The sequence below is a fragment of the Ornithorhynchus anatinus genome, chromosome 3, assembly GCF_004115215.2.
Source record: "Ornithorhynchus anatinus isolate Pmale09 chromosome 3, mOrnAna1.pri.v4, whole genome shotgun sequence".
In the NCBI taxonomy this organism is placed as follows: domain Eukaryota; kingdom Metazoa; phylum Chordata; class Mammalia; order Monotremata; family Ornithorhynchidae; genus Ornithorhynchus; species Ornithorhynchus anatinus.
In genome coordinates, this window is record NC_041730.1 from 20,947,267 (window position 1) to 21,004,497 (window position 57,231).

General features: G+C 45.0%; 1 protein-coding gene across 1 annotated transcript; it reads left to right on the forward strand.

Annotated features, from left to right (window-relative positions):
- Positions 1-15,183: 15,183 nt before the first annotated feature.
- Positions 15,184-54,203, forward strand: NUP160 (nucleoporin 160; the record flags this gene model as incomplete). Its single annotated transcript, XM_029059243.1, has 36 exons — positions 15,184-15,298; positions 17,094-17,205; positions 20,489-20,699; positions 20,895-21,117; positions 21,828-21,906; positions 23,978-24,092; positions 24,772-24,930; positions 25,947-26,024; positions 26,339-26,436; positions 27,425-27,509; positions 28,164-28,232; positions 28,710-28,793; positions 28,987-29,157; positions 29,333-29,432; positions 29,755-29,920; positions 31,075-31,202; positions 31,293-31,453; positions 32,479-32,612; positions 32,830-32,900; positions 33,416-33,575; positions 33,779-33,848; positions 34,447-34,545; positions 34,842-34,961; positions 36,217-36,312; positions 36,436-36,530; positions 36,651-36,747; positions 36,834-36,939; positions 39,420-39,580; positions 40,083-40,143; positions 40,650-40,760; positions 40,986-41,109; positions 41,771-41,872; positions 43,783-43,924; positions 46,408-46,533; positions 48,454-48,558; positions 52,993-54,203. Coding segments are annotated over 36 exons (4,221 nt in total), but the record flags the coding sequence as incomplete, so codon positions are not given.
- Positions 54,204-57,231: the final 3,028 nt, after the last annotated feature.

The following is a 57,231-nucleotide window of genomic DNA, read 5'->3' on the forward strand; positions in this document are numbered from 1 at the left end:
GAAAGAAGGAACTAGAAGGAAGTTTGAACCTGAAAAACTCAGCCAGAATATTATTTTGGATCTAGAGGATAAGGGAAAAGAAAGATTGGACATGTTAAAACAAAATTATCAGTTGGTAATGTCCTTTACCTTACTGCACATGGGAAGCAGCGTGGCTCAGTGGAAAGAGCTTGGGCTTCGAAGTCAGAGGTCATGGGTTCGATTCCCAGCTCTGCCACTTGTCAGCTGTGTGACTGTGGGCAAGTCACTTCACTTCCTCTGTGCCTCAGTTACCTCATCTGTCAAATGGGGATTAACTGTGAACCTCACGTGGGACAACCTGATTACCCTGTATCTACCCCAGCGCTTAGAACAGTGCTTTGCACATAGTAAGCGCTTAACAAATACCAACATTATTAATGCTTGGTTTGCACTTACAATTGTCATCACCGAAACTCAAAAATATTGTACTGTATCAAAGGGCACCCCTTTCATTTGCTTTCTCCTTTAGCAACTAATGGTCTGTTTTCTCTCCCAGAGACTAAATTCAGCATCATCTACGATTGAAGTGAACAATTTAACTGAATCCTGCGGCTCACCGATAACCGATGCCGCAAAAGTTTATTTAAAAAGCCAATTTAAAAAGAAAACACCCCAAACTATATGATACCCAAAATAACTCTGACCCCTGACATTTATTGTAGGAATCCTCAAGGGGTGGGGATGGAGGGGGGAGCTAATTCCAGTGAAGACAAACAGGGCCAACTCATCTGCAGTCTTTGGCTTCATTAGTTAAACTCTTCCAGATGGGAACTGGTGGAAGCAAAGGAGCTCTTTGGAGTCCTCTTTAATTGTTAATGAGCATAGCAATAGGCTACATGTAAAAGAAAAATATTTGTCCTTTATCACTGCCGGTAAAGGGCAAGTGAAGAAGTGTTTGGCATTAATATCCCTTATTTTCCAAGGGAAAAACAGAGGCTGGGATCCCCTAAGTAAGTAAATGTGAGGAGGAAGAAAAAAATAAGGCCGGTACTATCAAGAAGAAATTGTTCCTGAGCCTGTGCGCAAGGAAAAAAGGGATGCTGAATTCCCAGGGGGATCCATGGCTGCCATGTAATCGGTGGCAGGCATATCGTGATTCACCACTGCTGGCAAGATCCTAGCCCAAGTACTCCTGGACTGGCTACTAAAGGATGTTGTTGACCCGGCTTTCCCATAATCACAATGTGGCTTCAGGCCACAGTGTGGCACAGCAGACGTGATCTTTCCTGCAGATCTGATGCAAGGAAAGTCCAGGAAGAGCACCAAGACCTAGTATTGTACTCTCCTCAGCACTTAGTACAGTGCTCTGCATATAGTAACCACTCAATAAATATGACTGATGAGACAGTTTTCCCATCTAGCTCACTGTGGGCAGGGAATGTCACTGTTTATTATTGTATTGTACTTTCCCAGTACTCAGTGCAGTATGCACACAGTAAGCACTCAATAAATATGATTGAATGAAATATCAATCAATCAATCGTATTTATTGAGTGCTTACTGCATGCAGGACATTACGCTAAGAGCTTGGGAGAGTTCGCTATAACAGAGGTGGTAGACACATTCACTGCCCTGACTTCTTGAATATATTTGACACCATCAGAATGTAAGCTCTGGAAATAACTTAGTATATTTGGCTGCCCAGTTTAAGTTCATCGAGGTTCTGTGACTACTTCATAATGGGCTGGCTAGACAGGTCAGGGCCATGTGTGCCCTGTCCGATTTGATTATAATTTTCATAATAATAATTTGGTATCTGTTAAACACCCACTAGGTGCCAACCCACAAGATAGGTCAAACACCATCCCTGTCCCTCTTGGGGATCACAGTCTAAGTAGGAAGGCATTAAATCCCCATTTTACAGAGGAGGAAACTAAGGCACAGAGCAGTCAAGCGACTTGCCCGAGGTCACACAGCGGGGAAAGGGTAGAGCCTGGATTAGAACCCAGGTCTTCTGTCAACCAGGCCCATGCTCTTTCCACTAGGAAATGTGACTTTTCAATTGCCAGTGAAGTAAAGCAGCCATGCTGGAAGATACAACAGAAGACTTGGATGCAGATGCAGGGTGGCCTAGTGGATAGAACACAGGCCTGGGAGTCAGAAGGACCTGGTTTCTAATCCCAGCTCACCACTTGTCTGCTGTGTAACCTCGGGCAAGTCAGTTAACTTCTCTGGGCCTCAATTACCTCAACTGTAAAATGGGGACTAAGACTATAAGCCCCATGTTGGACAGGGACTATGTCCAAGCTGATTAGCTTGTATCTACCCCAGCAATATAACAATATAGCAGAGTTGGTAGACACATTCCCAGCCCACAACGAGCTTCCACACGACCCACAGTGTATACTGGTAACACAGAGCAAAATGCTAACACTGAATTCTGCTACCTAGGCAGGAAGCCGACCAACAGTGCCATGATAGATAAGGAGGTAGAAAATGGAATCAGGAAAGCCAGCACACCCTTCGGAAGATTGCCAAGCAGATGGTGGTGGCAGTGTGGTATCATACTCTAAACCCAATAAAAATCTACAGATTTATCTTGGTCCAACCTAGGAGTCCTTGAGCATTTCCATCAGGGTCATTTAATAATAATAATAGTGGTAGTATTTATGTGCTTAATTTGTGCCAGACACTGTACTAAGTTCTGGGGTGGATTCTCCTTGGGGTCAAAGAATGTGTCTACCAACTCTGTTGTATTTTCCCAAAAGCTTAGTTCAGTGTTCTGTGCTCAGTAATTGCTCAATAAATACCATTGATTGATTGCTTGATTCTTCTGATTAATTCTTCCTGTTTCTTAAACACTGAAGATTCTAATTTCAGTTCCTTCATAGTTACTGGTACGGCACTATAGAACTCGTTGACAAGGAAGGCTCATAGTAGCAGAGCTGCCTCATGGACAGATAATAATAATAATTGTGGTATTCGTTAAGCGCTTACTGTGGGCCAGGCACAGTACTAAGCACTGTGGGGTGATACAAACAAATCGGGTTGGCCACAGTCCCTGTCCCACATGGGGCTCCCAGTCTCAGTCCCCATTTTACAGATGAGGTAACTGAGGCCCAGAGAAGTGAAGTGACTTGCCCAAAGTCACACAGCAGACAAATGGCAAAGCCGGGATTAGAACCCAAGACCTTCTGACTTCCAAGCCCGGCTCTATCCACTTCCGCATGCTGCTTCTCTGACTACAGGTCTGGGAGTCAGAGGACCTGGGTCAGAGGATGTGGATTCCAATCCTGACTATGGCATTTGTCTGCTGTGTGACCTTGGGCTAGTCACTTCACTTCTCTGGGCCTCAGTTACCTCATCTGTAAAATGGGGATTAATGCTGTGAACCCCCCTGTGGGGCACTGTGTCCAACATGATTACCTTCTATCTATCCTAGCGCTTAGTATAGTGCGTGACATAAAATAAGCGCTTAACAAGTACCATAAAAATGAGTAAATGTGATTTCCTCACCTGGTAGACTGAGATTTTTGAAGAAAATTGAAAAAGTATTGTTCTTTCTTGTTTTGTGAGGCTTTACCAGTCTTATCCATCTACTCCAGCACATTCTAAACCATGTACAAAATTATTATCTCTCTCCTGTGGGGGAAAGAATCAGGAATGAGCAATCAAAAGTAAACACTGATGTTTTCTAGAGTGAATAAATGACACCGTAAACCTAGGGCCACAATTCCCACCAGCTAACTTTCTGGCCAGGGTATTGTGGATATTAGTGAGTTAAAGCGCATCCTCCCATATTTTTTTTTTTTTCTGAAGGAACTTGGTAGAAAAATGTATCTTAAAGGAAGGAGCTTTGTTCTGGTACAAAGGTCAAACTTTTTTATAAATAGGGCTATCTCAGCAAAGAAAGTGCATTTCCTTAACATGCGAGCTCCCTTAATCAAGCTTCCAGACTTGGCTTCGGTAAGAAAGAAGAGGGCGATGGAAAGGAAGGGAGAACATTCTTACACTTCTTGGCTGGAATTCAAAAGCAAACAGTTCCAAAGACCGGCATTGTCGGGACCTTAGTCGAGACGGTCTTTCACAGAGAATGAGTATTACCGTCACCCACTGATTCCAATCACCACTATTCCACTTGCACTGGTACGTAAGCAAGGTCTTGAAAGCACAGAAACGAAATATAAACATCGCCGGGTGGGGAATCTCTGGTGGCCTGGGAAAGCTCTGCCCACTGCTGATTTGCGGTGATATTCGATCACACATTTCAGTGGTAAAGGCAAATGAGAACTAATATAAAATTAATTTCTTCAGGGTTTTTGAAACACAGGTCTAGCAAAGGCTCTCCAGCAAAAGGTTTTTGGTTTTGTTTGTTTTTTTTTCTTTTTCAGGTCATACTACAGACAGACCCATGATACAGAAATGATTTACTTCATTCCACTCTAAATTTGTCTTTTGGCACTTGTACGGAAATGAAACTTGGCTGAAAAGTAGACATCACCTATACTAAAGGCAGGGTGAGGAAGGAAAAAAGTTTCTAAAAAGACTTTCTATATTTACGATTTGGCCTTTTTACCCATTAGAGGAGCAGAATAAGAAGGAAATGGGAAAGAATAGAAATCAGGTGCTTTCTCACAGGATCGCAATTTCCGTGCCACTCCTTCTTTAAATGCTGGGTTGTCTCTGGCGTGGGGTGAAAGGAGGGTGTGGGGTGTGACAGAAGGCCTCAGGGAAAGGGCCCTTAATGATATGGGAAAGGAAATCCAGCCCCTAACATTAAAGCATTCTAATTACGGTAAAAAAAAAAACCCAAAAACCAGGACCACAGTCCACAGGCCTGAAACAAAGTAGACAAAGACCTGCATGGATGTGAGCGAAGACCTACTTTCATCCCTGAAACTTGGGATGAGAACATGAAGCAGATGTAGAAATTCTGATCCCCAAACTAACACTGTCCTACAGTTCTTCAAATTAATGGTGCTCATCACTATCAAACTCCTCATTTCTATGCCTTTGGAAAATGTTTAAAATGAAAATTTGGGGCTATTAGATTTATTAAAGCTGCATTAAAAAAATTGCAGGCTTTTATTTGAGTACCAGCTCTAAGTGACTAGAAAAGAGTGAGATGAAATAATAAGCTGGAAATAATAAGCTGAAATAAGCTGGAAATCGCTGTCAGAATAAAAAGATGTTACTAATATTGTTTGGCAACATCCAACTGTTATAATAGCATCTAAATTATTAGAAAGCTACAGTAATGAATTTATTGAAAGTAAGCAGTGTCAATCAATCAATCAATCATACTTCTCACTGTGTGCAGGGCACTGCATCAAGTGCTTGGGCGAGTACAGTATAATGGAGTTGGTAGATGTGTCCCCTGCCCACAATGAGCTGTCCTTTGGAGAAGCAGCCTGGTTTAGGGGAAAGAGCCCGGCCTTGGGAGTCAGAAGTCGTGGGTTCTAATCCCAACTCCGCCACTTCTCAGCTGTGTGGCTTTGGGCAAGTCACTTAACTTCTCTGGGCCTCAGTTCCCTCATATGTAAAATGGGGACTATGACTGTGAACCCCATGTGGGACACCCTGATTACTTTGTATCTACCCCAGTGCTTAGAACAGTGCTTGGCACATGTAAAGTGCTTTTCATAGAGAATACCATCCTGGCACTTTCCAGTTCTCAATCTTAATTTTGTTTCAGATACATGTCTCTGGGCCTCAGTTACGTCATCTGTAAAATGGGGATTGAGAGTGTGAGCCCCAGGTAGGACAGGGACTGTGTCCAACCTGATTTGCTTGTATCCACCCCACTGCTTAGTACACTACCTAGCATGTAATAAGCACTTAACAAATGCTATTATTATTATTGTTATTATATATATTACTATTATACAGTCATTGCTAGGCTGACACATATTTTCATTACTCGATTTGGATGTATCAAAGTGAAGAATCAGTGAACGCTCCTCCCCCAACACAGCCTTGCTCTGGTACAAGCAGTGTACGAAGAAACAGTTATGCGAATGTTCCTGGTGTCGATCAAGACAAGATCCTACTAAGCTTATCAGCCTCTGCCTCAATCGATGAATCGATCAATGGTATTTATTGAGCGCTTGCTGTGTGCTCAGCACTGTACTAAGCATTTGGGAATGTAGGATGCAACAGAGTTGGTAAATGTGATCCCTGCCCACGGGGAATTTATGCCTCCAGGGGAGACAGACATGAAAATAGATGAGGAATAGGGGAAAATAGTAGAGAATAAGAACATTTACATAAGTACTGTGGGGCTGGGGTGAGTATCAAAATGCTAAAGGGGCATACAGCCAAGTTCATAGTGGATGCAGAACTATGGGAAGCAGCGTGGCTCAGTGGAAAGAGCCCGGGCTTGGGAGTCAGAGGTCATGGGTTTGAATCCCGGCTCTGCCACTTGTCAGCTGGGTGACTGTGGGCAAGTCACTTCACTTCTCTGTGCCTCAGTGACCTCATCTGTAAAATGGGGATTAAGACTGTGAGCCTCACGAGGGACAAGCTGATGACCCTGTATCTCCCCCAGCGCTTAGAACAGTGCTCTGCACATAGTAAGCGCTTAACAAATACCAACATTATTATTATTACTTGTTTTGTTTTGTTGTCTATCTCCTCCCCTTGTAGACTGCAAGCCCATTGTTGGGTAGGGATTCTCTATCTGTTGCCAAATTGTACTTTCCAAGTTCTTATCCATTGCTCTGCACACAGCAAGTGCTCAACAAATATGACTGACTGAATGAATGAATGGATGAATTATGTTCCTATTGCTTAGATTTAGATTTTCCCTCTATGTCTCATTTTTTTATTATTTTAGTTGCCCAGCTTTCCTCCACTTCAACTCCTGCCATGGAATTTTGCAACACTGGAGGGGAACACAGTGACACTGGAGCACAGAGGGGGATTAACATTGTACGTTCAGATGGCCTTGGATGGCCTTCCATATGATGTCATGATGCTATTTTGTGTGCCGCACGCAATCTATCGATCATGTGTCCGACTGTCTGCTATTCCCAAGTGTTGTTACTGGCCAACCTAGAAAGAGGTTATTTTTTTTCCCCGCCTCAAGGCAGACAAACCTCTGAAGCCAAACCTGTTGGGCCAACACTTATTGAGAGGCAGCACAGTGTAGTGGATGGAGCACGGGCTTGGGAGTCAGAAGGTCATGGGTTCTAATCCTGGCTCTGCCACTTATCTGCTGTGTGACTTTGGGCAAGTCACTTGTTGGGCAGTGTTGTCTCTATCTGTTGCCAAATTGTCCATTCTAAGCGCTTAGTACAGTGCCCTGCACATAGTAAGCGCTCAATAAATACGATGGAATGAAATGAATGAACTTCATTTCTCTGTGCCTCGGTTACCTCATCTGGAAAATGGGGATTGAGCTTGTGAGCCCCACGTGGAACAGGGACCGTGTCCAACCCGATTTGCTTGTATCCACCCCAGTGCTTAGTACAGTGCCCGGCACAGAGTAAGTGCTCAACAAATACTATTATTATTATTATTATTATTATGATCCACATTTGTAAGAGGAGACACCACCATCATCACTTAAGTCACAGTCGTCCCACTAGATGGCAGTATAATTTAATTTATGACCCTAATCCGCTGGAACAACTAATTTTGAATTGACATCATTCATTCAATAGTATTTATTGAGCGCTTACTATGTACAGAGCACTGTACTAAGCGCTTGGAATGTACAAATCGGTAACAGAGACAGTCCCTGCCCTTTGACGGGCTTACGGTCTAATCGGGGGAGAACAATCAGTCTTTGGTATTTACTGAGCGCTTGCTTTGTGCAGAGAACTGTACTAAACGCTTTGGAGAGTATTCATTTATTCATTCATTCAATCGTATTTATTGAGCGCTTACTATGTGCAGAGCACTGTACTAAGCGCTTGGAATGGACAATTCTACAACAGAGACAATCCCTGCCCAATGACGGGCTCACAGTCTAATCGGGGGAGACAGACAAAAACAAGATAACATAATCACGATAAATAGAATCAAGGGGATGTACACCTCATTAACAAAATAAATAGGGTAATAAAAATATTTACAAATGAGCACAGTGCTGAGGGGAGGGGAAGGGAGGGGGGAGGAGCAGAAGGAAAGGGGGGAAAAGGGGGAAAGGGGGCTTAGCTGAGGTGGGGGGGATTTATGACCCTAATGCGCTGGGACAACTAATTTTGAATTGACATCAGTCAGTCTTTGGTATTTATTGAGTGCTTGCTATGTGCAGAGAACTGTACTAAACGCTTTGGAGAGTAAAATACAACAGAGTGGGGAGACTCATTCCCTGCTCACAAGGACCTTACGATCTAGAGAGGGAGGCAAACATTAAAAAATAAATTACAGATATCAATCAGTAATAATAAGGTTGGTATTTGTTAAGTGCTTACTATGTGCAGAGCACTGTTCTAAGCACTGGGGTAGATACAGGGTCATCAGGTTGTCCCACGTGAAGCTCACAGTCTTAATCCCCATTTTACAGATGAGGTAACTGAGGCACAGAGAAGTTAGGCATGGGTAAGGATTGTCTCTCTCTGTTGCTGAATTGTACATTCCAAGTGCTTAGTATAGTGCTCTGCACATAGTAAGCACTCAATAAATACTATTGAATGAATGAATGAATGGACTTGCCCACAGCCACACAACTGACAAGTGGCAGATCTGGGATTCGAACCCATGACCTCGGACTCCCAAGCCCTTGCTCTTTCCACTGAGCCACACTCCTTCTCTATCAATCACATTTGTGGTACGCTTATTGTGTGCAGAACACTCTGCTAAGCCCTTGGGAGAGTACAATGTAAAGAGTTGGTAGACACGTTTCCTGCCAATAATGAGTCTATATACATAAGTGCTGTGGGGATGAGGGTTGGTTGAATATCAAGAGCTTAAATAAAGGGGGCAGATCTAAGTGTATAGGTGATAAAAAAAGGAAGAAGATTTAGTCAGGAAAGGTCTCTTGAATAAGTTGAATAAGTGGCAGGGACAGGGAGGGACTGGAAGAAGCGGATACAGTGAGTAGGTTGGCATTAGAGGAGTGAAGTGCGCTGATGGGTTGTAGTAGGAAGTCGAGATAAAATAGGATGGGGGGAGCTGGTTGAGCGCTTTAAAGCCAATGGTAAGGAGTTTCTTTGTGATATGAGGTCGATGGGCAACAGTCGGAGGTTCTCGAGGAGGAGAGACTTGGCCTGAACATTTTTAGCATTTGATCATTTTTAGGAACAGAGCAAAGAATGGACTGGAATGGAGACAGGAGACCGGGAGGTCAGCGAGGAAGCTGATGCAATATTCAAGGCTTGGATCAGTATAGTAAAATAAAAATAAATGGTGGTATTTGTTAAGCGCTTACTATGTGCAAGCACTGTTCTAAGGGCTGGGAGGATACAAGGTGATCAGGTCGTCCCACGTGGGGCTCACAGTCTTCATCCCCATTTTACAGATGAGGTAACTGAGGCACAGAAAAGTTAAGTGACTTGCCCAAAGTCACACAGCTGGCAATTGGCAGAGCCGGGATGAGAACTCATGACCTCTGACTCCCAAGCCCGGGTTCTTTCTACTGAGCCCCACTGCTTCTCCATTTAGTAGCCATTTAGATGGAAAGGAAAGGGTGAACTTTAGCGATATTTTGAAGTTAGAACTGACAGGATTTGGTGTCGGATTGACTCTATGGGTTGAGTGAGAGAGATGAGGATAATACCGAGGTTATGGACTTGTGTGACAGGGAAGATAGTCATGTTGTCTATAGTAAGGGAAAAGATGAGGGGAGGGTGGGCTTTGGGTGGAAAGATGAGGAGTTCTGTTTTGGAAATGTTTAAGTTTGAAGTGTTGGCAGAGCATCCAAATAGAGATGTCCCGAAGGCAGGAGGAAATGGGACACTGCAAAGAAGGAGAGAGGTCAGGGCTGGAGAGGTAGGTTTGGTAATCACCTGCATAGAGATGGTAGTTGATGCCCTGGAAGTGAATCAGTTCTCCAAGGAATGGAGATGGAGAATTCAAAACACGCAATTTATGACAAATTGCGTCATAAATTTGTGGCCAGCAGCGGCGTTCCAAAAAACACTGCACCCCGGGATGCATGAGAAATTCCAGTTCAACTACTGCTGGGCTGCTTGGCAAAACACAACATTCACTTTGAGGGCCATGGGGGCAGTGGAAAAAAACAGATCAACTTTGTCCAGAGGTCCATTTTGCCATCACCCAATCCCTCTACGAAGTTCGCCAAATTTGGAGGCCACATCTTAGATAGGATATAATAAAACTGGAGATGATCCCGAGAAGGGCAACCAAGATCACCTGGCAAACGAGAAGTTTTCTTAAGGGAGGGGGCTGAAAAGACTGTGCTCTTCCATCTGGAAAGACAGATGAGGGGGGAGGATTGAAGTTTGCAAGACTACAAAGGGTGTAAGCAGGGCAAATATAAAATTGTTACTCCCCAAATTTCACAACAGGGGCTATTCATTCATTCATTCAATAGTATTTAATAATAATAATGTTGGTATTTGTTAAGCGCTTACTATGGGCAGAGTACTGTTCTAAGCTCTGGGGTAGATACAGGGTAATCAGGTTGTCCCACGTGAGGCTTACAGTCTAAATCTCCATTTTACAGATGAGGTAACTGAGGCACAGAGAAATTAAGTGACTTGCCCACAGTCACACAGCTGGCAAGTGGCTGAGTCAGGATTCAAACCCATGACCTCTGACTCCCAAGCTGGTGCTCTTTCCATTGAGCCACGCTGCTTCTCTATTATTGCGTGCTTACTATGGGTAAGGCACTGTACTAAGCACTCGGAATGTACAATTTGGCCGCCATTTGGATCTTCATTTCTGGAAAGACAGGTAAGGGGATATGACTGAAGTTCACAAATATCAGAGGGTGTAGGCAGAGCATATATAAAATTGTCATTCACAGTCGCCACCGTTTGGGCCTTCAATTCTGGAAAGACAGATGAGGGCCTATGACCGAAGATTACAAAATCCCAAAGGGGGCAGGCAGGGCAAACACAGAATTATTATTCACAGCATTTCACAACAGGGGGCAACATTGAAACGTGTATATGGTAGGTTTGAGAGGAAGGGAAAGAAACACTTCTTCCCACAGCAGATGAGGAGCATGTGGAATTTATTAAAGGCAGGAAGTTGTGCGGGCTGAAAATTACCACTTAGGAGCCCAACATATTGGACATATTCATGAAGGTCACCTCCTGAATCATCCCCGAGCCAATCTGAGAGCCCGGATTCAGCAACCCAGATGCTCATTTTTAAACGTATATAAAAGCTGAAGTATTCAAAGACTGAGGCCTGCATTCAAGGACTCCCACACCTGGGGTGTGGGAGAGGAGTGGGAGGAACTGGGGGAGGAGGGCCAAACTATTGGAGTGAGGGGGGCTGGCTGTTGGCCGGCCCTGTGAGCACCACTGGGCATGCGGGCGAAAAACCAGTGACCAACTGGCAGGGCCCGATGAGGCTGCCATTTCTGCCTCTCTAAGAGCCACGGTAGCATCAGGTACTACCCAGACCCTGCCACCTCTGCCCCTCCGTGGGCACCACCCCACTGAATGGGGAACCCGTCTGCCGCTCCTCCTCCTTCCCCTTCCCTCTTCTCCATCCTCCTTTTCCCTCTCCTTCTCTTACCCCCACTTTCGTCTATTTCTTCTCCCCTCCCTCTTCCTCCTCCTTTTCCCCTCTCTTCTCCATTCCCTCGTCAACCTCCTCCTTTTCCCCTCCCTCTTCTCCTCCTCATTTCCCATGGCTCCTTTTCCCCTCCCTCGTTTCCCCTCCTTCTTCTCCCTCCTCCTTTTCCCCTTCCTCTTCTCCCTTCTCCTTTTCCCCTCCCTCTTCTCCATCCTTCTTTTCCCCTCTTCTCCCTCCTCCTTTTCCCCTTTCTCTTCTCCTTCATCCTTCCCCCCCCCCCCACTTCTCCCTCCTTCGTTTCTCCTCCCTCTTCTTCCTCCTCCATTTCCCCTCCCTCTTTTCCCTCCCTTTTCCCCCTCTCTTCTCCATTCCCTCTTCAACTTCCTCCTTTTCTCCTCCCACTTCTCCCTCCTCCTTTCCCCCGCTCCTCCTTTTCCCCTCCCTCTTCTCCATCCTCATTTCCCGCTCCTCCTTTCCCCCCTCCCTCTTCTCCCTCCTCTTTATTCCTTCCCTCTTCTCCAACCTCGTTTTCCGACTCCTCCTCTTCCTCCCTTCTTCTTTCCCCTCCTCCTTTCCCCCCCTCTTCTCCATCCTCTTGCCCCTTTCTCCCTCCTCCTTTTCCCCTCCCTCTTCTCCTTCTCCCCCTTGCTCTTCTGCCTCATCCTCCCTCCCCCCCGCTTCCCCTGGGAAGATCACGGGTCTGAGAGACAGAAGTCGTGGGTTCTAATCCCGACTCCACCACTTGTCTGCTGTGTGACCTTGAGCAAGTCATTTCACTTCTCTGGGCCTCAGTTATCTCATTTGTAAAATGGGGATCGAGACTTTGAGCCCCACGGGGGGGCAGGGACCGTGTCCAACTCGATTGGGTTGTATTCGCCCCAGCACTTAGTACAGTGCCTGGCACATAATAATTAAGGAGCGGGAGCAGCAGCAGCAAGCAGGGAGGAGGAGGAGGAGGGGGCAAGTCCAAATCCAAATCTGCTTCATCCCAGCCTGACCGGGGCCTTCCTCCTCCTCCTCCTCCTCCTTTCTTCCCCCTCCTCCTCCCTGCTGCTGCCCCATCATTATTATTATTAGTTCATTCATTCAATAGTATTTATGGAGTGCTTACTATGTGCAGAGCACTGTACTAAGCGCTTGGAATGGACAAATCGGCAACAGATAGAGGCAGTCCCTGCCCATTGATGGGTTTACAGTCTAATCGGGGGAGACAGACAAAAACAATAGCAATAAATAGAATCAAGGGGATGTACATCTCATTAAAACAATTGCAATAAATAGAATCAAGGTGATGTACATCTCGTTAACAAAATAAATAGGGTAATAAAAATATATACAGTTGAGCAGACGAGCACAGTGCTGAGGGGAAGGGAGAGGGGGAGGAGCAGAGGGAAAGGGGGAAAAGAGGGCTTAGCTGAGGGGAGGTGAAGGGGGGGTAGAGGGAGAGCAGAGGGAACAGAGGGAAAAGGGGAAGCTCAGTCTGGGAAGGCCTCTTGGAGGAGGTGAGCTCTAAGTAGGGTTCTGAAGAGGGGAAGAGAATTAGTCTCTCTCTTTCTTTTCCCTCTCCCTCCTCCTTTCCCCTTCCCTTTTCTCCCTCCTTTCATTCATTCATTCATTCATTCATTCATTCATTCATTCATTCGTATTTATTGAGCACTTAATGTGTGCAGAGCACTATACTAAGCGCTTGGAAAGTACAATTCAGCAACAAAGAGAGACAATCCCTGCCCAACAACGGGCTCTTCAACGGGATGAAGACTGTGACCCCCACGGGGGACAACCTGATGACTTTGGATTTACCCCAGTGCTTAGAACAGCGCTCGGCACATCGTGAGCACTTTAACAAATACCAAAATTATTATTATTATCTTAGAACAGCGCTCGGCACATCGTAAGCACTTTAACAAATACCAAAATTATTATTATTATTATTATTAATCCCACCTCCACCACTTTTCTGCTGTGGGACCTTGGGCAAGTCATTTCACTTCTCTGGACCTCGGTCCCTTCATCTGAAAAATAGGGATTAAAAGTGTGAGACTCATGGGGGACAACCTGATTTATCCCACTGCTTAGAATAGTGCTTGACACATAATAAGTGCTTTAACAAATACCAAAATATTATTATCATTATTATTATTATTATTAATCCCGGGCACCGCCACTTGTCTGCTGTGGGACCTTGGGCAAGTCACTTCATTTCTCTGGGCCTCAGTCTCTTCATCTGGAAAATGGGGGTTGACTGTGAGCACCACGTGGGACAACCTCATTACCTTGTATCTCCCCCAGTGTTTAGAACAGTGCTGGGCACATTGTAAGAGCTTGACAAATACCAAAATTATTATTATTATTATGAATCCCGGGCACCACCACTTGTCTGCTGTGGGACCTTGGGCAAGTCACTTCAGTTCTCTGGGCCTCAGTCCCCTCATCTGGAAAATGGGGGTTAAGACTGTGATCCCCATGGGGGACAACCTCATTACCCTGTACCTCCCCCAGTGCTTAGAACAGTGCTGGGTACATCGTAAGCGCTTGACAAATACCAAAATTATTATCATTATTATTATTATTATTATTATTAATCCCAGGCTCCACCACTTGTCTTGTGGGACCTTGGGCAAGTCACTTCATTTCTCTGGGCCTCAGTCCCTTCATCTGGAAAATGGGGGTTAAGACTGTGAGCCCCCCGTGGGACCTGATGACCCTGTATCTCCCCCAGTGCTTAGAACAGTGCTGGGCACATCGTAAGTGCTTGATAAATACCGAAATTATTATTATTATTATTAATCCTGGGCACTGCCACTTGTCTGCTGTGGGACCTTGGGCAAGTCATTTCATTTCTCTGGGCCTCAGTCCCTTCATCTGGAAAATGGGGGTTGACTGTGAGCCCCCCGTGGGACCTGATGACCCCTGTATCTCCCCCAGTGCTTAGAACAGTGCTGGGCACATCGTAAGTGCTTGATAAATACCGAAATTATTATTATTATTAATCCTGGGCACTGCCACTTGTCTGCTGTGGGACCTTGGGCAAGTCATTTCATTTCTCTGGGCCTCAGTCCCTTCATCTGGAAAACGGGGGTTGACTGTGAGCCCCCCGTGGGACCTGATGACCCCTGTATCTCCCCCAGCGCTTAGAACAGTGCTGGGCACATCGTAAGCGTTTAACAAACACCCAAATTATTATTATTATGAATCCCGGGCTCCGCCATTTGTCTGCTGTGGGACCTTGGGCAAGTCACTTCAGTTCTCTGGGCCTCAGTCCCCTCAGGTGGAAAATGGGGATGAAGACTGGGAGCCCCAGGGGGGACAAGCTGATTGCCTTGTATCTCCCCCAGCGCTTAGAACAGTGTTTGGCGCATCGTAAGCGCTTATCAACTACGATCATTATTTTTCTTTTGTTTCTCTGTCTCTATCTGTCTCTCTGTGTCTCTGCCTGCCTCTCCGCCTGTCTCTCTTGCCCCCACCCGCCCCCCCGCGCGCCGGGTCTCCCGCCCGGAAGTGACGTGAGGCCATCCCGTGGAGCCTCGCGGCGGCGGCGGCGGCGGCGGGAAGATGGCGGCGGCGGTGGCGGTGGCGGCGGCGGCAACGTCGGGCGCGCTGGAGCGGAGCTTGGTGGAGCTGAGCGGCGCCGAGCGGGAGAGTCGGAGGCGTTTCCGGGAGTTCACCGTCAGCGGCGCTGGTAGCCGGTCCGCCCCTCCGGCCCCTCCGGCCCCTCCGCCTCCCCCCCGGCCGCCGCTCCCCCGCGAAAATACAAATCGGCGCCAGCCCGGCCTGCTCCGGGCCTCACGCCCACGCCGCCTTCTCTCCCTCCTCCTCCTCCCTGCTGCTGCTCTTGCTCTTCCCCTCTTCCTCCTCTCTTCCTCTCCCTCCTCCCGTCTTCCACCTCCTCTCCCCTCCCCTGTTCCTCCTCCTCCCCCCACCTCCCCTTCCTCCTCCCCCCACCTCCCCTTCCTCCTCCCCCCACCTCCCCTTCCTCCTCCCCCCACCTCCCCTTCCTCCTCCCCTCTTCCACCTCCTTTTCCCCTCTTCCTCCCCTCCCTCCCCTTCCTCCCCTCTTCCGCCTCCTCCTTCCCTCTTCCACCTCTTCCCCTCTTCCACCTCCTGTCCCCTCCCCTGTTCCTCCTCCTCTCCCTCTCTCCTCCTCCTCCCCTCTTCCACCTCCTTTTCCCCTCTTCCTCCCCTCCCTCCCCTTCCTCCCCTCTTCCTCCTCCCTCTCTCCTCTTACTTCTCCTCTTCCTCCCCTCTTCCGCCTCCTCCTTCCCTCTTCCACCTCTTCCCCTCTTCCACCTCCTGTCCCCTCCCCTCTTCCTCCTCCTCTCCCTCTCTCCTCCTCCTCCCCTCTTCCACCTCCTTTTCCCCTCTTCCTCCCCTCCCTCCTCTTCCTCCCTTTCCTCCCCTCTTCCTCCTCCCTCTCTCCTCTTACTTCTCCTCTTCCTCCCCCCTTCCTCCCCTCTTCCACCTCCTCCCCTCTTCCACCTCCTCCCCTCTTCCACCTCCTCCCCTCTTCCACCTCCTCCCCTCTTCCTCCTCCTCCCCTCTTCCTCCTCCTCCCCTCCTCCTCCCCTCTTCCTCCTTCTCTTCCTCCTCCCTCTCTCCTCTTCTCCTCCCTCCTCCTCCACCTCTCCTTCTTCCTCCCCTCTTCCTCCTCCACCACCTCCTCCTCCCTTTCTCCTCTTCCTTCTCCTCCTCCCTCCTCCTCCACCACCTCTCCCTCCTCTTCCTCCCCTCTTTCTCCTCCTCCACCACCTCCTTCCCTCTTCCACCTCCCCTCTTCCTCCTCCCTCTCCCCTCTTCCTTCTCCTTTCTCTCTCCTCATCCTTCTCCCTCTCTCCTCCTCCCCCTCCCCTCTTCCTCGTCCTTCTCCCCCTCCTCTCTTCTTTCTCCTCCACCCCTCCTCCCCTTCTCCTCCTCCTCGTTCTCCTCCTCTTTCTCCCCTGCCTCCTTCCCCATCCCCCCCACCCCAATGCCTACAGCCCCCTCCCCAGGCAGCCCAGAGGTCAAGACCCACTCATCACCATCATAATAATAGTGATGGTATTTGTTAAGCACTTACTATGTGCCAAGCACTGCTCTAAGCACTGGGGTAGTTATAAGCTAATCAGGTTGTCCCATGTGGGGCTCACAGTCTTCATCCCATTTGACAGATGAGAGAATTGGGGCACAGAGAAGTTAAGTGGTAATGATAATGGTATTTGTTAAGCGCTTACTGTGTGCCAAGCACCGGTCTAAGCACTGGGGAAGATATAAGGCAATCAAGTTGTCCCACATTGGGCCCACACGCTGCATCCCCATTTTACAGATGAGGTAACTGAGGCACAGAGGAGTGAGGTGACTTGCCCAAGGTCACACAGCAGACGAGTGGCGGAGCCCGGGACTAGAACCCATGTCCTCCGACTCCCAAGCCCGTGCGTGCTCTTGCCACTAAGCCCCGCTGCTTCTCCGCTCATCCCTTTCCCTCTGCTTCCCTCCTGCAGGGACCGTGAGCGCAGCGCCTGGAGCTGGGAAATACAGGGAGAGCGCTGGAGGCTTCTACTATGTGGAAAGTAGCAAGTTGTTCTCCGTCACCAGAAACAGATTCATTCATTGGTGAGTGTGCCGTTCGCGGAAGAGGGAAACACGACAGTTGTGAATCGCGTGTCGAATGCGTTACCTCTTCCCCCCCAAAATGTCAAGTTTTGAATGAGGAAACCATGGTTGAGGGGCAAGGAAGGCTGTTGTAGCTGATCTGTCAATCAGGTGAAGTAATAAGGCAGCAGAGGGATCTTGGAAAGGTAATGCAGATGCCTCTCCATGTTCGACTAGAGCATGCCACACATAAAAATAATAATTGTATTTGTTAAGCACTTACTATGTGCCAGGCACTGTGGGCGGATACAAGCAAATCGGGTTGGGGACACTCCCTGTCCCATAAGGGACTCGCAGTCTCAGTCCCCATTTTGCAGTTGAGGTAACTGAGGCACTGAGAAGTGAAGTGACTTACCCAAGGTCACCCGGCAAATGAGTGATGGAGCCCTGATTAGAACCCATGACCTTCTGGACCCCAGGCCAGTGCCCTTATCCACTGCGCCATGCTGCTTCTCGATGCATAGGCGGTATGGTCTAGCCGGTGGACAGAGCTCCGGACTGAACAGCAGAATAGTGATAATTATGGTATTGTTAAACGCTTACAATGTGCCAGGTACTGTTCTAAGCGCTGGGGTGGATACAGAAGGCTGGGGCCACCACCAGTTTGTCAAAATGGGTAGCACTTAACCTCTCAGTATTACACTTTATCTTTCCACGGGAGACGAGAATACTTTTTCTAAGCTTCCAACTAATTTTGTCATTAATGTGATTGTATTTATACAGTAACTTGAATTTTGGGGAGAAGATAATTGATAAAATAATTGCGGATTACTGTGATTTCTTAGTAGTGTAGGTTGGCAACAAGATAGGGGACGGGGTTCACATTTAACCAGAAACTGAATGTGTTGGCAACCCGGTGCTAGTATTCAAAAGACAAGCAAGAGCCTAAAAACATGTGTACATGTACACACATACGAATAGGGGAGGGGGCCAGATTCTAGCTAATGTAGGACACTAGCATCAGACAGCCACCGTAATCAGAGATGTACTCCTTTGCAGAAAGGCTGCGATATGGGATTGAATCTTTAATACTAGGAATTTTGATCTCTTCGGCAGTACCAGTCATCCCTGCAAGAAAACTGGAACAAAAAGTTGGATGAAAATGGAAACAAGCTGGGTCAGGAAAGGGAGAGAAGAGCAGAGCTCTGTTATGTCCCCGATCCCGGGGAAGGCAACTGTTGCTTTTTTAAGGAACCCCTGTAATTGTGAAAGTTGCTGGGCAAGAATGTGAGAGCAACTCCTTCACCCGGCCACTGGAGAAATACTGTGTTGAATGAAAAGAGAAGCCAGGAGCTTTCCAAAACCCTGCCTTTGAGAGAAAACAAATGAGAAGCTAGTACCAACATCTCTTTCGTTTTGGAACCATAGTGGTTTTAGTTCTTCAGTTGGCCCTTTGACAAGAAGGCCTTTTCTCCTTTAGAGAAGGTGCATCAACTTAAATTTGAGTAAAGATTGTCCTGACATATTTGCAGACACTTTCCCTACTAATGCAGAAGCCCTCCTTCTATGAAAGCAGCTATGTCAACCAATCAGTCGTGTTTATAATAATGGTGGTATTTGTTAAGCGCTTACTATGTGCAAAGCACTGTTCTAAGCGCTGGGGGGGGGATACAGGGTGATCAGATTGTCCCACGTGGGGCTCACAGTTTTAATCCCCATTTTACAGATGAGGTATCTGAGGCCCAGAGAAGTGAAGTGACTTGCCCACAGTCACACAGCTGACAAGTGGCAGATCCGGGAGTCGAACCCATGACCTCTGACTCCGAAGCCCAGGCTCTTTCCACTGAGCCACGCTGCTTCCCCTATTATGTGAAGAGTACTCTGCTTAGCCCTTGGGGTTTGAAGAAGAGAAAGGAAAATTGCATAGGTAGATGAACAAGTGCTTAGATAGCATAAATCCTTAGGTCTAGAAGTTCTGAGTATACAAATTTGTAATTGACTTAGGTGTCCTGAAGAGGTAGAAGGGGGTGATGACCAGGGGGAAGAAAAATGAATTGAGGCTAGCTTCCTGGGGGAGATGTGATTTCAGAAGGGCTTTGGAGATGGGGAGAGCTATGGTCAGGTGGATTTGAAGGCACGGGGCATGAGCGGGAGGTTAGAAGTGGGAGGGATGAGAACCAGGCGGAATAAGTTACCAAAGAGGAGTTCTCTTTCAGAAGAGAGTCGATAAATAAGAAAGTTGAAGGAGTGCCTTAAAGCCGGTGGTCAGGAGTTTCTGTTGAACAAGAAAGCAGTTAGTCTCCCCCCCAGCCCCCGACCACCACCGTAAAGCTTAATACATAGGCTTACAACTGTACTTTCTTTTTAATGTTGCCCTCCCCTGCTAGACTGTAAGCTCCTTGAAGGTAGGGATCATGTCTGCCAATTGTATTGTACTCTCTTAGACACTTAGTGTGGTGCTCTGCACAAAATAAGTGATCAATAAATACCAGCGATTAAGTGGGGAGGTGAGCAAATTCATTCATTCATTCAGAAATATTTATTGAGCGCTTACTGTGTGCAGAGCACTGTACTAAGCACTTGGAATGTATAAATCGGCAACAGATACAGTCCCTGCCCAATGACGGGCTTACAGTCTAATCGGGGGAGACAGACAGACAAAAGCAATAGCAATAAAAAGAATCAAGGGGATGTGCATCTTATTAACAAAATAAATAGGGTAATAAAAATATATACAAATGAGCGGCCGAGCACAGTGCTGAGGGGGAGGAGCAGAGGGAAAGGGGGGCAAAGGGGGCTTAACTGAGGGGTGGGGAAGGGGGGTAGAGAGACAGCAGAGGGAAAAGGGGAAGCTCAGTCTGGGAAGGCCTCTTGGAGGAGGTGAGCAAATAACACTTCATGCTAACTAAAACATGAGTGTGTTTTAATTGGCTAACACTGCAGTAAAGAGAAGGATAGGCTGCTGTGACCTATCATTTAAAGGAATGGTGATAGAGAAAATACCGAGCTTGTGAAGATTAATTTTCATTTGATCTTGAATTTACTTAGTAATGGGATCATTTATTTTTATTAGTTGTTTCTGCTGTGGCTCTCTCACCCTTTCCCAATTTGGGGGGAGGGGGGTTGGGTTTGTGTGTGTGTGCGTGCCTGTGTCGATTTGGGCCATTGGGAACTGTATGAACGGAGTTAAGCCAAATCTCGTAAATAGGGAGTTGACACTAACCTATTGTCTTAAGGGAGGGCATTCGGAAATACTGAAAAATAAGAGGTTTGTATCTTTTTTTTAAAAACAAAACAAAAACAGGACTACTTCAGGAGACACTTTGGAACTGGTGGAGGAGTCGCTCGACATAAATCTTCTGAATAATGCCGTTCGTCTCAAGTTCCAAAACTGCAGTGTCTTGCCTGGAGGAGTGCATGTTTCCGAGACTCAGAATCACGTAATCATCCTGATTCTAACCAATCAGACAGTGCACAGATTGATTTTACCCCACCCTTCACGGATGTACAGGAGTGTAAGTAGTTCTTGACGTATTTCTGGATTGCACACACTGTATTTCTCTAGCAAGCCCTGATTGTCCCAAGCTCACAGGTTAAACAACTTAACCACAGCTCCATATAACGTAGTCATGTAGAAGTTTTAAAGGAAGGCCAGGTGATAAATAGGAATAGCGTTTGGGGTTGATGGTCTGTTTTGGATTCTTCTGCAGGAGCTGATAACTGATAACCAGATGCAGTCAGTATTCACTGATATTGGAAAAGTCGAATTTAGGGATCCTTCTAACTACCAGCTGATACCCGCAATTCCGGGTCTGGCACCCAACTCCACTGCCTCAGCGGCCTGGCTCAGCAGTGACGGCGAGGCGCTGTTTGCTCTGCCGTCTGTTTCCGGAAGAATATTTGTCCTTAAACTGCCTCCTCACGATGTGCCCGGTAAGACCAAAATTAAGATACCTAGAGAAGATAAACAGAGTACAGAGCTCTACGTACAGTAGGCACTCAGTAAATGCTACCGATTGATAATGAGCCTCACAGCATTCACATACAACAGATGAAATCACCTTACGTCCGCTTATCTGACAGTTGTCGAGGGCAGTGGATCGAGTCATCAGAACTGAATTGGGTACCGTTCATTTGTCAACAGCCCATTTGCCCAACGTAACCCAAGCCGGGATCCCCAAGACCCGAACTCAGCCTACAGTGTTTTGGGAATATAGAAGTTATGTCGATGTCAAATTTTACCAAGTGGAAGTGGGTGTGGTTTTAGTTAGTCGGTTGTTCATCTCATTGCATTGAAAACAATGAACGAAGAGTCTGTGGGAAAGGTGGGGTGGCAAGAGATCAGCTGATTGGTCCCAGTAGGAGAGATGGAACTGCAACCCAGAACTCCAATCCTCCACTCAGGAGAGAGAAAAACAGTTAATTCAATCTGGTTTTGTACCCGAAGTCTACTTTTTGAGTGATGATTTAATTATCGCAGGCAGGATGTATATCTGTCCCAAGACCTTCTCTGTGAAATAGCCATTACACTGGAAGTCTATAAATCTGTCTTACTATTCGATTTAGTTGCCAGTGACATCCTTAAGGGCCTTGAGCAATTGAAAAATGACTTGGGTAAAAGGGATCTGTTTTTGATCTTGTAGGTACAGTGTCTGTTGTAGAACTGAAACAGAGCTCAGTAATGCAGCGGTTACTTACAGGCTGGATGTCAACAGCTATCAGGTTAGTGATGCCATGTGTAAAATTTTAAAAATGCCTTTCTTTCACTCTTAACCCAGTTTGCCATGACTCACGTTTCGATCACAGGTATTTTCAGAGCCACCTTAGCCACTGGAAAATGGCTATCCTGATTTTTAATCTTAGGTGATCTTGGAGTGTATTACAAGAATTTAAACGGGTTGATGTATCCATTCAGGCTTACGCTGAAGTAGAAAAGTATTCCCCCCGAGGGCTTATAGTGTGTTTGATTTGGCAAAACTGGAAGGGTCACGTTCAGCTTTGAGGGATCATATAGGACAAGACTTATTATGAGCACGTAAATTGTCACTCTGTCATCTATTTAGTACACATGTAATTTTGCCCCATTCCTATTATTGCCCTAAACAGTGTGAGACCAGTCAAACTCATTGAATCTTAGGGAGTGTGCATCCTTGCTATAACTCTTCCTGCAACTCTTGCCCCTCTTCCACCCCTCCTTTATTCATTCTGTTCCTCATTCCTGTTGGATTTTTCCTCCATAATATCTTCAGGATCCACATCATCTCCATCCAAATAGCCACCCTGGTGGCCCCAGTGCCTTTAATATCCCAACTTCCCCCTCTAGACCATAAGCTCGTTGTGGGCGGGGAATGTATCTGTCATATTGTTATTTTGTACTCTCCCAAGCGCTTCGTACAGTGCTTCACATACAGTTACTTTGTACAGCACTCAATAAATACGACCTATCGACTGACTTGTCCGGTATGAGTCTCTTCACATCTCGCTGCCTCCAGTCCGTGCTTCTCCAATCCATGCTTCACTCTGTTGCCCAGATCATTTTCCTAAATCCTTGTTCTCCGCTCATTTGTTCACTCAGAATCTCAACGATTACCCATTCTTGTCAACACAAGCAGAAATTTCTAGCCAGTGCCTCCAAGGCCCTCACTCAGTGTCTCTCACACTTCAGTTTACACTCTTCATTTCCCTTGAACTGACTTACTGTGCCTCACTCTCCTCTCCCCCACTCCTACTCCCCCATGCTCCTGGGGAAACAGCAAGGCCCAGTGGCAAGAGCATGGGTTTGGGACTCAGATGTCGTGGGTTCTAATCCCGGCCCCGCCATTTGTCTGCTGGGTGACCTTGGGCAAATCGCTAAACTTCTCTGTGCCTCGGTGATCTCGTTTGTAAAATGGGTATCAAGACTTTGAGCTCCACGTGGGACAACCTGATCACCTTGTATCTAACCCAGCGCTTAGAACAGTACTTGGCACATAATAAGCGCTTAACAAATACCGTAATTATTAATTATCACTATTCCTCCTTGCTCATACTCTTCCTCCTGCTGGAATTCCCTTTCTTTTCATGTATGTCAGACTCATGGCTCTTTCCGTCGTCAGAGCCTTCTGGTATAACATTCCTTCCAGAAGGTCCTCACCAATTAATTTCTCCTCTCTCAGAATTAGCCCCCAACTAACAGCCCAGCACTTGGCCTCAGCTACCCCATTGTGAGCTCATAGCCACCTATGTCCATGCCCTATTACTTAAGCACTCTCTCATCCTCTATCCATATCTCTCCTTTCTCCCAGCTGTAAATTGTCTTGCCATTTCTCTCCCCCATTAAATTGTAAACCCTTCAGATTCAGGGATCATATCTTTCAACTCTCTCTAGAGCTTAATAAAGTCTCTTGATTGATTAGAAAGAAGCTGAGTGAAGCTCCATAAAATTCCATTCTATATACCTTTTAGTCAAATGCTTTCTTCTTGTGTCTACCACAATGCTTAGTACTGTGTTGGGCACAGAGTCAATTCTTAATTCCACCGTTTTTATTTATAACTGCCTCAAGATGTATTCATTTGTTTTGTTTTTTTAATTTCAAGAAATCTGCATTTGGAGCAGCAGCCTGATAACTTTGAGGCTCTCTGTATTTTATGTCTAGTCTGTGAGCCCGTTGTTGGGTAGGGATTGTCTCTATCTGTTGCCGAATTGTGCTTTCCAAGTGCTTAGTACAGTGCTGTGCACACAGTAGGCCCTCATAAATTGATTGAATTTATATGTCATTGAATGAATATGTCATTATTTGGTTTTGTGTTTTAGAGGTGATCAAGGCCCTTCTGATCGTCCCTTAAGTCTCTCTGTCCACTGTGTCGAGCACGATGCCTTTCTCTTTGCACTCTGCCAGGATCATAAACTTCGAATGTGGTCCTACAAGGTAAAGGCCAAGTGTTGCATTTTGTGCTGCCCTACAGTATGCCTGTGAGTCTAAGAATCAGAGTTTAAGTTGGCAGGGCTATGACCTGGTGAAAGATTTACAGATATACAGCCAGAGAAATTTCATGATATAGGCAAATGATATTTATTTTGGGGTGTTTTACATGTGTGAGTATGTGTGTGTGAATATACACATGTATATATATATATAAATATGCATGTTATGTGTATATGACATGCATATTTACACACACATAAAACACCCCCAAAATTTTTAACATGTTTATTAAAAATTACACCCTGACTGGTAACATCAAGGGGAAGTAAAGTAGACTTAGGCAAAATACTTCTCAAGTTTCCTCATAAGAATAGAATTTACTGTCAAATTATTTTTTCACTCATCTGAAATAACACTTTTTTTAATCCTGCCTGAAGGTCAGTTATATAATGGCCATGCCTACATGGAAATGCCAATTTTTGGGAGATAATAATTTGGAACGAAATTTGATCTCATCATAAATCTTCAAGAGACTAGACTCAGACGAGCTGTTCACTGTCAAGGATTAGCCAAATCGATGTTGTTAGAGGTCCAGATCGAACATCCCCAGTGAAGAGCAAGATGTGTACTTTTAACCCAAAACATATTTATCGTTTTTATTGACTGTCTTTACCGTGATCAGGACCAAATGTGTCTGATGGTGGCCGACATGCTGGACTTTGTTCCTGTAAATAAGGACCTCAGGCTTGCAGCTGGTACAGGGCACAAATTGCGGCTCGCTTATTCTCCTTCCATGGGACTTTACCTTGGCGTGTACATGCACGCACCAAAACGGGGACAGGTAAGAACTGAGTTTTACGTTATAACCCGAGGGTACTTTAACATACAGTTTCTATACGGTCAGTTCTGCTCACAAAGAGTGCTTTCCCCACACGTTTTGGTTAGAACGTGATGACAGAATTGGGGTTGGTTCTTCCCGGCAACACACATCCGTCTAAGCGGAGTGGATTGTGGCGTCAGAAGACACGATTGTGCGTGTAGCATTGGAGAGCGTGTGGGCTACAACACGCGTCTTCTTGAAAGCGAGGTCCTCTAAGAACCCAGCTATGGAAAGATAGATAATACAAAGCTAATTTGGGCTCTTTGGTAAGGAAGGTAGAGTCTGGGGTCAGGCCGGGTAATTAAAAAAAAAAATCAACTTGGTCCCCAAGCCCTTCCTCATTTCTGACCTCATTAGGCTTTGTGAGTTGTCGGTACGTACCTAAGAGATGGTGGCAGAAAAATAGAAGGCTCCACTGCTGCTGGAATGTGCTGATAACTTGAATGAAAGGCAAGAGAGAGAGTTTCTGACCAGACATTTTCCCTCAAGACTTGTCTTTTACCTATTCAGAACAGTGCTTTGCACGCAGTAGGTGCTCAGTCGGTAGTTGTCTGATGAATGCGAGGCATTAGACTGTGTTTTGGAGAATACAGCAGTAGCAAGATGTACATTCCCTGCTTGCAAGAAGCTTACAGTTTAACAAAGGAGACAGGCAAATGCCTTTTACAGATAGAGCAGAAGGAAGAATAAGGTAAAAGCAGGAAGTAATGCGGATATATCTGGTGGATCAGCTGAACGGATAACCGAATGCACAGATAAAGGCATAACTTAAAAGTAGACCTAGATGTATATCAGCGCTAAAGATAAGAATAAAAACGCTGTCGTTTGATTGAAGACATTTCTACTGGTTTATAAAGCTTTTTCTTTTTAAAAAACAAATTTTGTGATTCTTTGGATGTAGATAGCCTTCGTTTGCAGCCTCCTGTTTGTGGATTTAATTTGTGGAGTATTTAATCACCCCACTTGTGTTTCTACAGTTTTGTGTCTTCCAGTTGGTGACTACTGAAAATAACCGCTACAGTTTAGATCACATCTCCTCCCTGTTCACGTCTCAGGTGAGTGCCAGTGATCAGACTCACTCATTTAGTGTAGAGATTTAAGCCGTTTAAAGCCATCCGTTAAACTAGTTGTGTTTTTTAAAGAACGATATCCCAAGGTAGCTTTAAAGTAAGATCGCACGATATATAAATGGCAACTTCATCTGATTTTTTGTCTGACATTTCATGTTGAGCGTGGGGCTTTCTGATTTGGTGTATATTTACTCTTAGAATGTTAGAATATATATTTAAAATATGAATCAAATCCTTTCTTCTTCTTCCAGTGTCCATGGTTTAATTGTGCTATTTTTTGTTTGTTTTTTCCTATTTAGGAGACACTAATCGACTTTTCCTTAACAGCCACTGACATATGGGCGCTCTGGCATGATGATGAAAATCAGACTGTTGTGAAATACATCAATTTTGAACAGTGAGGACTTTTTTCTTTCCCCCATTATTATCTTACCTAGCTCAACACACACTCTCAATCTTGGAAGATAATGTGATTTGCTTTCTAGTCTTATGGGGTACGGAGAACTCTGTGGGGTACAGAGCACTATGCTATGTGGCCTAGTGAATAGATCACGGATCTGGAAGTTTATAGGACCTGGTTTCTAATCCCAGCGCCGCCTCTCATCTTCTGGGTGACCTTGGGCAAGTCACTTCCCTTCTCTGTGCCTCACTTATCTCATCTTTAAAATGGGGATTGAGAGTATTAGCCCCATGTGGGACAGGGATTGGGTTCATCCTGATTTGCCTGTATCCACCCCAGCACTTAGTACAGTGCCTGGAACATAGTAAGCGCTTAAATGCCACAATTATTATCATCAAAATTCTGGGTCTGCAGGGGATGCCTGGGTCCCATTTCCTGACACTGCAAAGGGGTCTACAGGGTTTTCTTGGAGCCCTTCTCGGGTCGAAAAAGTGGTTGCAGAGAGCAGACGCAATTCTTGGGAACTGTTTTTCGTCCTGGGGTAAGAGGCCGAAGGGTTCCTTGTTTTCTCCTTACGTCCCCAAAATAGGGGATACGGGTCCCCTTGCTTTATATCCAAATCTACTGGGCTACCAAGGGCAGCATAATTTGATGTACTGTATCTCATTTTGGATTTGGATAAAGGCTTTTAGACCAGGATCCTGCAGGGCAGTTGTGCTGTGGTGGTTGCTAGAGCTAAGCACGGCATCCATTCCCGCGCCTCCCAGAATACAAGTGAGAGCAGCAGGTTGAGCAGAGAGGTGTTAGGGTTCTTCAGTCTTGAGCCTTAGGCACACAGTGAAACACAGGGTGAGTGCCATTCGCGGGTAAACTAAAGGAATCTTCCATCAGTCATATGCTATGGGCAAAGGTGCACAAAGCGGGTTTTGCGTAGATGCAGCCTTTTTCAAAGTGATCGTTTCACCGGTTTGTTTGTCATCTGTAGTAATATTGCAGGACAGTGGAACCCAGTCTTTGTACAGACACTGCCAGAAGAAGAAATCATTATCAGAGATGACCAAGACCCAAGAGTAAGTGACCTCCAAACTGAACCGTTGCGCATTACTACTTCCTCAGACAATGGAAAGGAAGGGGAGGTGAAACTCAAATCGGACAATGTCACTATTTGCTAGGAGTTCTGGAAAAATGTTGGTTGCATGGAGGAGGTTAAAACTGTGTGGTAATTGAAGTTTGGGATTTGTTTGGGGACTTGCTCTCATTATGTTAAGTCCCCACTCTGGAATTTTTGAATTACTTGTTATTACACTCAGTTCCCGCCTGTGGGAATTATCACTACCATGGTTCTCCATTTTTCATAAAAAAGGTAAATTTCTGTGTTCAGTTGCTTCACCTCACTTTTAAGCTGCAGGATCCTAATTCTATTGAATACGTAGATCTTTGCAAGTGCAGCCTACTGAGTAGTTTTTAAAATCTCTTCAGAAGAGAGAACTCTGTCTAATTGTTTCATGTATGTTCCCAATATTGTAATTCACAGTGTTCTTCATTTTTGAAGATTTAATAGAATACACTGAGGCTACTTATTAGAATTTCAAAACTCCAATGTGATATGAACATAAATTGACAGGTCTTCAGAGTAAGTCTGAAACCTTCCTTCTAAAAGCCCCCAAAGTGTTTCTAAATGCTCTTTCAGTGTACGGCTAACATAATTTTTAATGTTCTAACAGGAAACATACCTGGAAAATCTTTTTGCACCTGGACGATTCACGAATGCTGCTTTATTCAAAGCCTTACAGGTGAGCAAGATGTTTTGTTCGTAATTCATTATCATTAGTCATTCGTGATTACAAAAATTTATTACATTAGCTGCGCTAAGCTCGGTGTGAAAAACTTCTGGCTCTACTTTGGAATTTATAGGCATAGAAATCATGAAGAGGCGGGTAGGCTATTATAATCTTCAGAGTAATCCTTCCAATCAAAAATGATATTTTCATTTGAAGCCTACTGACATTTCTGAATGGGCTGAAATGTATGGAAGGAGAGGCTGGGTATTTATCATTTAGCAAGGTTTGCTAACAGAGAAGATGGCAAATTTACATCTGTTTCAGAAAAAGAAAGCTCATCGCATTCTCCAGTGTTTCCCATTACTCAATGAAGTGTTAAGCTTCGAACAGTACTATAATTTTATCTGAATTCACACCTATCACGTAGGATTTTGGGCATGGCTCTGGCACAGTGGCACAAAGATATTACTGTCTTTCCTCTTTTTCTAGATCTTCCGGCGAGGAACTGAGAGAAATTTGGATCTTTCTTGGGATGAACTGAAGAAAGAAGTAACTCTAGCAGTGGAAAATGAAGTAAGTTTTAGAGGTCTTCATTCGTGACCGAATCTGGAAAACTGAAATTAAGTTACAAAAAATGTAAATTTACAATACGTTTATAATGTATTATATTGTAATGAAATCGAGAATATCGAGGTGGTGGAGAAATGTCTGTTTTGGAGAGAAAAAACCGAGCTGAAACATCTTCTATTTTGTTTTATTTTTCCAGCTCCAGGGAAGTGTAACAGAATATGAATTCTCACAGGAAGAGTTTCGACAGTTGCAGGTTGAATTTTGGTCTAAGTTTTACGCCTGCTGTCTTCAGTACCAAGAAGCCCTCTCCCATCCTCTTGCATTACATATGAATCCCCACACAAACATGGTGTGCCTTCTGAAAAAAGTAAGGGAATTGAAACACTGCGAAAACGGTGGTCTATCACATTGTAATTCACTGTTAGTGCATTTCGGTAATCTCTTGAGTGTCTCCTGCAAGTACATACGGTTTGTCTGAACCAGACAGTCCTTCTGTGTTCTGTATATGTAAAAAAGTGAGCCACCCAACTTAACTTTTCCAGGGGTTTCTGTCTTTCCTGGTGCCCTGCTCTCTGGTGGATCACCTCTATCTCTTGCCTGACGAGAATCTTTTGACTGAGGACGAGAGCACCATCTCTGACGGTAATTGTAGTTTTCTTCATGGTACTCTTCTCTGGCTTTCACCTTGCCTTGTACATCACCTTCCGATTTTTGGCCACCATCTTCTGAACTGAGTACCCCATCGCATGTTTTCTGCCTGCCTGAAGTCCCCCCAATTAGACTAATGTATGTTTCCTTGTCACTACTGTTCCGTCGTCACATTCCCACCTCTGCCGCACTTGCCGTCTTGAAGCTGAACCCTTTCCCTCACTCCATTTCTCTGAAATTGAACCACAGTTCATTTGAAAAATTGGGCCTCCCTGTGAACCATCACTCTGACTTCCCAGATTTCTCTCCCCTGCAGATCCAGAAGTGGCCCGTGACATGATATGTCTGGTTAGATGCCTCCGACTGATTGGGGAGTCCATGTCTGTGGAGATGGCGCTGATGATGGAAATGGCTTGCGGCCATCTTCAGTCGCCAGAAAGGGCTGCAGAGCAGATCCTGGAAGATATGATTGCTAATGACATGTAAGAGAGAACTTAGAGCAAAGCACGTTCAGTGGAAATTTGGCAATTGTTGGTCCAGAAACCAAATAGTGAAAAATCCCCATTTTTTATTATTATTATCATTGTTGTTATTATTTATAACAGTAATATTAAGAATAATTATGTAGGTGTCAGGATCTGTTCTAAGTGCTGAGGTTAATCAAGTCAGATTTAGCCCTTGTCCCACGGAAGGCTCACATCCTAAATAGGAGGGAAAACAGGTGTTGGATCCCCATTTTACAGATAAGGAAACTGAAGCACAAAGAAGAGTAAGTGACTTGCCCAAGGTCACACAGCGGGCATCCGCAGAGCCGGGATTAAAACACCGGTCCTCTGATGCCCAGACTCATGCAAAGCTTAGGGGAGCAACAGTGATAATAAACAGATGAGCAATTTATAGGCAGGAAACCTGTAAACTCCTTTTGGGCAGGAAACATGCCTACCAATTCTGTTATATTAAATCTCCCAAGTGTTTAATGTAGAGCTGTGCACAGAGTAAGCACTCAATAAATGTGATTGATGGATTAAAACCTAGCAAGGTTTTTCTGATGGCTGAATCAGAGTCTCTGAGGCTTGCTTAAAGATTTTTGTCTGAACCAGTTAATTTTGATGGATAAGTAGCTTTGCCAAAAATTTGTGAAACATGGAGGAAGATAAAATGGTTAGGCACTTTTTGTTCTAGAGTTTCTATCTAATATGTATTAACTTTAAAAATCATGTTTATTGAACGTGTGCTGTGTGCAGATCCCTCTACTAAGCATTTTTGAGAGCTCAGTATAGCAGTGTTGACAGATATGTTCCCTGCACACAAGGAATTTACAGTCTAGAAGGGGAGACAGAGATTAATATAAATAAGCAAATTCTGAATATGTACATAAGTGCTGTGGGGCTGAGGGTGAGGTGATTATGGATTCAAATCTAAGTGTAAGGGCAACACAGGCAGAGGAAATGTAATCTACCCTGATCTTACACAGTAAGTGCTCAATACTTACTTACTTACTTAATTATTGCTCAATAAATATGACTGGATGAATGAATACAGTTGCTTTTCCTCTTCCAGGGACCCTTGGTACTTGCAAATCCTTTTTGATGCCAAAGTGCTTGTGTTACATGGACCCCTCTCCTTATATTTACAGAGACAATACAATGGAGGATATTTGCAGTAAACTGCAAGAGATCAGAAACCCAGTCCACGCCATTGGGCTTCTTATTCGGGAAATGGACTACGAGACCGAAATGGAATTGGAAAAGGGGTTTGATCCAGGTAAATGGCGGAACACCAAGCATGCCCTCGACTCTTGGAAAGGCAGCAGTTGGCCAAGATTCTCACCCAATTTTTTTTCCCTTTTTACAGCACTGCCTCTGAACGTTCGCATGAATCTTGCCCAGCTCTATGGAAGTGGTACCATGGGGAATGTAGTGTGCAGGAGCGTGGGCAAAATTGCCAATACTCGCTTTCTCATTTGCCGAGACCTATTGATCCTGCAGCAGCTCTTGGTTAGGTTGGGAGATGCCGTAAGTACCTCCCAGAAAGGCTTCTGTGGTTCATGTGCTCACAGTTTCCCAAATTTAAAAAAAAAAATGCAAGTTCAGTGTGTGTGTTCAGGACAGACTGCCTCTCCAAGCCCCTGCCCGCTAGTCAAAAGACCGAAATTCTAATCCTGACTCTACTACTTGCCCACTGGGTGATGATGGGCAACTCATTCAGCTTCTCTGCACCTCAGTTCCCTTATCGGTAAAATGGGAATTTTAAGTCCATGAGGCCCACGTGGGATGTGGACTGTGTCCAACCTTGTATCTACCCCAGGGCTTAGTAGAAGCAGCGTGGCTCAAGGGAAGGAGCACGGGCTTGGGAGTCAGTGGTCGTGGGTTCTAGTCCCAGCTCTGCCACTTGTCTGCCGTGTGACCTTGAGCAAGTCATTTCCCCTCTCTGGGCCTCAGTTACCTCATCTGGAAAGTGGAGATTCAGACTGTGAGCCCCATGTGGACAATGTGATTGCCTTGTGTCTCTCCCATTGCTTAGAATAGTGCTTGGTACATAGTAAGCATTTAACAAATACCAACATTATTACTGTTATTATTAGAATGCCTAGCACTTTGTAAGCGCTAAACACAAGCCATTAAAAAGGGATGTGTGGATTGGGATGTACTGGGCGATTGGTGAGGTCAGATAGGAAAGGGAGAGCTGATTGAATGTCTAAAGCCAATATTAAGAAGTTTCTGTTTGATACGGAGATGGACAGGCAACCATCGGAGGTTCTTGAAAGGTGGGGAGAGGTGGACTGAACCTTTTTTTTAAAAAAAAAAAAAAAAAAGACCTGGGCAGCAGAATGCAGTATGTACTGGATTGGGGAGGGACTGAAGGCAGAGAAGTTAGCAAGGAGGCTGATTCAGTAATCAAGGCAGGATATAAGTGTTTGGGCCAGCAGGGTAGCAATTTGGATGGAAAGGAAAGGACAGATTTTAGAGATGGGATGAAGGAAAAACTGACAGGTTTTGCTAACAGTCTGAATGTCACCAATTGTTTTCTCTCTTGTTAGGTAATTTTGGGGGGGGCCCAGCTTTTTCAGTCTCAGCAAGATCTGTTGCATCGTACAGCCCCTCTGCTGTTATCATATTACCTCATCAAGTGGGGTAGTCAGTGCTTGGCTTCTGATGTTCCAGTTGACACACTGTAAGTTTTTTATCAAGATTTTTTTTCTCATGAATCACTTGAAGAAAATCCACTCCAATCAAATGTGTTTTGTCAGGTGTGGGTTTCATTACTTACTGTTTAACAACCATTAAGGTTGTAAATTTCCCCCTAGTCTTTAAATAGTAGGATATCTTGAAAGTTGGCTAGGGAGTCTCCATTCAGGTATTTCTTTTGAACTGTTCTTTTGTCCCTCTAGGGAATCCAATCTGCAGCATTTATCAGTTCTGGAGTTGACCGACTCTGGTGCCTTAAATGCACATAAACTGGGTAAGAATTGTCCTATTTATGCACTCTCTGTATAGAAGTGGTTGTGTGTGCTATAAGGTGATACAGTGTAAGTAATGATGAGAAACAGTAACTGGGAAGCCTTTAGAGAAGACACTCAGAGGTAATTATTTAGAGAATTGCGAATTTTGACAGGTTTGCTTTCCAAAAAGTGACTCAAGGCAATGGGTGTTTTTATTCCATAACTTGAGATCTGAGAACTCTCCAAATTTCCTCATTTCTCAGTCAGTGTAGAGCATGTGTTACTGTGGGGATAAGTGCGTGAGAGAGATATTGTGCTGGTTTAAATGGGCTTGTCTAGGAATATTGGTTAATATCTCCTAGGAATACAACATAGAGTAATAGTATTTCTAAAGAATTTTTATTTAAAACTCAAGTAGATGTCATTTATTAAGCGAATCAGACATCCTGATAGATAAAATTTCATTACTACAGATGAGATGTTAACCGGTATGACCAGATGCTTATCACAACCTGTATCTTCATACTCTTTTCAGTGTCCAGCCCTCAGACAGTAGTGGAGTTATTCTTCCAAGAAGTTGCCAGAAAACACATCATAACTCACCTCTTTTCCCAGCCAAAGGCCCCTCTGAGCCAAACTGGTTTGAATTGGCCTCAGCTGGTTACTGCAATTACCAATTACCTCTTACAGCTCCTGTATCCTTTTATTGCAAAACCAGAAAGAGCGCCAGTCTGCTAAATATTCTAGGAAATCATCTCATCTGTGTAATTAAGATCATTTTGAAGCTCATACCTCTGTCTCCTCTTGATTTATTTCAAGACTGCAATTTAAAGCCTTTTTATACTTTTCTGAATGTGATTTCTGCAGTGGAACTTTTGATTCCTTAGCTAACGATCAGATGGCCCAGCAATTCAGGCTGCCTTTTCCCAGAATGCTTGATGGGAAGTTGTCAATACACCCAGTTGCAGGTAAGGTCTGGCAGGTGTTTCCAGGTGCTGGCAGAAATTGAGTCTTTCGATTATGCCATTGAAGATCCTGAGTTATCAATCGGGGCTAAGATGGGTTCCGAATATTTCCTTTTTATTAGCAGCAGTCAAGGATCTGTTTCACAGACTAGAGAGACTGTGGCGTATTCTAGACTTGTGGAGGAAATACTAACCAGGGCTTGGTTAAAAGAAATATATTCTTCTTTCTCAGTAGTATTTCCCCTAGTAAAATAGCCCAGCTCAGGTTCTCCTTTTGGAAGTTGAGCTTCATAGCTAGACACTTTCTAAAAGTGCCTTGCTTAACTTAGTGAATTAGTATTGTAAATTCAAAATCAACATAATTATTAGTTGAGATAAATGGAGTCCTCAACACATTGTTTCCTCTCTTAAAAACCCTCTTATATTCCAGGACTCCATAGGAAGCAGAATAGTAAATTCAGGAAAGTGTAGATGATTTGTAGAAATTCATTTTCATGTTTTACTCTATCATATATTATTTGAAGGGCGAACAGTGGGGTTACCCGATATCACCTGAATGGTCTTTTTTCATTCATCGGAAAATACTCTTTGTTTCCCTAAGGAATATATTCGTCTACTACAGCCCTGGTGTCAAGTGAACGTTGGCTCCTGTCGTTTTATGATGGGACGGTGCTACCTAGTTATGGGAGAGGGTCACAAGGTAAATTTATTTTTATTTCTTCCAAAAATTAAACATGGCTTCTATTTGGCTCACCACTAGAGTGCCTAGTAACTATAAAAAAAAAAAAGTTTTTTTTAATTTGCCTGTCATCTGTGTGCTCCTCTCATACCTTTTATCCGAGTCATTTTGGCATTTGTAACCATCCCCAGAAAATTTGAGTCCAGGGACAATCAAAAGTTTAGTCTTCCTTCCCCAAATTTCTGATGAAACGTTTAGCGGCAAGAATGGAAAAGCTTTCCAGGAATAAACTCTTCTTTGTTTATTTATTCCTTGAGGCTCTGGAGTGTTTTTGCCAAGCTGCATCAGAAGTTGGCAGAGAGGAATTTTTGGATCGATTAATCCATTCAGAAGATGGAGAGATAGCTTCCACCCCACGGCTCCAGTATTATGATAAGGTATTGTCCTATTTTGGTGGTCTTGGTGGTTTGTCAGTTGTCCAGTTTCCTAAGTTTGAAGTAAAAAGAAAAAAATTCTACTTGGAGCTTCTTGAAAGAATGGTAGTACTGGGGATAAATTTCTAAAATTAGTATGTAAATCTGAGAGAATGCAAGTACTTCACTTCAGCTATTTGAGTGTTACTTGATCAGAATCCCATTGTTACCCATTCAGCAACTCAACTTGGGCACTGCTAGAGCCTCAAAGTGATTCATGGATAGAAGAGGTGACATTCACATACTCTGAACTCTTTTCACACTATGGTAAAGTATAGAGACTTTTCTAGTGTACTGCAAATCATTAATGGACAAACCACCACCAACTAAGAAGATTAAAATAAGAAAGGTATACAGTGTAGCTTCAAATTCATTGGAATCCCTAAGATTTATAGAGTAGAATTTTTCTGGAATTATGGGACACCCCCTCCCCCATCCAGAAGAGCTGAATTTAATAAAGAATAAGAAAGAAAAAAAACAAGAACATGTATTTTTTTGACCTTCATTTACCCTTGTTGGGCTTTAGAATTTAAACAGACTTGGGAATCTGGGGATGAGGATGTCTGGGACCCCTTGCCCACATGGGCAAGAAGTGGTGGAAACAGGTGAAAGGAAAAACTGCCTCAGACCCGAATGGGGGTGGGCTAAGAGATTTAAAGGATTTGGGACAGGGACTGTATCCTATCTGGTACCTACCCCAGCGCTTAGTATAGTGCCTGGCAGATAGTAAGCACTTAATAAATGCCATTTAAAACAAAAAAAGGAGCTCCCGCGGCATTGCACAGGCTGAGGCAGAGGCCTTGTCCTGCCAAGCAAAAGAGCAGCAGCAAGAGTATGACCCGGCTTTCCCCTCATCCCCATCCCTGAATGGCTTCTACATTCAGATCATGCCACTCGCTGTTGGTGGCCACATAATTGCCTCCAACGTCTACCAAACTGTACCAAAGGACTTAGAGGGGCAACTCATCGCCTGCTTCATTATGGAGTCCCCAGTCCAAGTGGCACAGCTGAGCATTGGGAAAAAAAATACAAAACAAAAAGCAACCACTTTGAAATCATTCAAGCTCAAAGAGGGGCACTGGTACTTCTTCTTTTAGTGGTTCCCCATTTCAAACCGTCCTAGCAGATTTTCACCCCTGCCTGGAAACCCACTGAGGTGTATGCTTCTGAAGGGAATGTTTCCCTTGTGTTGATCATGCTTTCTCCTCCCTGTGTGTAGGTTTTGCGTTTACTAGATGTTGTTGGTTTGCCTGAACTAGTAATCCAGTTGGCTACATTGGCAATAACTGAAACAGGTGATGATTGGAGAAGTCAGGTAAGAACCTCCCCCCATAAAGAATTTTATTTTTCTTCAGCAAATTGTGTCACTAGAAATGTATATTTTATTGTGTGTATTAATTTGCTTTATTTCTTTCCCAATCATCTCCCCACTCATCAGGCTACCCTGAGGACCTGCATCTTCAAACATCATTTGGATTTAGGGCATAATAACCAAGCATACGAGGCTTTGACTCAGAATCCTGATTCCAGCAGGTATCTTAACAGAGCTTTTTCATTTCTTGAGGCGGGTTAACTACATGAATAACTCGCCGTCATCACCTTTTGGCTTTTAAATAACCAGCGTCTCAACAGAACTCCCCCCTCTCTCCTTAGGCAACTGGATTGTTTGCGGCAGCTAGTGGTAGTTCTCTGCGAACGCTCCCAGCTACAGGATCTGGTCGAGTTTCCGTATGTGAACCTGCATAACGAGGTGACTTGCAATCTCCCTTAGGTACAGTGAAAGAAAGGCTGTTTGAGGAAGCCACTGCCAACCTTCTTGTCATTCTCCTTCCCTAGGTGGTGGGGATCATTGAATCACGTGCTCGAGCTGTGGATCTGATGACTCACAATTACTATGAGCTCCTGTATGCCTTCCACATCTATCGCCACAATTACCGAAAGGGTGAGAACTCAGAGCAAGTTACTTTTGTAAGAGGGAGGCCGATGACAGCAGGTCAATACTGCTTGTGCCACCCCTCTTTGGAGTCTTGTGGACAGTTGCGGTTAAGCTAGCGTCGTCCAGTAAAGCATAAAGAATGAGTCAGTTTGTCTTAAGGAATTCCTGTTTTGCTGGTAGAATCATCTTCCCTCCTAGGACGATCTTCAAGGGGAACGTTATCTCCAGTTTTCTGACCGTTTCTGCAGGTCTGTTATTCTTATAGAGGAAATAGAAAGTATTTCTAACTTGACTGCTTCCTACCTTGTGAGGGTGGTGGTGAAGGATTTGTACAGTGCCTAGTTAAGCACTTAACAAGTACTATTAAAAAAAAAATAGTGGAAATCACAATACTCTTCCATCCAAATCCATCGAGCTAAGAGATGGTCATCTAAGTACTACTGTGTGCTGTGTGCTGTTTCCTTGAGGCACTTATAAAAACGGAATGGAGATTATTAAGTGGCAGAGCCGGCATTAAAACCCACGTCCTCTGACTCCCAAGCTCAGGCTCTTTCCACTAAGCCATACCTAGTGTTATAGATTGGCATTCATTTAAGCCTGGAGAAAACTGAGATTACGATCGAGCCTACAACCAGGAAGCCCTACACACACCCAAAGATTTTTGTCAGCAACCCAGAACTTAATTCTTTTTGTTTCAGTGTCCTGTCCAACAGTATTTGTGCGATAAGGAAATAGAATCAAACAGGTCAGCATGACTTTTGCATGATTAACAGTTGGTTTGGTGATGACAGGGCAATAAGCTTTATACCAAATTGAAAGTATACGAAGCTGTAGTGATAGCCAGCCTTCTTTTCAACTGAGGCCTGGATTTACCGTGGAAGCAGCATGGGCCTGGCAGTTGAGGACTCTAATCCTGGTTCTGGCACTTGCCTGCCATGTAACCTTGGGCAATTCACTTCACTGGGCCTCAGTTACCTCATCTGTAAAATGGGAATTAGGACTGTGAAGTGACTGTGGGACGTGGACTGTGTCCTGTCTGTTTAGCTGGTATTTATCCCAGGGTTTCAAACAGTGCCTGGGGCATAGTAAGCACTTAACAATTGCCATTTGAAGAAAGAAAAGGACACCAAATTTAATGAGGAGTTTCACCAGAATAACAAGCTGTTATCCAAAGTCAGTGGACTGGATGATATTACCCATAGTGAGAGCCTGGATCCCAGTAAACCCATCAGCTCTGGGGCAGTGCTCCCTCCAACAGAACTTTGTAGGGCAGGTTTAGAGACAATGTCATGATGATGCTGGGAGAGAGGTTGGTCTCAAACAGCATAAAATTCAGGAGGTCCCTGGGAGTCAGACGGGCCAGCCTGGTAGACAGCAGTCACCATCAAGATGGGGATTGCTCTTGTGCGATCGATTTCACAAAGCTTGAAATACCAAGAGGCTGTTTGGAAAATAGAAGCCGATTCAGGTGCACAGAATGTGAGCTCGGTTGTCAGTCCCTTTAGCCAAACAGTGGGGAAAAATTGTCATCAATTTTGAAAACAATGGACAGCTCTTCCCCCAGTCATTATCGCAGAAGTTTTGCACTTTGATACCCTTTCACTCACAGTGGCCTGTTACTCTTTGGCACATAGATTTACATACTCTACTTTTTAGGTACTTCACATCGGACTCCCCTATAAAACCAAGTTTGTTGGGGGTAGGGATTGTGACTAGTCAATCTGTAGTTCTCTCCTGAGTATTCAGTAGAATGCTCTGTACCTTGTAGATGCAATAACTACTTTTGATTCAACACTCCCTCTGCTCTCAGGAAGACCCCAAAGCAATTTCCCTGGGCGGTAGGAGCAGGCCATTAAAAGGTTGAGTCTTTATTCTGACACCTTCCTTCACTTCCAAACTCCACAAAACTTCCTTTCTGAAGCTGAGAGTTCAAACCCTTCAGATCCTAAACTGGGATCTCTCAGGGAGGAGCGTTTGTTCTGTTTGGCTGAAAGTCCGTTTTCTTGGAATGAAAATGAAAGGCCTGAAAGACATCTTTCACCCCTCTGGTTTTGCAGGAGCTGAAGCAGGTCTTCTTCGTAGCTTTATATGTGTATATCCATGTATAGCCGATCGTAATGTCCATCATACGTCCCTGAGTTTTTGACAGTCCGCAAACTTTTAATCCATCCTATTTATTGAGTGCTTACTTGTGCTCAGGGCACTATAATAAGTTTTTGGAACAATAGTACAATATAACAGAGTTGTTTCTCACCACACGTTTTCAGGGCAAGTTTCTCCCCAACAGTTTAACCTTAGGCCTCAGCGCTTAGCCGAGGTGGTGGTTTGCTCATGTAATAGTGACTGCCTTAGAAATCAGGCAACTGTCCTTGACCCCTCGAGGTTTTAAGACTGGAAACCCTGGAAAGGTAGTTATGCGACAGGATGTGTGTCCGAGGGGAAGAACCAGCCGCCACTCTGAAGTTTGCGCCGTATATCCCCCACAGCTGGAACAGTGATGTTTGAGTACGGGATGCGCCTTGGCCGAGAAGTCCGTACCCTCCGAGGCCTCGAGAAACAAGGCAACTGCTACCTGGCCGCTATTAACTGCTTACGGTTGATTCGTCCGGAGTACGCCTGGATCGTGCAGCCGACATCTGGGGCTGTGGTATGGCAGATTTGCATTTCTTGAACTCAAGACTGGTTTTTCAGGTTGACATTGAGATAGTCGTTCATTCAGTCGTATTTATCGACCATTTACTGTGCAGCGCGCTGTGCTAAGCGTTTGGAAGAGTACAGTACAACACTAAGCAGACACATTCCCTGCCCACAACGAGCTGGTCTTGAAGTTGTTCAGTTTAGAGGCACTGGGCCTGCCTATTCAAACCTAATTTTGAAATGTTTGTCATTTTTTCTCACCTTTTGGGTGGTCACTTTTCCTGTTTTTTTCTTAGATGATGGTGCCCTTTTGGAAACGACTTATCCCTTTCCCTCTCTGCATTCATCCTCTTTCCGGGTTATATTTTAGAACACAAATGACAGCATCTTTGCAGGAAAGACTTTCAGTTATATAAAGAAGAGTTAGGATGCAGAGGACCAGTGAAGGCTTAATTTATGATAAAATAAAATTCTATCTTCCCTACAAACTGTAGTCTTTCTTTTTCTTTCAGTATGAGCGGCCTGGAGCTTCTCCTAAAAGGAATCATGATGGCGAGTGTACAGCAGTCCCAAGTAAGTGGGAACCTTCAGTTGGACCTGAATTGGCCTGAAACTCCCTTGATTTGGCAACCAGAATGAAATCATGGTTGTATTTCCACGCCTTCTCTTTCCCTTGCTTTTGGTTGTTTAAATTTGGGAGAATGGCTTTTTGGAAGGGGAGCTACTAGCACCATGAAAAACAAGTGACCAATTGAAGAAAATTTCTAATATTTGAAAAATATTTCATCATCTTAGTGGTCTCATAAGGTGTTGACCCTTGCTTATTTCCCATAATCCTTGTCCCAGAAACCCTTGCCTCCAACTGGTTGTTAGGCGTGTTTCATCTCCTTGAGAAAAATTCTCTGTGTCTATCAGAAATTATCCCGCGGTCTGTTTTCTTTCATCTTCATTTTTTTAGCAGTTGAATTGAGGTTTTCCATCATATAGATTTCTTGAAATGATGTTATAACTTAGTTTTTGTCAGCCACGCTCTGCCTGAAGTGTGCTGGGTTTTAGATTCTTACTTCTTTGGTTCATAGCAAGTCGACAGATCGAAATCTTGGAGTTGGCAGATTTGGAGAAAGAATGTGCCCTAGCTCGGATTCGCCTAACTCTGGCTCGGCATGACCCATCAGCTGTTGCAATTGCAGGTAATGGTTCAGTACTGAGAAGGCCCTCTAGCACAGTTAACTCGACCACATGCCGGGTTTATGCTGTGAAAACACCATCCTCTTTCCTGTCGGTTGCTTAAATTCCCAGCCTCGGTTTTCTAAAGATGGATTGGGTTCTGAATTAGGAATGCTACCGGTCGATAAGGTTTTTGAGCTGTCTCTTTGCTTTCATTTTGAAATCACTAAATGTTCTCTTTGACACAGGAAGCTCTTCAGCAGAGGAGATGGTCACTCTGTTGGTTCAAGCTGGCCTCTTTGATACAGCCATCTCACTCTGCCAAACCTTTAAACTGTCTCTGACACCGATCTTTGAGGGACTTGCTTTCAAGTACGTATATCTTACTGAAGCCATCCATTCCCTGTTCTGAACTCTCTTACCCCCTTACAGCCAACCCATGTTAGTGTAACCCTATTATTCCATATTTAAGTACAGTTTGATGGCTGTTTTTAAGAAGGAAATGCTCGCGTGTCCTTCACAGTCAATTACAAAGAAAACCATTACTGTTCATCATATGCAGATTTGGTTCAAGCCTTTGGGATCTACCATCTGGTGCTAAAAAAAAGTGTTAATATTCAGCTGAACATTTGCTGGAATGCACTTGTCCACAGATTTTTCTGAATCAAGCGTTTTTGAAAAATCCTTCAAAATATTTATTTTTTCCTCCACGATGTCAGTTCTGTCAGTTAAGATTTTGAATCCCCACGGGAGACATGGACTAGGGTTGGGGAGGAGGGGGAAGCAAAGATAATAAGCTCAGGGAAAATGAAGCGATCTGAAGGGGACAGCTTTAGCATCAGTAATTTCACTAGGATGTCTTGGATGCTTTTTTGCCCATTTAAGCTTTCATGTGGTATGTCCGATGCCATGCGGGTGGGAATTGTCTCTGTTGCCTGAATTGTACTTTCCAAGGGCTTAGAACAGTGTTCTGCACACAGTAAGCGCTCGATAAATAGGATTGACTAAATGAATGAATGAATTTGTGTTGCAGGTGCATTAAGTTGCAGTTTGGAGGAGAGGCAGCACAGGCAGAAGCCTGGCCCTGGTTAGCAGCTAATCAGCTCTCTTCTGTCATGACCACAAAGGAGTCTAGGTACGGAGTGTTCTTTGGGGTTAAGTCTCTCAGATTTTAAATCCTATATGCACTGGGTCATGCTTGATGTCCCTTATTTTCATTTAGTGTTTTTTTTTGTGAAGTTGAAAAGCCTGTGGGTAGTTCTTCTTATATTAAGAACCTCTTAGGTTCACCAAAAGGGGAAAAAAAAAGTAACCTTTTTCAGTATACACTTGCTATCAATTTTCCCCTAAATCTAACTAACCAAAGACAGCATAATAAACGTACCAGAGCCTTTGGCATCTGTTCAGGGATGGAAAATCTGTTTGTTTATCCAGCAGTGGAGTCACACCCATTTGCAAAGCCTTCTTTGTGTTCGTCTTTTTGTTGCTATGTGCCAGGCACTGTACTAAATACTGGGGTAGATACAAGCTAATCAGGTTGGATATAGTCCATGTCCCCCCACAGGGCTCACAGCCTAAATCCCCTTTTTACAGGTGAGGTAGCTGAGGCCCAGAGAATTTAAGTGACTTGTCCAAGGTCACACAGTAAGCAAGTAGTGGAGCCAGGATTAGAACTCTTTGCACATAGTAAACGCTTAACAAATGCCGTCATTGTTATTGTAATTATTATCATTAACTCAGGTCCTCTGACTTCCAGGCCCGTATTCTATCTACTGCTTCTCAAGACCCCAAGAGTCAGTTCCAGGGAGCAGGAATGTCACTTGCAGTTGGCCCTGGCTTTGGAATTAGTTTACTCCCAACCAGTCGTCTCTCTGTATAGCTGGGACTAGAATTCAAGTCTCCTGACTCCGATAGACCTTTCCTTTTTCCCGGACCAGTAGCTGGGCCGTAAAATAGCAGACCTCCAGAACTAAAGCAGCTTCCTGGCCAAGTCACCTGCGGTGCCCATTTTTCCAGCAACCGTAACCTCAAGGGTTCTTTAGTTAGCCCATCCCCTCCCATGGTGAAATAACCACAAACTGCATTAACCAGTGACTTTTATGCCTCTCAGAAGTCACAGTTCAGCCACCCTGGGTATACGATAACCAGGAACTATGGTGGTCTTGTTTTCAAGTAACCCTGCCCAGAGTATTACGGTATCGCAAGGAGTGAGGAGGCTTGCAAACTGGAACCTTTCAATCCATCAGTGGTATTTACTGAGTGCTTACTTTGTGCAGAACACTGTACGAAGTGTTTAGGCAAGTACAATATAGTTGGTACAGTTTGAGTGGCTACTCCTTCATACAGGTGTGCTACCCTCCTCCCCCATTTCCCAATGCTTACTTTAGAACCTGATGTCTAGCTGGGATCTGGGAGCCTAAAATAGACAGCAAGAAGGAGAGGGCTCTTGGGCCACACAGGGGGGTGATCGGGCGGGTGGGCATTCTGGATATGAGCGCCTAGTACAGTGCTTTGCACACAATAAGTGCTCAATAAATATCTTCTTGCCCCCATGGAATCAGTACCATGAATCAGTAAATGAGCATTCCAGTGGGTTATGACTCTGGACTCTTGCCACATTTTGAATTATATTGGTGTTAACCTTGCCATGTTACAAATTTGTTTCACCAGCACTTCTCTTCCTATTAGTGATGTTCTTTACTAAAAATAGGTCGGGAGTACTGCATTATCATAGCCTATGAATTAAGAATCTAAATGTATTTTGCACACAGTAAGCGCTCAATCAATATGAATGATTGATTGATTGCCCCCAAGGAATCAGTACCATGAATCCATAAATGAGCATTCCAGTGGGTTATGACTCTGTAATCTTCCCCCTTTCTGAATTATATTGATTTTTGACCTTGTCCTATTACAGATTTGTTTCACCAGCACATCTCTTCCTATTGGTAGTGTTCTTTGCTAAAAATAGGTTGGGAGTACTGCATTGTCATAGCCAATGAATTAAAAATCTAAATGTATTACTCTCCGTGGGTTCTTTCCCAGTGCAACTGATGAAGCATGGCGGCTTTTGTCATCTTACCTGGAAAAGTACAAATTCCAGAACAACCTGTATCACCACTGTGTAATCAACAAGCTTCTTTCTCACGGGGTGCCGCTGCCTAATTGGCTTATTAACAGTTACAAGGTAAATGCTGTAATTGAGTGTAGAGGGGATGAAGCAGGCCTCTCGCTGCTTAAAGAACGTAAATCTCAAATCAGAACACTGTCAGAAAATTTAGCTCTGTAAGCGTAGGTCCCATTGTTTCTGGGATGGAATGTTTTTATGCGTCAACTTGATCATAAATGAATTAAATCCTTCACTTTTCACTCACCGAGCAGATTATGCTAAAGAATGCACACAAATTCTCGTGGCAGAGGAGAAAATTTGGGTAGAGTATGGAGAGTAGGAAGTTATGAGTTGGTGGGAGAGGAGGAATGTGGTACCCAGCATAGGAAAACTCTATGCTGTTTTGAAAACAGGGAAGTGGAAACAGGAAAGTATTACTCTCCATTAATAGAGATGAGTGGAGAACTAAGGTGGAACCTAAAAAAACAAGCTTTTGATTACAACTATATATTTTTAGTCATAAGAGAGAATTGCAAGGTCATATGGAAAACTATTTGAAACTCTTGAGGTGTAACTTCTCAGCACATTGTCAGTAAAGAAAAAAAGCAAAATTAATATAGCCTTGCTCTCTTATAATTTTTGAGGTATTTTTTATACTTTTCAGTCAAGGAACTCTGAGCAGTCACATTGTGCAATGAATTCTCTGCACTTGTGGGACATAGTGACAAAATTATTTTCCTTAATTTTACAGAATGGGAAAGTTAAATACCAACAGGTTATGATTTACCTTTGGGCCCCCCTTTGCGGGTCATTTAGGGAGCTAAGAACCAAACTCAGCCTCCTTGTCTTACAAATAAGATACTCTGTAAACCATAAGTGCGTTTGAGGATCGGAGTACAAAGTAGTCGCATAAAGCATGTTTTTACTCTGATTTTCGGATAGAACTGTGTTAGGGAATTGAGGAACACTCTTCAGACCACACCCATCTATCTGGGTAGCTTGCAATCCCAATGTCAGAGGAAGCAGTTGTGCCCTTCCATCTGGCATTTATCATCTGAGGGGCGTGGATCGTAACATGAGCCTTCCTCATGTGGGGTTCATCGGCAACATAATTCTCCATGTTTTAGAACTGAGTGTGTTTTCCCACATCCCTGCCTATAGCTGGTCACCGTGAGTGAAGACCATAGGTGTATTTTGCCTTATGCACTTTGCCCCTTTGCCCACCTGCTCATTGGTCGCTCTCTGTGCCCCAGCGGAATGAGAGTATGCGTGGTGCTGTGCAAATAATTCCCCTTTTCAGATTCTTGAGCCTGTAGGCTCAAGACCAAGTCTCATCCGTTGCTCTGAATGGGAGACTCCATCCATCGCTTGAATAAGGTGATTGAGATGGATCCCAAGAGGGGAAAAAGCTTGTGTTCCTGCTTTAAAAGATGTCACAAGGCTTGTGTTAGGACAGAGATGGTCACAATTACCCCCTTTGGGGCTTTCTGCGTTAGCAGTCAGTGTCTTGGTATAGCTTCCAAATGGAGGGGTACCACTATTTGGAGGGGAAAATGCGTTTAAGATCGTCACTGAAAAACCTGTCTCCCATGGCATAATGTTAAACAGAGGAGATTGGCAAAAAAAAAAATACTAAGGATGGAAATAAAATTGGGTTTATGGCTTCATTTCCGTATCAGTGTTACTTTAACACTCAGAGTTTATGTAGTGTCAATCGGATGGATCAGATTCAATGGTCTGCTAACAAAGAGAAGCAGCATGACTTAGTGGAAAGAGCCCGGGCTTGGGAGTCATAGGAGGTGGGTTCTAATCCCAGCCCCACCACTTGTCAGCTGGGTAACTTTGGGCAAGTCACTTCACTTCTCTATGCCTCAGTTACCTCCTCTGTAAAATGGGGATTAAGAATGTGAGCCCCACGTGGGACACATTGATTACCTGTATCTACCTCAGCGCTCAGAGCAGTGCTTGGCACATAGTAAGTGCCTAGCAAATACCATTATTATTATATACTTGTAATAACTACATCATTTACCTATTGTCACTACATGTTTAAATGTGATCAAGGCACCCAAATTTGGCTTTTCTGATATACAGCCAAATTGAAATACCCAGGAATCATGAGAGTTCTTCGAAGCCTGTAAGTAAAAAGGAAAAGAAGCTTAAAGAAAAATTAAGGAGAAATCCTAAATAGAAAAACATGGGAAAAAAGTTAAGGATGAGGGGGAAACCTGAGTTGGGTGGAACAACAAAAAGGTAGATCTAAGTTGGACATCAAAATGGGGAAACTTGCCTTCAATGCTTCAGTGTCTACGGGCAGGCTTGAAAAGGTGTTTGGTTGTATTTCCAGAAACATCCCCCATCTGAATCAGCCCATAAAACGGTAGCTTCCTCTCTTACCAACTTTGAAAAATAATAATTCCTAATGTTGTACTCTTACAACTCAACCCTCATAAAACAATGAGGGTTTTATCTGGGGTTATGTGTGTATCTAGATAAATGCAGCAATAGTGTAAAAAGGAGGAAGCATGTCAAACTATTGCCCTTTACCTGCTATTTAACAGAAAGTGGATGCCGCAGAGTTGCTCCGCCTGTACTTGAACTACGACCTTCTGGAAGAGGCTGTCGATTTGGTTTCAGAGTATGTGGATGCGGTGTTGGGAAAGGGCCATCAGTACTTTGGAATTGAGGTGAGTCTTCCCTGACATTTGGGATCCAGTATAACCTCATCTTGGAAGGCCAGGATTTGGCATTAAGGTTCTCACAAAGATGGGTTGTGTAGACTAGGGTATTTTACCATGCTCTAGCAATCTGGAACTTGCGTCCATAGTGCTAGCTGTCTGTGACCTTTGGCCTTGACTTCTCAGGTAGTATAGGAATATATAATTGCTGAAAATATGGACGCTAACCCATTTTTAACAAAAAAATCTGGACAGAGTTGGCGCCAGTGGGAGAAAAGTGCTGTATAGGTGTGAAGTGGTATTTTTCTCTGTCTGCAGCAAACTACACAGTATTCCCAGATGAAAATAAACAGTCCTTTACAGCAGGGAATTGACAATTATTTTTTTAAAACTGTACACCTGTGGCATAAAAACTCAAGTTCAACATGCTCCCATCCACATCTCCCCTACTTCACACACGCCTTCTCTTATTCTGCATTTCCCCATCTCTTCCCAAACCAGCCCAATCCAAGCCCCACATACAGCACACAGTTGCATTTACATGAATACAGATCTACTGTTTGAACAGAGAGCTGCTGTTGCTCAGTGTGTCTTCATTCCTTGCGACATACCAATTCTGTGGGGTTGTATTTTCCCAAGTCCCTTCCTACAGTGTTCTGCATACAGTAAGCGCTCCGTAAATACCATTTGATTGGGTGACTGCTTGAGAAAGCCACTCATAGGCTGCTTCTGGGTTGCTGCTGCTTTTCTTGGCCCCCAGAGTAACTATCATTTGAACACTCTGCCGCAGTGACTGTATCCCCAATAATATTTTGAAATTCTTTGGGTTCCTCCTCCCCCCGCACTTTATTACTCTGAGTCTTAGGGAATAGGGAAGCGGCGTGGCTTGGTGGAAAGAGCACAGGCTTGGCAGTCAGAGTTTCTAATCCCAGATCTGTCACTTGTCTGCTGTGTGACCTTTGGCAGGTCACTTACCTTCTCTGGGCCTCGGTTATCTCAGCTGATAAATGGGGATTAAAACTGGCAGCCCTTTATGGGAGAGGGACTGTCCAGTCCGACTGTCCTGTATCTACCACTATGCGTCTGACACGTAGTTAAGCGTTTAACAAATACCACAAAAAAATAGGGCTACTTTTAGCTCTTACGTGGTACTGCAAAGTCTAAAAACATCCATGAGAGCTCTTGGTTTACATTGGTCTGTCTCTAAATATATTGTGTGACGGGTAGAAGGATTTTGGTTAAATTGATTCCTTAAAGTATGTCTAACCTTAGGAGGTGTAAAATCTAAGAATGTGATCAGCTTCATCTTCCAATCAGTGAAAAAATATATTCACTGTTCAGAATTTGAGAGATCTTAGAATTGACGAACACTAAGAGTTACTGACTTATCTAAATGGTTTGGGAAGACTGGGAGAACAATTGTTTTTTAAATGCAAATTGTGGACTAGCTATCAGGTTCAGTTGCTGTGTTGGCAGGAAAAAGCAACCCACTGAAATCATTTGTCAGGGAAGGAAAAGTCATCTGAAAAAAGTATTGTTGTGAAATTCTTGACTTTATACTTAGTGTTAATATAAACCAAAAAAAGAAATGGGAAAAGTTAGTCTGCTGTAGAAGGCAGCTAAAGTGAAGAAGAAAATAGGCTCAGTAAATAAAATAAATCAGTAAATAAAACTTATTGAGCAATTACTGTGTATGCAGAGTACTCTATTAAGGACTTGGAAAAGTAATTAGTAGGCATAATCCCTGCCCTCAAGGATCTTACGGTCTAACAGGGAAGACTGACTTTAAAATAAATTACAAATAAGAGGAAGGAATAGATTGTAAAATTACCTTTATAAGCACTTCGTGAGGATATGTGCCAAGTTTACAGACGATGTCGAAGAAGTTCCTTGGGTTTTCATCAAATTGAAGTTAATCTTTTCTTTTAGTTTCCACTCTCTGCAACAGCTCCACTGGTGTGGCTGCCGTATTCTGCAATTGACCAGCTTCTTCAAACCCTGGGAGAAAATAGTGCCAAGAGTCACAATTTTGCAGTAAGTGACCTTCACTCAGTTCATCCATTCATCTGCAGAATATTTACAGTGAGGTCCCTTTCACCGCCTAACTCTCTTCTCCAGAGAAAACCTCTCGATCCTGAAAATTCTTCTCAATGTCAGAATACTACTGTGCGTATCTATTGACCATCAGGTTAAAATGTATTCAGAAAAATTGAATGATCGTTGAATGAATTCTTGGGTTCTTCTCAATCAAGTATTCAAGGCCGACAGAAGCTCAGTAGAAAACCGAAAAACATTAGGGCATTCCAGCAGAATTCAGCCTCTTAGAGGATCACATAGCCCCAAATGATGCCTTCAAACACTCATGGCTCTGTGACTTTCCCCGCAGCGGTATTTTTTAGAAGCTTTTGGACCAGGGAGAAATGACGTTCAGATTCTGCTGCAGTTTAGCAAGGGCCAATGGGTTGAGCTAGTAAAACTTGCAATAAATGAATCATGCCCTTATGCCTAATAATCACTGTGGTACTTGTTAAGCGCATCTGTAAAATGGGGATGAAGACTGTGAGCCCCACGTGGGACAACCTGCTCACCTTGTATCCTCCCCAGCGCTTAGAACAGTGCTTTGCACAGAGTAAGCGCTTAGCAAATGCGATCGTTATTATTATTATGAGCCAAACACTGTATGAAGTGCTGGAGTAGACACAAGATAATGAGGTCGGGCGCAGTTCCTGACCCGCAAGGCGCTCGTCGTCTAAGTTGGTGGGAGGAGAGATATTGAATCCCCATTTAACAGGTGAGGAAACTGAAACCCAAAGATGTTAGTAACTTGCACAAGGTCACACAGCAAGCGAGTGGCAGAGCCAAGATTAAGGCACAGGTCCTGTGAGTCCAGGCCCATGCTCTTTATACTAGGCCTTGCCAATACCAGCCTGCTTGAAACTGTGAGAGGAATCCTGATTTTTAAACCCTTCCAAAAGGCTGGATTAAGATATCGAGGTGGGTCCAAACAGAACTTTCCCAAAGAATCGTAAAGATTCTTGTATCTGCACTGGCAAACCTTTTAGGGGAAGCATCGTGGCTCAGTGGAAAGAGCCTGGGCTTCGGAGTCCGAGGTCATGGGTTCGACTCGCTGTCTCCTCCTCCTCGCCCTTTCGGAAACGTGGCTCTCTCCCGAAGACACGGTCTCTGCCGCCGCTCCCTCCAGCGGAGGCCTCTCCTTCTCCCACTCCCCCAGACTCACCGGTAAGGGAGGAGGCGTCGGCTTCCTCCTCTCGCCCCTTTGCTGCTTCCGCACTATCCCTCCCCCCCCCCCTTCCCCTCCTTTGAAGCCCATATCATTCACCTCTACCACCCCCTCCAGTTACTTGTCGCCGTCATCTACCGCCCTCCCGGTCCCACCTCCGACTTCTTCAACCACCTTGACCCCTTTCGCACCTTCCTTCTCTCCTTCTCTCTGCCCACTCTGATCCTTGGAGACTTCAACATCCATATGGATGTACCCGACGACCCCTCTGCTGCCCGCCTGCTATCCCTCCTCGACTCTGCCGACCTCCTCCACCATACCGCGCCCATTCACCGACTCGGTCACACCCTCGATCTCGTCATCTCCTACCGCTGCACTATCTCCTCCCTCGCCGACTCTGAAATCCCTCTCTCTGACCATAACCTTCTCACCTGCCTCATCTCTCACACTCCCTCCCCTTGCAAATCTTCGCTACTGCCCCACAGAGACCTCCGCTCTCTCGATCCCATCCGTCTTTCCAATAGCATCTCTCCTCACCTTGCCGCCCTGTCCTCTCTTCCCACTCTCGACGATCAGGTCTCCGGTCTCCACCCTCTCTACTCATCTCGACTCTCTCGCCCCCCTTTCCCTCCGCCGCTCTCGCTCCACTAACCCACAGCCCTGGATCGCCTCCTCCGTCCGCCTCCTACGCTCCTATGCTCGAGCTGCCGAGCGCTGCTGGCGAAAGTCCAAGCACCAAGCCAACATCACACACTTCAAATTTATCCTTTCCCGCCTTAACTCTGCCCTCTCCTCCGCCAGGCAAAGCTTCTTCTCCTCCCTCATCGACACCCATGCCCGTCACCCCCGCCGACTGTTCCGGACCTTTAACTCTCTCCTTAGGCCCCCTGTTCCTCCCCCTCCCCCATCTCTCACCCCCAATGATCTGGCCACCTATTTCCTCACGAAAATCAACACAATCAGGTCTGAGCTCCCCAAAGTCACCCCTCCGCCTCTCCCCTCCCCCCCACCGACCCCCTCCCCTACTTTCCCATCCTTCCCTGCAGTATCCTCAGAGGAGATCTCCTCCCTCCTCTCAAGCGCCACCCCCTCCACCTGCGCCTCGGACCCCATTTCCTCTCACCTTATTAAAACCGTCGCCCCTGCCCTCCTCCCTTCCTTAACTTCTATTTTTAACCACTCAGTCTCCAAGGGCTCCTTCCCCTCTGCCTTCAAACATGCCCACGTCTCCCCCCTCCTAAAAAAACCCGCTCTCGACCCCACTTCCCCCTCCAGTTATCGCCCTATCTCCCTACTACCCTTCCTTTCCAAAATCCTAGAACGAGTCGTCTACAGTCGATGCCTAGAATTCCTTAACTCCCATTCTCTCCTAGACCCCCTCCAATCTGGCTTCCGTCCCCTCCACTCTACTGAGACTGCTCTCTCTAAGGTCACCCATGACCTCCTTCTTGCCAAATCCAATGGCTCCTATTCCATTCTGATCCTCCTTGACCTCTCTGCTGCCTTTGACACTGTCGACCATCCCCTCCTCCTCCATACCTTATCTCACCTTGGCTTCACGGACTCCGTCCTCTCCCGGTTCTCCTCTTACCTCTCTGGCCGGTCATTCTCGGTCTCCTTCGCTGGAGCCTCCTTTAACTGTTGGAGTTCCTCAAGGGTCAGTTCTTGGCCCTCTTCTGTTCTCCATTTACACTCACTCCCTCGGTGAACTCATCCGCTCTCACGGCTTTGACTACCATCTCTACGCAGATGACACGCAGATCTACATCTCCGCCCCTGTCCTCTCCCCCTCCCTTCAGGCTCGCATCTCCTCCTGCCTCCGGGACGTCTCCACCTGGATGTCGGCCCGCCACCTAAAACTCAACACGAGCAAGACTGAGCTCCTCATCTTCCCTCCCAAACCCGGTCCTCTCCCAGACTTCTCTATCACCGTGGATGGCACGACCATCCTTCCCGTCTCTCGGGCCCGCGATCTCGGTGTCATCCTTGACTCGTCTCTCTCGTTCACCCCACGCAGCCTATCCGTTACCAAGACCTGCCGGTTTCACCTCTACAATATCGCCAAGATCCGCCCTTTCCTCTCCACCCAAACGGCTACCTTACTGTTACGGGCTCTCGTTATATCCCGGCTAGACTACCGTGTCGGCCTTCTCTCTGACCTCCCTTCCTCCTCTCTCACCCCGCTCCAGTCTATTCTTCACTCCGCTGCCCGGCTCATCTTCCCGCAGAAACGATCTGGGCATGTCACTCCCCTTCTTAAACAACTCCAGTGGTTGCCTATCAACCTCCGCTCCAAACAAAAACTCGTCACTCTAGGCTTCAAGGCTCTCCATCACCTTGCCCCTTCCCACCTCTCCTCCCTTCTCTCTTCCCACTGCCCACCCCGCACGCTCCGCTCCTCCGCCGCCCACTCCTCACCTCCGCCAAACTGATTCTCTTTCCCTCTTCAAAACCCTACTTAAAACTCACCTCCTCCAAGAGGCCTTCCCAGACTGAGCTCCTCTTCTCCCTCTACTCCCTCTGCCATCCCCCCTTTACCTCTCCGCAGCTAAAGCCTCATTTTCCCCTTTACCCTCTGCTCCTCCACCTCTCCCTTCCCATCCCCACAGCACTGTACTCGTCCGCTCAACTGTATATATTTTCGTTACCCTATTTATTTTGTTAATGAATTGTACATCGCCTCGATTCTATTTAGTTGCCATTGTTTTTACGAGATGTTCTTCCCCTTTACTCTATTGCCATTGTTCTTGTCTGTCCGTCTTCCCCGATTAGACTGTAAGCCCGTCAAACGGCAGGGACCGTCTCTATCTGTTGCTGACTTGTTCATCCCAAGCACTTAGTACAGTGCTCTGCACATAGTAAGCGCTCAATAAATACTATTGAATGAATGAATGAATGACTCCCAACTCTCCCACTTGTCAGCTGTGTGACTGTGGGCAAGTCACTTAACTTCTCTGTGCCTGTTACCTTGTCTGTAAAATGGGGATTAACTGTGAGCCTCACGTGGGACAACCTGATTACCCTGTATCTACCCCAGCGCTTAGAACAGTGCTCTGCACATAGTAAGCTCTTAACAAATGCCATTATTATTATTATTATTATTATTAAACCGAGGGACGAGGGGAACAGTGTTTTCATTGCTGGACCGTATTTTGACTTGTGACCTGAAAGTTAATTACAAATGGTATCTTATTTCTGCTTCGTAATTCCATTCTCTTCTGCTGCAGCTCTACCAGAAGGTGCATGACAAATTGGATGACTACCAGCAAAAAGTTGAGAAGGCAACACGGGATTTATTATATCGACGAAACTAACGTTCTGGACAATCAGGGTTCGTAGAACCGCCTCGGGGCCTCATGGCTGGATACCTCACTCTTCAGGAACCCTGCACTCAAAGCTGATTTCTGTAATATGTAAATGATGTGTACATTATTAAATCTTCATTCAGCACAGGAGTAAGAAGACCGAGGTCAAACGGAGGCCTGGTTGTCGGCTGGTGGTACTGATCCACTCAGATCTTTATCACGCAGGGTCACCTTCCTCATGTTAAGGAAAATCAGCATTCTAGTATGTGCATCTTAACCAACTCTGTGTGTGTGCGCGCGCGCGCACGGTCATTTCTCCCAACATCACATCCCATTCTGTCCAGATAAACACACACTGTTGGAAGAACGTTCCCTAATTCCCTAACGGCGACCTGGCCAAAAATCACTGAACTGAGTGTACGCAATTTCTGGTTTTCCATATTGGTTTAAAGCCACCGCTTTTGTATATGATTCCGAAGCTTTTGAGAGTTTATATTTTTTTAAACTGCCAAAGACATTCTTTATCTGTGAATGAAGATCATATTCACCCAAGAAAATGGGGAAGTCGGTTTGTTACAACTACCTGCCGAAATCGGTCCTGAATTCTTCATTTTCCCATCACTTTTGTATTTCAATGGATTATTTTTGTCTAAAACTGACCTGTGTATCTTCTGTAGTGAAACCGAGGCTGAAGATTTTGCTCTCTTTTTCCTTAATTTATTTGGGGGGGAGGGAGGAGTTTTAATGGCCTTTAAAATACCAAACTACTAGTCCAAGTCAAGACTGATGAATCAGGCTCTGAAGATCAGTTTGAGGAAACTCTTAGTGTTGCCTATGTTCCAAATTTCCAGTCCCATCTTTGAAAAAGCAACTTTCCAAATTAAATTTGTTGATATGCTATATGATCTGTAACCAGGCTGGGCCTGATTAGTTGATTTATGTTAAAAGGGTCTTTAATAAGCCAATTCACAATGTAAACTGTGCCCCAGATTCCGAAGCATTCTTGCTCGTAGCTTTTGAAAGAGGAAGAAAGCAGTAAAATCTACTTTGACTTTGTTCTATATATTAAAACTCGCAGATTATCTTGTAAGAAAACATCTCTATAAAAGTGTTTTTTGGTTTTTTTTTTTTAACTTTCTCTGTTTACTCTTCCAAAGGACTTGGGGAATATAAAGCAGTGAATGGTTTATACTATGTGCAGGGACAATAACGACAACACCAGGAACCAGGTTCATAACCGATATTTCGAGAGTGTTCCTTCTCATCGTACAGGGTGATTAGGGAAAAAAACACTGATTCGGGAATCTCCAAGCAACAGAATTAATTTCCCAGTTCAGTCCCTTATCGGCTCTGACCCGGAGCATGGTTTGCAATGGGCAGGGATAGCCTTTGGGATTTCAATTTCCACAGCTTTCTCCTTGATAAGGTGCCTGACAACCTGGCTTTTATAGTATTTGCTTGGTTGAAGCTTTAAAGAATTCATTCATTCATTCAGTAGTATTTATTGAGCGCTTACTATGTGCAGAGCGCTGGACTAAGCGCTTGGAAGGTACAATTTGGCAACAGATAGAGACAATCCCTGCCCCATGACGGGCTCACAGTCTAATCGGGGGAGACAGACGGACAAAAACAAGGCAACATAATCACGATAAATAGAATCAAGGAGATGGACACCTCATTAACAAAATAAATAGGGTAATAAAAATATATAGGAATGAACGCAGTGCTGAGGGAAGGAGAAGAAAGTGGGGAGGAGCAGAGGGAAAGGGGGCTTAGCTGAGGGGATGGGGAGCAGAGAGGGAGCAGAGTGAAAAGGGGGAGCTCAGTCTGGGAAGGCGTCTTGGAGGAGGTGAACTCTCAATCCATGATATTTATTGGGTGTAGACACTGTGTGATAAACACATTTCCTACCCACAGAGAGCTTACAGACAATACATGAGGGGATTTAGCCATGACCTGTATTAGGATGAATAAATGCTCCTGAAAGCAGCGTAGCTCAGTGGAAAGAGCCCGGACTTGGGAGTCAGAGGTCATGGGTTTGAATCCCGGTTCTGCCACTTGGCAGCTGTGTGACTGGGCAAGTCACTTCACTTCTCTGTCCCTCAGTGACCTCATCTGGAAAATGGGACTGAAGACCGTGAGCCTCACGTGGGACAACCTGATGACCCTGTATCTCCCCCAGCGCTTAGTGCTCGGCACATAGAGAAGCAGCATGGCTCAGTGGCAAGAGCCCGGGCTTGGGAGTCAGAGGTTGTGGGTTCTAATCCCAGCTCCGCCGCTTGCCAGCTGTGTGACTTTGGGCAAGTCACCTCACTTCTTTGGGCCTCAGTTCCCTCATCTGTAAAATGGGGATGAAGATTGTGAGCCCTACGTGGGACAACCTGATCACCTTGTATCATCCCCAGCGCTTAGAACAGTGCTTTGCACATAGCACTTAAATGCCGTCATTATTATTATTATTTATGCACAGTGAAGATGAGAGTGCAGAATGTGGGACCCAGTATTATCACTGCTGCACAGAATGTAACAAGGGAATTACGCAGGCAGTGATGCTTACATTAAATCTTGTTATTGGTGCACAAGCACTAATGCCCAATTGGTCAAGCCTTTTTGATGCGTGACAGCCATACTTAATAACCCAAAGCCACAACCTACTGATGACCTCTGAGTGATACACATTGTCTTTCATCTTGTCTGTGATCCCTTTCGTTCCGTTGCCAATGTTTTGCAAACCCACTGAGGTGTGTTTCGAGCCCGGGCCTGGGAGTCCGAGGTCATGGGTTCGAATCCCAACTCTGCCACTTGGCAGCTGTTTGACTGGGCGCCAGTCACTTCTCTGTGCCTCAGTGACCTCATCTGTAAAATGGGGATTAATTGTGAGCCTCACGTGGGACAACCTGATGACCCTGTGTCTCCCCCAGCGCTTAGAACAGTGCTCTGCCTATTGTAAGTGCTTAACAAATACCAACATTATTATTATTATTATTATTATTAAAAGGGGACAACCTGCTCACCTTGTATCCTCCCCAGCGCTTAGAACAGTGCTTGGCACAGAGTACGCTCTTAAACACCTATCATTATTATTATTACTGCCCTGTCCCTTAGGATCTATTTTAGCAACCAGGGCTTTGGGCAGGGACCGTCTATCTGTTGCCAAATTGTACCTTGCCAGCGCTTAGTACAGTGCTCTGCACCCAGTAAGCGCTCAAGCCATAGGATTGAATGAAGGAAGCTTAACAAACACCAGCATTATCATTATTATTATTACCTTCCCAGTATTTAGTATAGTGCTCTGCACCCAGTAAATGCTCAATCCATAGGATTGAAGGAATGAAGGAGAGGAGCGCAGTGCACTTAACAAATACAAGCATTATTATTATTATTACCTTCCCAGCACTTAGTACAGTGCTCTGCACCCAGTAAGCGCTCAAGCCATAGGATTGAATGAAGAAAGGAAGGAGTGCAACGCGCTTAACAAATACCAGCATTATTATTATTACCTTCCCAGCGCTTAGTACAGTGCTCTGCACCCAGTAAATGCTCAAGCCATAGGATGGATGGATGGATGGATGGATGGATGGATGGATGGATGGATGGATGGATGGATGGATGGATGGATGGCGGCTCAGTGGAAAGAGCCCAGGCTTGGGAGTCAGAGGTCATGGGTTCAAATCCCAGATCTGCCACTTGTCAGCTGTGTGACTATGGGCAAGTCACTTCACTTCTCTGGGCCTCAGTGACCTCATCTGTAAAATGGGGATTAACTGTGAGCCTCATGTGGGACAACCTGATGACTCTGTATCTCCCCCAGCACTTAGAACAGTGCTCTGCACACAGTAAGTGCTTAACAAATACCAGCATTTTTATTATGATGGATGGATGGATGGATGGATGGATGGATGGATGGATGGATGGATGGATGGATGGATGGATGGTGGCTCAGTGGAAAGAGCCCAGGCTTGGGAGTCAGAGGTCATGGGTTCGAATCCCAGATCTGTCACTTGTCAGCTGTGTGACTATGGGCAAGTCACTTCACATCTCTGGGCCTCAGTGACCTCATCTGTAAAATGGGGATTAACTGTGAGCCTCACGTGGGACAACCTGATGAGCCTGTATCTCCCCCAGCGCTGCGAACAGTGCTCTGCACACAACGAATACCAA